This window comes from Magallana gigas, chromosome 7 (assembly GCF_963853765.1).
Source record: "Magallana gigas chromosome 7, xbMagGiga1.1, whole genome shotgun sequence".
Taxonomy (NCBI): Eukaryota; Metazoa; Mollusca; class Bivalvia; order Ostreida; family Ostreidae; genus Magallana; species Magallana gigas.
Window position 1 is genome coordinate 37,185,770 of NC_088859.1, and position 72,089 is coordinate 37,257,858.

At 32.9% G+C, this 72,089-nt stretch overlaps 6 protein-coding genes and 1 long non-coding RNA gene across 9 annotated transcripts in view; 3 read left to right on the forward strand and 4 right to left on the reverse strand.

Moving 5' to 3' along the window:
* Positions 1-1,799: 1,799 nt before the first annotated feature.
* On the forward strand, positions 1,800-13,648 carry LOC105339147 (uncharacterized). 2 transcript variants are annotated; one of them, XM_034458270.2, is made up of 9 exons: positions 1,800-2,357; positions 2,439-2,568; positions 2,869-3,129; positions 3,249-3,301; positions 3,405-3,462; positions 5,927-5,970; positions 6,093-6,812; positions 6,903-8,144; positions 9,087-9,220. In XM_034458270.2, exons 1-7 carry the CDS (start codon positions 1,902-1,904, stop codon positions 6,234-6,236), a joined length of 1,146 nt encoding a protein of 381 aa, XP_034314161.2. In that variant the 5' UTR covers positions 1,800-1,901; the 3' UTR covers positions 6,237-6,812; positions 6,903-8,144; positions 9,087-9,220. The 2 variants fall into 2 exon arrangements, with proteins under 2 accessions (XP_034314161.2, XP_065922382.1); XM_066066310.1 differs by lacking the exons at positions 1,800-2,357; positions 2,439-2,568; positions 2,869-3,129; ... (1 more) ...; positions 3,405-3,462; positions 5,927-5,970 and adding exons at positions 8,526-9,002; positions 11,835-12,519; positions 12,721-12,790; positions 13,569-13,648 and having other exon boundaries at positions 6,248-6,812; positions 9,087-9,219.
* Positions 13,649-13,680: 32 nt separating this feature from the next.
* Positions 13,681-19,973, forward strand: LOC105339178 (uncharacterized). Its single transcript, XM_066066308.1, has 8 exons — positions 13,681-13,774; positions 13,860-14,348; positions 15,592-15,724; positions 17,185-17,451; positions 17,588-17,664; positions 17,854-17,923; positions 18,705-18,811; positions 18,975-19,973. The coding sequence occupies exons 2-8, from the start codon at positions 13,881-13,883 to the stop codon at positions 19,116-19,118; spliced, it is 1,266 nt and encodes a 421-aa protein (XP_065922380.1). The 5' UTR covers positions 13,681-13,774; positions 13,860-13,880; the 3' UTR covers positions 19,119-19,973.
* On the reverse strand, positions 19,774-21,644 carry LOC105339152 (uncharacterized). Its single transcript, XM_011444587.4, has 2 exons — positions 20,906-21,644; positions 19,774-20,101 (listed from the first exon to the last, which is right to left on the reverse strand). Exons 1-2 carry the CDS (start codon positions 21,476-21,478, stop codon positions 19,985-19,987), a joined length of 690 nt encoding a protein of 229 aa, XP_011442889.3. The 5' UTR covers positions 21,479-21,644; the 3' UTR covers positions 19,774-19,984.
* A 1,106-nt stretch (positions 21,645-22,750) lies between these two features.
* Positions 22,751-37,239, reverse strand: LOC105327880 (eukaryotic translation initiation factor 4E). Of its 2 annotated transcripts, XM_066065940.1 has the most exons (8): positions 37,177-37,239; positions 36,881-36,964; positions 29,381-29,568; positions 28,295-28,358; positions 26,896-27,009; positions 25,758-25,897; positions 25,104-25,158; positions 22,751-24,630 (listed from the first exon to the last, which is right to left on the reverse strand). In XM_066065940.1, exons 1-8 carry the CDS (start codon positions 37,234-37,236, stop codon positions 24,571-24,573), a joined length of 765 nt encoding a protein of 254 aa, XP_065922012.1. In that variant the 5' UTR covers positions 37,237-37,239; the 3' UTR covers positions 22,751-24,570. The 2 variants fall into 2 exon arrangements, with proteins under 2 accessions (XP_065922012.1, XP_034314163.1); XM_034458272.2 differs by lacking the exons at positions 36,881-36,964; positions 37,177-37,239 and adding an exon at positions 34,352-34,476.
* Positions 37,240-38,824: 1,585 nt separating this feature from the next.
* Positions 38,825-41,398, forward strand: LOC105320647 (uncharacterized). The gene is made up of 2 exons (XM_011418666.4): positions 38,825-38,983; positions 39,078-41,398. Exons 1-2 carry the CDS (start codon positions 38,966-38,968, stop codon positions 40,932-40,934), a joined length of 1,875 nt encoding a protein of 624 aa, XP_011416968.3. The 5' UTR covers positions 38,825-38,965; the 3' UTR covers positions 40,935-41,398.
* Positions 41,399-53,351: 11,953 nt separating this feature from the next.
* Positions 53,352-72,089, reverse strand: part of LOC105331572 (chitinase-3-like protein 1) — a 48,703-nt gene continuing 29,965 nt past the window's right edge. The window contains exons 10-11 of the mRNA XM_066067612.1: positions 53,735-54,103; positions 53,352-53,603 (exon numbers count right to left, since the gene is read on the reverse strand). Coding sequence (XP_065923684.1) covers positions 53,434-53,603; positions 53,735-54,103 — 539 coding nt within the window. The 3' untranslated portion in view covers positions 53,352-53,433. The remainder of the gene's footprint in view (positions 53,604-53,734; positions 54,104-72,089) is intronic.
* Positions 61,888-62,838, reverse strand: LOC117684772 (uncharacterized). The gene is made up of 2 exons (XR_010708062.1): positions 62,401-62,838; positions 61,888-62,139 (listed from the first exon to the last, which is right to left on the reverse strand). It is a non-coding gene; the product is annotated as an uncharacterized lncRNA (long non-coding RNA).

Consider the following 72,089-nt stretch of genomic DNA (forward strand, 5'->3'; position numbering starts at 1 on the left):
AATTTGGAAATAATCTTGTGGCTACTTTTTTATTTGTTTTACATATTTGCATTTGTATGACATACATAATTTTTGTAAAAATTGTGATATTTTTCTTTATAACAAATAATGTTAAGTTTTTTCTTAATTATTGTGTTAATTTTTTGTGATGTTATTGGTATGTTTTTGCCTTAATTTATATTTCAAATATTTTTCATTTGTTTTTTTTTTTACATAACGTGCATTTCTTCAGATGCAATAAATGATCAAATTACCGATGATTGTGATGTGGTCTTCCATATTAAAATGTAAATAAGATTATATGAAACATTTCTGCAATTTGGTGAATTTTGGAGAAATTTTTTTGGGACCCCTCAGCCTCCTTAATATGAACTTACCCTTAGGGTAAGGTAGGAATTTTAAGGTACATTTGCAGACAAAACAAGAAGTTAAAAAATGTAAATATAAGCATTAAATCATGAAATTTTGAAAGATACAATTTCATACTGCAGCGATGCTAATGCGCGATACTCAATTTGAATGCACACACCCCTGCAGTTATGAGACTGTATCTTTCAAAAAATCATGATTCAATGCTATAATATATACATGCGATACATGGAAACCACTGTGACATCTATAATTCGGCTGTTAATGATAATGCATTACAAATATGAAGGTCGATGCATTGTATATGATTTTGATATAAAACCCCTTATACCATTTACTGCAAAGCATGTATAATTTTATCCCGTTATTTCTAAAATCAAAGTACTGAAGTACTGAAAACCGGGCTCTTTTGGTGTGTCTTAATGTATATTGTGTAGTAAAGAACTCTCTCTCTCTCTCTCTCTCTCTCTCTCTCTCTCTCTCTCTCTCATGCTTTTAATGTCGGAAAAGCGTCAGAGAGCGACGAAATTTTGTAAGTGGCTATAAACAAAAATATGTCTGTCTAGTAGAAAAAAAATTAACAGTTGCTGCCTTGAATTTTGCAACAAGCGTTATATATTCGATCCCCATTTCTTCAACGCGCAGCAAAGTAGTTCATGAAAATTCACGCGCATTGTATGTGTCCAAAATGCATAGTCTTGTTTTTAAAACACGTTATTGATAAAAAAAAAAAACTAACTTCAAAAGATCTAGAGAGAATTCTCTCGATATCAAAAAAAGAAAAGAAACAAAATGTCAATACTTTTGCCAAACGTGGCTCTTTGTGTAACTATTTGGAATAGCGGAAGCTTTTACTTTGACGTTTGGTTTTTTGTTTACTTTTGAAGTTGTGCTATTTATAGTAACATTGGCGATTTGCCTGCCTACGGCCAGAACTCTGCTTTCAGCAGAACCCGGCTAAAAACAATCCTAATTTAAGATGTTTCAAAATGAAGTCGAATAAACGAGAATGACTGTTCTACTGCAAAGCAATCAAAACGCTATTATCAAGTTTTGAAGTTACATGTATCTTCAGCATGTACGTGGCAATCACAATGCAAAAATTGTATGTATTAATTTCAAGTGTCATGGTTGGGAGGATTGCAAGGCTTGTTGTATTCCTGTTATTCTTTTACATGCGCTGTATGTCGTTTAACTTTACTTTATTAGATTGTTCGAGCTTGTATGCAAAATGTGGATAATAATTAAGATTTTCCTGTAATAAACCCTTGCTAGTTTCTATCATTTTACAACATTCATACAAAGTCTGTTGAAAATTAAATAGCCTTCTGACACATATAATATATTCGAAACTTGATCTGTCACTTGACAGCTTCGGTTCATTAAGTTTGAATAACTGGGTTTTTAAAAACCACAAATCGGAGAAATTTAGAACACGAAGATTTATACTGCGTTTGGAAGAAGTTATCATTTGTGTTTTTAAAAATTGGACTTTTCATCAATCTCGGTGCATCTGTTACCGAAGGCGGCACATGATGGAAAATCCTACAGTTTTTCTTCTGTATGCCAAGGATGGAATTAAGATTGCAGACACAGTCAAGGAACGTTTGGAACAAAACGAAACTACAGTACATGTTGCAGACGTTTTGAAAATCCATGAAGAGTTCCCTTCCTCATTATTGGTGCTGTTTTTAACCCCTGAGATGTTATCTCTGTTGAAATCACCAAATGCACCCGATCTCGAAAGTGTGCATCACAAAAGCAACAAATGTGCTTTATTTTTCCATGATACGATCAATTTCGCTGGAGATCCAGTCCAACAGATTCTTAATCAGAAAGTCCCTTCCTATAAAAATTGGCAACCTTTTGTGATAGAAAAGAAAGTTCGTGGAACCGTTCTACAAATCTTAAATCTGATTGAGACGCAGGATGTTGAGATTCCAGACCTTGTGTCCGACTGTAAACTTTATCCAGATGATGTTTGGGAGGTATGTTTAAAAAAACATAGGAAACTAAGTTTTTTATTTAGTAAATTAGTTAAGTATTAATACTGTGTCATGAAATTTTAGGACAAGCAGACTGTGTTCATATCCTTTAACTCCGAGAGAACACAGGAGGACAAGGTGACGGTTGACGTAGATCAAACCTTGTTTGAAGCCACCTGGGTTAACCCGTACACCTTTATGTTCACATACAAGGGTAAAATAAAGATTCTGATCATTAGAATAGATGTTATGCAAATTATAATGTTTCAATGAAATATGTTTATGGCATATGTAATTACTGACATCGGTATTGATAAAACTAAGTCAAGAATAATACATACTAGTATTCAGCAATATGTACTTGCATATTGACAAACATACTATTTTGTGAGAACATTATGGGAAAAATTACTTAGAGTATAGTCATTTGTTTTAAAATTCGGAATTTTTAGCACAATTGCACTAGTGAGCTGTGTTAGGTCTTATTTTCCGTTAATCTTTGAACTCTATGCAGATTGCAGGGATTCTCCTCAGCATACGGTGACTGTGTGCGCGAACGATGCCTATGTAGGAGCATGTAAGGTACTCATCAAGAACAGGGATCAAATTCTCCTAGAAGAAATCAATGACGAGAATTCGTCACTTCATTATTTGCAAGACATCATGCAAACAATTAAAGACACGGATGTTGAATTACACACAGTTACCACTGATTCCAGAATTCTGAAGGGCACTAGGCAACTATTGAAAAGACTGAACCAGACAGTTTCAAAGGGTATATTCATTTATACCTAGCCATTCAAAGCGACAACGATTTAAAGGGAAAACTCAATGTTGACTAAACTACAATTACAGATACTGTCTTGTTCATCAATTTTATATTTTGTGTTTTAGAAAGTTCCGCCCATGTGAACAAGGGGACTCAAGATAAACAGACCGAGGAAGAGGTGATCTTTAATAATACGACATTTTTTTTTTGGGGGGGGGGGGTGAGCTTTAGAAGAATCTGATTACAGTTAAGTGTATTCAATTATTTTTTTTTTTTAATAGAGTGCTAAACCTTCACGGCTAGAAAGAACCATTCGGGACGTCAGAAATAAATGGGAAGGTATGGTGTCTGGTACGAGTAACACACATTTATTATTAAACAGTCAGTATAATATATGTATAAGGTTTAACATGAAAATTATATTATATGTATAAGGTTTAACATGAAAATTATATCGGGTTCAAGTCACGTATCTCTGATTTTAACAAACAGTAAGTTTAATACGATATAATAAATGATATAAATTAACAAACTGATTTTCTGTCCAAAGAGTCACAAAGAGTCGTGAATATGTTTACTATTCAAAACTGTGAAGCATATCATGCTTTGTTAGCAACAGAAAATGAGTTGAACTTGTCTACTAGGTTAATATATGGTGCGATAACATTGCGCAAAAAGATACTTATTATAGTATTTTTTTTTTAAAATTCGGACTTATGAGTACAAACACACTAAAGAGCAGTACTGGTTCGTTTTTCTGTTAATCTTTGAACTCTTTGCCGATTGTAGGGATTTTATTCAGCATATCGTGCTTAGTCAACAATAGAAAATGAGTAAAAATTGTCTACTAGGTTAATAGTATACAAATATTGACTGGGGTTGAGGGCAACATTGATTATATTAGCCCCCGAGGGACGAAATATTTCCCGACGCGAAGCGGAGGGTAATATTTTCGTCCCAAGGGGGCTAATGTAATCAATGTTGCCCAAAAACACAGTCAACATTTGTTTTGTTATATGAAGAAACAAACCAAAATTTAAGAAAGTAATTGAAAACAGATCGCCGTAATTTTCTCAGCTCAACGAAGAATTCACGAATTCAATTTTGTGCAAAGTTCATTTCCAAAATATCCATAGCATCAAACGGTCACTGGTGATATTCCACCGTCCGTAAGAATTAACATACAGATGTTCTACCTGATTTTACTTCACAGTAATTCGCGAATCCTTATATCCGTTATGATAGCAAACCGTCGCATTGCGCGTCCGTTATTTACTTGCTTTGACTGACTGTCTATTAAAACGTCACCTTGTTTTGGAGTCGCGAAGAGTTATTTACGTCATCGTTTACGAATCAACAAATCATAGGCGATTATTTGAAATAGAGGGAATGTTCTCTAGATATTATTCCTAGCCGGTCAATATCAAAAAAATATTGACCGGTCAATATTTTTCGGACGAGCTAATATTACAATTATTGACTATTCGTCTATAAAGAGTTATATAGTAAGAATATACTACTGAATATAACAAATGTATTTATTTCAGGAATGAATTTAATTTCGACCTATGTTATACGATTTAACATAACTTGGGACAGTTTACGCTTTATAAACCGCGAAGCAGTTTATAAAAAAGCGTAAACTGTTCCAAGTTATGTTATACTCGTATAACATAGGTAGAAATTAAATTTATTCCTTATAATTTAATTTTCTACTATTTAAATCAGATAATAAGGCCCATTTATTAGTTAAACTATGTGAATTTGTACAGAATTTAAACGTAACGTCAAGCGGATTAATACATGTACCTTTCGCACGCACGTCGTATTGTGACGTAGGCAAGTTATGTTATACGATATATGTGAATTTTTTTAGCCAATCAAATGAGGCGTTACAATCAGAATTAACTTATATATATATATATATATATATATATATATATATATATATATATATATATATATATATATATATATATATATATATAGGTCAAAGGGATATAGCATACAACCATATTGAAAGCTGATTTTTTTCTCGCAACAAATAGTTTTGTTAAAATTCACATATTTGGTTTTTGTTATTGTACTGATATATAAACTGTACATATGTTAAATAAGCGAAAAAATGCAGTTTGGGGTAAAAAATGAATTTCAAAACAAATTCAATAAGACAATTTAGTAAGAAACAACAAAAGGCCTTGGGGGAATCAAACTCAACTTTATTATAAAATTACCTTATTTTCCACCTTAAAACTGAACATTACGTTTAAATAGGTACGGTCACACAGATTTATAACCCCTTTGATTTTGTTGCTTTCGATTGCACACCTGAAACTCGTGTTGTATAACGTCTAGTTAAACCAAACGCTTTGTCTACGCAACGAAGCTTTGCTCAAAGATAGCGTGTGGTTGAACGGGAAAATCATAAAAATTAATTTTAAAAAATGATAAAATATATTTGGAAAATAGATAGTATTCTTTGCATGTTATTCATTTAAAAAACTGATGCTGATGGACACAACTCTGTTCATATATATAAAAAAAAACAACAACAACCAAACAAACCAAAGAAAACACCTTTTTTTAAATGCAATTTGGTTTAGAAAACTAAACAGTTAAATGATATGAAAGTAAAAAAATGGTTATGGAGCTATCAGTAACCTTTAATTTAAAACCAAACGTTTTGTCTACGCAACGCAGCTTTGATCAATGTAATGGACTAGTTTTACAATATTGTTGCCCTATTATATGCATTTATGTCGTAACACTATGTATAATAAAGATAATGGTTTTGATTTTTAAGATCGTTCAAAAAGAGACGCCGATGGTCCATTAATATCTAAATTGGTAAGTATATCAAAGGAAATTCGTATCCTAGTGTTGGATTTAGAAAATTGATACACAAGACCAAAAGATAATATTCTTTAATCTTAGATTGATAAGTTTATGAAGTTTCTTATCATTTTAAGCGAAAACGAAGTCAACGATTTACCAAAGCTCTGCAAAATCTGAATAAAGAAGAAGACATTCCTCACATAAAGCGGAATTCAAGTTTAATCAAAAGATTGCCTTCGGACTTTTTCGACGTCGCGAAGGGTCTATTCAAACGTTAAATATCATTTTTTTCTTATATACTATAAAAAGAGTATGAAAATGATAAGAAGTCAGACTAACTTTCTTTAAATTTTTTTAAATAATTGCTTTATATGGAGCTTATACAATATACTTTTTATTTCTGAATGACAAAAACATAGCTCTAACTGTATGTATTCTTATAATAATGAAGCTATTGTCATGCTGAGGAATGTATATACTGCATGCTGGAAACGATGAAAAGTGGGAGTCTTGGAATAATGACCGGGTCCTTTTTTCCTTAAAAAATGACCGCTGTCATTTTAGGCATGTTTGGTCCTTTATCGACCGTAATGACGAAATTATTATTTTGATTATTTTATCGTAGATAGAATATATATAATTGTTAGAATATTTCCTTTCTTTTGATTTTTAAATGATTAGAATAGATTGTTGCGGAATTGTCCGAATGATTTTGAAGATTTTGTAAATAAACTAAACTACATGTATGTATTTGTGTATTTATTTTTTAAAAGGTGTGCATATTGCTGTTACAGTCATGGAATATTACATCATGATTGATTGATTAATTGATTGACAATCCAATATTTATCATGGTACATATATAAAATTCTAGTTATTCCAAAATGCAAAATTGATTTTAAAATGTTTTAAATAAATAAAATAGCATTTATCTTGTATCATAGATGCAGAAAAATGGAACATATTCTATTTATCGGATATTTTGTATTCGTATTTAATTTAAAATGTTGGGCTACATGCTGCAGAAGTGCACTAAAGCTTTCAACGCAGGTCAGCAGTAGCGAACTAAGACAACGTCTACTGAATTTAAATGTGAAGTCACAGACATTGTGCCACTGAATAAGCCAAGAGGAAACACTGTACCTTAGATAACTAGACTATTTCTGCAGCTTCACATTTAAAACGAGCAAATCATCTTATGTACAAAGTTTTGTTTTAACTCCTTAATTGTTATTATCTGAGTTAAAAAAGAAGCTATGGTGATTCAATCAACCAATTTTATATCATTGCCAATATCTTTTTTCTTTTTCTTTGTGTACACAAGACATTTAAAGTCCAATTAAGAACAGTAATGAATTTATGAATGATTTTTTATAGTTCCTACCCTGCAACCCTGCTTTCCACAAAATTGGACTAAACATTTTACATTGCATGGGACACTAGATACAAGTTCTGTACTAGACTTGTATGAATGTATTTAAAAAGAACTATTCTGTATGGGAAATGAGATTAGGGAATTTTGTATTGTTTGTTTGTTTATATGTTTGTTTGGGTTTTTGGTTGTTGCAAGAATTGCCAAAATATCCAAATACAGTAAAACACGTTTATAACGAAGTGCCAGGGACGGGTGATTTTACTTCGTTATAAGCGAAATTCGTTATATCTGTCAAGTTAACAACATATTTTATAGTCATGGGAAATGAAAATCACTTCGATGTAAGCGTCAATTTATTGTAAGCGTGTTCGCTATGACCATGTTTTACGGTACCTTGCACAGAAATTGATTATCTTACGCGGAAAGGGTGAAGAATGCCTTCCATGATCTTTCCATTCAGTGGAAAATGTATAGAAACTATCAATAATTCAAACCTGTGACCAAGTGTTTAGTAAAAACATTGCATAAAGACACGCTATTTGTTTAAACATGTTCTGGTATGCATTGATTTTACAGGGTTGTTTAGATAATGCATTTTGTTACATTTAAGTTGTCACATTTATGACTGCATTATGTAGTAAGCTATTTTAATGTTTGACTGTTTATTGACAAACTACTACACTATAATGACTGTTTCCGTAATCAGTCTATTTAGTGCTGAATTCATGGAAAACGATTTTTTAACAACCTTAATCAAATAACCTTTACCTTGGATTGCAGTTACATGTCCGGAATTACGATTACCAACAAGGTCAGTTGTTATAACGTGTTTGCTGAATAATTGACGATAGTTTTATTTTTAAATATATGGACATATATTTCAAACAATCAAGCTTCTAAAGCCATTTTACAAAATGCATATTCATTCTTGTTTTAAAGCAAACCGTCACAGGCTCAAAAATGAAGTCTTTATCTATCGCGGAACGTTATTTCATCTAAAGTTATCTCTTCCGTAAAGCTGTTTTGATAAAATTTCTACTTCTTTCTAATCTTGACTTCTTTTGATATTTGCACATAACTGTAATTAAAAACTGTCAACTGTCTTTACACTGCCAGTCGATGAAAATAAATTGATTGTTTATGATTTAGACACATGGATCTTTAAGCAGATTTTTTAAACGTTATATTTCAGAAAATCGTCATGCTAGATTTTCCCATAGTTTCTCTCCTTTGTGCGCATGATGGAATTAACATTGCTAATACGGTCAAAAAAAGTTTAGAAAAAAATGAAACCAAGGTACTTATTGTTGACGTTTTGCAAATCAGTGAAGCACCTCCTTCCTCTGTACTGGTACTATTTTTAACCCCAGGGATGTTATCTGTGTTGAAATCATCACATGCACCCGATCTGAACAGTGTATATAGCAGAAGCAAAACGTGTGCTTTGTTTTTTCATGAGACAATTGACTTCTATGGAGATTCGATTCAACAATTGTTGCAACAAACGATTCCTTCATTTACAAAATGGGGTTGTTTACCTACAGGAAAGAGAATTAGAGTTATCGTTTTAAAAATCATAGAACTCATTGACACAGTTGAAGAGGAACCAGATCAAGATGTTCCTGGTCTTGTGTGGGACTGTAAGCTTTATCCAGAGAGTGTATGGGAAGTGAGTTTGTAAAATCATTAATCTGTTATTTTATGTTATTTGCTTCTATGTTTTGTAAAATGTATAATTAATTTGAGATTTCAGGACAAGCAGACTGTGTTCATATCCTTTAACTCCGAGAGAACACTTGAGGACAAGGTGACGGTTGACGTAGATCGGACCTTGTTTGAAGCCACCTGGGTTAATCCGTACACCTTTATGTTTCAGTATAAACATGGTAATTTTTTTTATTTGTTTTCATCTTTAAAAACCTCTCAGACTTTACAACAAATCTTGGCAGTTTCAAACTGTTTAATACACTAGATGATATCCCGGGGAAGCGCGAGAATGAACACTTTACACATAAATATGATTCAATACTTAAAATAATGAACTCTGTTGTTTTTTTTCATTTTTGTACATACTTTGTCCGAATGTTTTCTTAATTTCTATCTAAGCCTATTCTTTTAAATTGAAATAAAAACACAACTGCACGGCTGAATACTACGAGTAGTATTGCAGCTAACTGAAAAAAATAACAACTTTTCAAACGCATGAGTGGGTATTTAGTTCGTCGTATCTCTATTGTTCTTTAAGTCAAATTTCTCTATTATTTTCACCACTGTCCTAAGAATTTCAGATAAAAAAAAACTGTTTTGAATAACAACAACTGGGAAGGGGGCCACCCCCGTCCAAATATAACTTCTCCGTTTTATGCATAGACTGTTTATGATTTTCAAAATAATGTATAAGGTTTACTACTCTACCAACATGTCGTTCTATGAAAAATATATAAAATTAAAAAACGCTAGTGAATGCATATTTTGTTCGATATTTTAAACCAAAATTGTTAGATACAAAGCATCTCGCACTACACTTTCCGCCATTTTATTAATCAACTTTTTTGTATTGACCAAAGATGTTCAATTCAAGGTATCTGCCAGTAATGCTTGATGAATCGTCTTATACTGTGTATTTGCCATGACGTTAATTAGTCAACCCGTGTTCTTGGTTACCACTCTTGATAGTTATATTCCATACTCTTGTCATGTTGTAAATTTTGAATTTACTGGATGGGTGTAGATACAAAGTTGTCATGTTGTAAATTTTGTATTTACACTAACTCAGTAAATTCAAAATTTACAACATGACACTCTCACCAGAGGACGCGCTACGCAAGCGTTCTATCCATCAAAACTAAAATCGCGCATTAAAAAGACAGATTGCCTGATTTTATTTATTCAACACTTGTCAAATTTTCACTTCTATGTTACTCTAAGTAAGATTCCAGTAACTAGAAACAATTGTCAGGTAAAATTCAATTATAGCTTACGAACATCATATGTCTCGTGTTGAAATACCAAAGATGTAAGCAGTAACTCTAGTGCAGGCATGTTTGAGTTTATTGGCAAAAGGTCGTAATTTATAAGTATAGATGTTATCTGTTTGATCATTATGCATTATTAATATGCCTTTTAAATGTCATGAATATAATTATCTATACTATTTTATAATAATAGACTCGAATTGTTGGGCTTTAATATCAAGAATTTGGAAGAGAACTGTCTTCTTATATATATATATATATATATATATATATATATATATATATATATATATATATATATATATATATATATATATATATTAAACATCATTGGCACTTATTACCAAGTTTTTTTTTCTCAATCAAGATTCGCTTATTAATAATCAACGAAAATTCCTGTAAACAAATCCGGAAACCTACCGTATTTTTGGGATTTTACAATCTTGCGCATGCGCATTACATTTACGCTTAATCACGGGTGGCTCTTTAGTTTATATTTCCACAATATCACATCTGCATGGTATACTCAGAAACGAAATTACAAATACGTGTAAATTTTCCTTGAAAATTTGTCATCTATTCTGTTTATCAAAGGAAATACGGGAGATGACTCTTAACTCATTAAATATGAAATTTTTCACATGAAAAATCCCGAGAGTTCCGAATGTCAACATGGTGTGTAAATTCGAAGCGAGTAAAAAAGTTGGTAAAAAAAGTGTTGAATTCTTCATAAATTGGATTAAATGTTTTTTAGATGAAAGGTATTTACTGCCTCAAAATGGTTTGTTATGAATATTTAACTGTTATTTTCAATGCAGTTTTCTTGATTTTCTCCAAAATCGTTTCGGAGCGATTCTGCAATTTTTGGTACATTACGGGTATATGGGAGGCATTTTTACTGTGGTGAAGGCCAGTCTCGAGACACAGTTACATGTAGATTATTCTAACTAAGCAGAGTGTAGTGAAAAATTAATAGCATTATTGTAGGATTAAGCTTGGTTATGTAAATGTCAACAATACGGTGTGTCGAAGTTTCTATTTCGTAAACGTCCGATATAATTTGCAATATCAACCCGTGCACGCACGGGTCAAAGTCTAGTTTCAGTTATAAGTATACATGTAATTATTATTGCTTCCTAAAGTAGGGCCAGTTATTATTGATGCAGGTTAGATACAACACTCGATATTTTCATAGATCGGAGAAACAGACATTTCTTATGAAAATTTCCAAAAAGTTCCTATTGCTGTTAATAATGCTATTTAAAGGCGGTGGACACATATGAATGAGAATGTTTTTCATAAATACACAAATTATGTAACCGTGTATATGTTGTATGTATTCTTTATGATGAACTTAAAATCATAATCGCTTAACATTATTAACGTTACAATGGTTTTTCAATCCTTGGATTCTTTTTTATCAAGATGGAATCTCATTCGTTAGTAAAAAAGTTAATAAAATGATTTAGGACATCTATTTTTTTTTTTATATATCTGCACGCGTAAGTATGAATATATTTTTGCAGGCTGCAATGCAAATGGCCAGCGCTTGGTAACGGTTTTTGTAAACGGAGAATGCCTAGCCACTTCTATGATTTTCGTTAAAGACAGGAGCCAGATACTATTAGGAGAAATCAACGACTCAGCTTCGCCACTTCATTTCTTAAAGGACATTGTACAATCTATCAAAGACACAGATAGCGAATTGCCTACTGAGAGCATAGATGTCAAACTACTGGAGGGCACCAAACAGTTTTTAAAAATGTTGGCTCAATTACCTGACTTTACAGATGGCAATAAAAGCGGTATGACTACTGTAAACCAACTTTTATTTGCGTGCGAGAAATTAGCGCGAGGTTCGCTAGAGCCTCGTCGTCGCGAATATATCTCGCCGCGAACCAGTCTTCATCGTATGGTTGTTATAACAAAATACGGGTCTGGATAATGCTTCGTCGCGAACATTAGTCGTCGCGAACCAGTTTATTGGAAATAAATCGCGAAATAACGTCGCCGCGAATAAATGTTGGTTTACAGTATTGCTACCATAAAAAGAACGTTGGTGAATGACATGATTTGGAATGAATATGTGTCTTAATAAAGAAAGTAACGATAAAATTTGTAACGTGTCATTTTGTTGTTGAGTCAGATAGTTCCCACAAACAGAAAATAAAGACTCTAGAGGAACCTACCTTGGAAGAAGATCTTTCTTATGTAAATACACTTTTTTAATAAATGTTTATTGAACAGAAAGAGTAACTCATATAAATTTTCCTCAATTTAAACAAAAAAAAAACAAGCAATGATTCTATGAAGTACATATGTATTGAAATAACAGGTTATGGGGTTGTAAATTATCGTGATATAAACCAATCAGACAACAGTAAAGCCAAAGACTTTTACTACCTTTGACAGAGTACCGAGCCTGTCGTCCGAAGATCCAACAGTCAGGACATCAGAAATAGAAGAGAGATATCAATACCAGGTACTTTAATGCAACAGGAAAAACATTATACATTTTTTCGCAAACCAAGCACTTTAAAAATAGTTTTTCTCAAATATCACAGTTTTATGGGTGTGTGTGTTTTTGGTGGGTTTTTTTTTGGGGGGGGGGGTGTTTTTTTCTTCTTTTTTTTAATCTTTTTTTTTTTTGGTGGGGGGGGGGGGGTGTAATTTTCATGCTTTTTTCTTAGGGGTGATTTATAAAGTTTGTCAAACCAGAATTCCATACAGTCATTAAAAAGTCAAAAATTGTCATTTAATATTTAGAAAAATGCCTTAGAAATCAATTTTTGAAACTCCAATTGCAATCTAATTCAACTGCTGATTTTCTATAAATCTAGAAGGTACTATATTTTTCGCTAATCAAGAAAATGTCAGTGGGGAACAGTCACGATTTCAGCAGGCTGATTTGAAATCTTAATATTATATAATTATAATGTTTAGAATGGTTATTAGGTTGTTTTTAATGGTCAGTCCTGATTTGAGTGTCAAGCACACTAATTAATTTTATACTTACTACATGTAGCAATATTTTCATATTGCAACTTCTTAGACTGTTACAATCACAGCCCGTTAATTTATAATTTATAATTGAGAACTCTGTAAGCCTGGATGAGTTCCACATCATTAATTATTGTTAAAGTCAAAGTTACTTGCCAGGATAAAACCCTGTTACAAAAACCTACCATTTTGACAATCGAGACTTGTTCGAAATGTATGTTTTGTATTGCGTTGTTAAACTAGATACTTATTATTTTAAGATTGTTCAAGAAAAGACGCCAACACTATATGTAAATCTACAGAGGTAAGTATACCAAATACCAATTATTATGTGACGTATTTTTATGTGTTCATCTTTGCACATGACGTAGTAAGTTTATTTAGTCCTGAATTGGTGGAAAACTTTAAACAAATAACCTTCACCTCGGATTGCTGCAACATTTCCGGAATTACTATTACCCACGAGGTCAGTTGTTATACAGCATTTGTTAAATTCAATTCTTTTTTGACCTTAGACACATGGATCTTTAATCATTTAATTTATATCACAGGATATTTTTCAGAAAATCGTCATGCTAGATTTCCCCGTAATTTTTCTACTTTTTGCTCATGATGGCAAAAAGATTGCCGATACAATCAAAAAAGGTTTAGAAAAAAACGAAATTACGGTGCATAGCGTTGATATTTCGCAAATCAGTGAAGCGTTCACTTCGTCTGCACTGGTACTATTTTTGACCCCGGGGATGTTATCTGTGTTGAAATCAGCACATGCACCAGATCTGAACAGTGCATATAACAAAAGCAGCACTTGTGCTTTATTCTTTCACGAGACAATCAACTTCACTGGAGATTCGGTCCAACAATTGTTAAAACAAACAATTCCTTCATTTCAAAAATGGAGTTGCTTTCCTACAGGAAATAGAGTTCTAACAATCGTTTTAAAAATCATAGAACTCCTTGATACAGTTGAGGAGGGACCAAATCAAGATGTTCCAGGTCTTGAGTCCGAATGCCAGCTTTATCCAGAGAGTGTGTGGAAGGTGAGTTTGTAAAAAGTTATTCAGGTTTTTCCGTTTCCAACGGGAGACCTTGTACTGCTTGTAATGGCTTTTCTTATAACACAATTTTTCTTCTAGACGTGTTTCAAAATCTTAAGCTTGTTTAAAACTAATTTCATTCTATTTTTCAGAGTAAAGTGTAATAATAATAATTTTTAAAAATGAAATATTTACCTTCTAATCATATTATTAACAAATTTATTATAAAGTTATATAAATGTGAAATCAGATGTCAATTTGTGAGATCTCTCTCTCTCTCTCTCTCTCTCTCTCTCTCTCTCTCTCTCTCAGATTGAAACGTAAATGACCATCCGCTATAGTTTTTGAAATGAGCAAAACGTTTGCTGGGCCCTATGAGCTCGTGATTTGGTTCAATATATCACTGCTAAAGCATGTTAAAGCAAATGCTACATCGACCAGTTTCTGGTCTTTAAAAAGGATGAGGTTCTGAAAATGGGTGAGGGGTGAGGAGGAAAGTTATTTGAAAGAAGAATATGTATAGAATCGGAATTTTTATAAGAGGCATGAGAATTGGGAGGCCGTCTAAAGATGTTCAGGGCAGGCAAGCTTCCAGGATCTCATGAAAATTTGAGATATTCAAGATTCATTTATTAGTTTCAAACCAAAAGAGGACTTTTACGATCGTTATCTTAAAGATATTAGAAATTAACATTTACGTCAGAATATAACTGTAATAATATGATGTTGTCTTATCAACATTAATATCGCAGAGGTTCTGAAATCACCTTCATACCATCGTCCATTCCTTAGTGTCAAATTCGTATTTTTCAGTACTTATCATATAATTTTAATGGCATTTAAAATCCATTAATTTAGGTATTCTTAAGGACTATATAGTATAGTATAGGACTAGAGTTCTTTTTAATACAAAAGGATCAGCTGCCATCTTCTTAAACTACAAAATAAAATTTTTGCATAAAATTTATACCAAAGGGAATCAGCCTTCATGAATACTGACTTCAAAGGCATATAATGCAAAGAAATGTCTAATTGTAAATTTTGAATTTACTTGGTGGGAGAAAATACAAAATGTACAATTCTCATGTTGTAAATTTTGCATTAGTACCCACCCAGTAAATTCAAAATTTTCAACTCGGAAAAAACATTCACAGGAACCACACATTACTTGATCACTGAGTTTTGCACTAGCTTTATGATACTGGTTCTATGTTTTGTAAAATATACATTTAATTTGAAATTTTAGGACAGGCAGACTGTGTTCATATCCTTTAACTCCGAGAGAACACTTGAGGACAAGGTGACGGTTGACGTAGATCAAACCTTGTTTGAGGCCAACTGGGTTAACCCTTACACCTTTATGTTTCAGTATAATCATGGTAAGTTTTTGATCTGTTTTTATCATCCAGAACCTCAAGATCTTAGGTTTTCAAAGAAAACTGGCCTGTTGTAAACATTTTAAGGTGGTACAAAACAGAATAGCTAGATTTTTCCTATGATTCAATTTTTATGAAATTTTTATATTTTTTTCTTTGGAATGAAATCTTTTAAAACGTAAAATTTGAAGGAAAAAAAATCAGACCTCACAATTTTTGCCCACATTGCTTCAAACCTACTTGTACCATCTTCTTTCAGTAGAGTGTAAAATTGAAATAGTCATTGTTATAATTTTCTATGCCATTAAGTTATATTTCAAGATTTTACAAATATTTGTGCAGCTATTTAAACAGGAGACCTTCTTGTTACTTAAAAATACTGAATAAACTCTAACTGGTAACTTTAGATAATTTCTCATGCGATATAATGTAAAACTAGTGCTTGTGAATAATCTTTTAAGACGAAAATTTGCAGCACTTAACGGTATCTAAAAAGAAAATGTATTATTCAAATTTAAATAAAATCTACCATTATGATTGTCATGACTCTTTAATTAAAATATATCAAAATAAAGAAAATTTAACCATTGGTTTTAGATTGATTAAGGTTTAAGTATGTTTGACGGGGGTATAAATTGATAAAAAAAAATATAAATGTTATAAGGCTAAATTGCACAAAAATAATATGAACACCATCCAAATGTATGTTTCAATATTATCGAAATACGTTATATCCTAAATTTATTTGGCCTTGAGTAATTGATGGGTATGATTTTGTATTTTTATCTTAAGATAATGGACTGAAATTAATTTTTACATGATATCAAGTCATTATTTTGTGTACTTAGTATTTCAGAAAATATTTCAAATAAATAATTTCAAGGGTGTTTCGTACTACCTTAATACATGTACTCTGTAATAATTAGTATGCGTTAAATTTACTGAGAGGCATTTAAGATGTCAATGTCATATTTCAATTATAATCATGCATGTAACTGTTATTGCTTCTTAAAGCAGGGCCGATTATAATTGGTAAAGGGGATCGGGTACAACACTCGATATTTGTATAGATCAGAGAAACAAACATTTCTGAAAATTTTCAGAATGTTTTATTTGCTTTTTTTCTACTATAATACTAACTTTAGGTGGTGAGCACATATTAATGAGAGTCATTTTATCATAAATACCCAAAATATGTAATCATGTACATGGTGCATGTATTCTTTATGATGATTAAGGTGGAAAGCTACAACGTAACAACATGCCTGACATCCGTTTGAAACGCCATTTTGTTCCGGATGTATAACATTATCATGTCTTGGTACAAAATAGCTTTACACCTTTTAATTGAACTCTTCTAACGAGGGAGATTAGATTTGGAGTCAGATACGTAAGAAAAGTTAAATCTGTAGTATTTTTATGTGTTCATCTTTGCACATGTTTGTATAAATATATTTTGGCAGGCTGCAATACATATGGGGAACGCTTGGTAACAGTTTTTGTAAACGGAGATTGCGTAGGCACAGCAAAAATGTTCGTTAAGGACAGGAGTCAAATACTATTAGAAGAAATCAACGACTCAGCTTCGCCGCTTCATTTCTTACAGGACATTGTACAATCTATTAAAGACACAAAGAGCGAATCATCTAATGCGAGCATAGATGTCAAACTACTGGATGGCACCAAGCAGTTATTAAAAAAGTTGGCTCAATTATCTGGCTTTTCAGAGGGTAATAAAACTGTTATGACTATCGTTACCATAAAAAGAACATTCAATTTGATGAATGGCTTGATTTGAAATGAATATATGGTTTCATTTATAAGATATAGAAAGAAATGTTAAAATTTGTAACATGTGTCATTTAGTTATTGAGTCAGATAGTTCCTACAAACAGAACATAGAGTCTCGAGAGGAATCAAGCTTGGAAGAAGATCTTTGTTATGTAAATACACTTTTTTCATATATAATTATTAGATTATTAATCTACTAAGGTAACACTTAGACATTGTCCGTAATTTAAACAACATGTATAATGCATAAATAACAAGTTATGATTGTATGATTTTGTAAATTATCGTGACATAAAACAATCCGACAACAGTTAAGCCAATGATTTTACATCCACTGACAGAATACCGAGTCCGAAGTCCGACGATCCAATAGTCAGAATATCCGGAAAAGAAGAGAAGAGTCAGTACCAGGTAGAGTAATGCTACAGTAAACAACACTCTACTTTAAAAAAAAGCTATCATTTTTTTTTTCAATTTATCTTAGTGTTTGTTGTTTGTACGATACGATTGCAATTTTCATCAATTACTACAGCAACTGCTTTAAAATCCTAACTTTACTTTTTAAAGCCAACGGAGGAAATGGTATTGCGCATCAATTTGAACATGACATTTTGAAACTTCATTATATACTATCTGCTATGTTTAGAATGAATTTTTAAAAGTGTTCAATGGTCAGTCATGATTTGAATGTCAAGCGACTTCTTATTAAGAGGGCTCGATGGTCGGGGTCATTTTTAGACTGTAAAGACCTCCTTTAAAAGGAGAGCTCTATATTAGAATAAAGGAGAATCCCAAAATGTAAAAGGTAAATTATATGGACTTTTTCTTTGCTAAATACATCATATCTAAAAAAAAATTAAGGTAGATATGATGGTTATTTTGTTAACTACTCAGCCCCCTTCAGCGTATACTTTGTATGACAAGTTCTATTAAACTTATCAGCAGTATAATTTTGCAATGTAAATGTTTACTTTTGTTCAGAGTTTAGTCACTAATTGATAACGAATCTTTCTTTTGTTAAAAACCTTGATGATTAATTATCAGAACTAGTGGTCAAGTCAAACTTTCTCTCAAATATAAAACCCCTTTAAGACCCCCTCTTACACAAACATATCAGTTGGACAATAAGGATTTCATTTATTAACAAAATTTTGTAATGACGAAATTTTAAAACATATTTATTTCGATTTAGGTTTTCGCAATGTATGTTTTATATCTCCTCGTTGTTATAACGAAATATATTATGATTTTGAAGACTGTTCAAGAGAAGACGCCAATGTTCCTTGTATATCTACTGAGGTAAGAAAGACAGAATCCAGAAACCAAGTAACGCTATATCGAATTTGTAAAATATAATAACTACAAGCATGTAAAAGACTCTAAATATGGTTACCAACGCGATTCTGAAGCAAATTGTACATAATATTTAAACGTAATTATCTCAGCTTAATTATAATTTTAGCTTCAAAGCAAACGGATTTCGAAAGCTCTACAGAACTTGAGTGCAGAAGAAGACTTGCCTCTCATTAAGGTGAATCCTGATTTGATGAGATCATTGCCTGCTGACTTTTTTGAATCAGTACTAGAGTCCAACAGTGTATGTTAAATGATAAACAATTAATCTGGTATATGCTGCTGTATTCTTGTTCATGTGAAAATTGTCTTTTTTTGGATGATACTGTACCTTATTTACATTTGTGTCATACTTAATTGATTTGTTCACATTGGTACATGTATACATGTATATCTAGGAAGTAATACTAGTATCCCCAAACATCATTGAAGTAAGACAACTATCTCAATAAATACGCTTTTTCAAATTTCAGGCAAGCAGTAACAAATCGATAGGGATATTTATATCTGAAACATTCATTTTTTCCTCAGATTTCACCAAAAGTTGTTTCTTTCGAGGAATCCAAGCTTAAGGTTGCTTCTGTCAGTACAATAAACTCGAATTGATTTAAAAGATCTAGAACAACTATATACATGTACATTGTCCTAGCAAAATCAATAGCTATTGAACTGTAAAACTTGGATTAATTTTAATAGTGCGCAAAACTAGCTAGCTAAGTTTTATGAACATATCTGCTATGTTCTAATGTGAAATATAAAATTACCAGACTAGCAATGTGACATTGGTTGTCTATGAAAAATCCATACAGTTTGTGTGTTATCTTTAAATGTTTAAGAGTGTTCACGAAGACTTTGTTCACAAAACAATGTAAAATAATACAATGTTAAACTTAACACGTAACGCGATGTGAGACGACACACATTTACTAATAAATTATAGCCCTTACATCAATTTCACCTCGATTTGTCTTAAGCTTGACGATATACGATGTATAGAAAGGTGCTTCCAGCAATAAAACAAAATTTTGTATTCATATGCAATATTTTGTATCATAATTGATGTTTAAACATATGTAAACCATGTCAATAAATATAATTTTCCCTGAAATGAATTTTGTACTACATGTATGAATTCTCATTCACTACAATGTTCGCCTCGTTCTGCTCAGTTATATGGTTTTCACTGGTTTGTTGCGAATCTTCCATGACATTTCCATTACATTCTTTTGCTATAACCTGTAAACAAATAATAGAACAATTAAAGGAAATTTAGCAACTTTTTGTACCTTTTGTGTATTTCTTCAATATTATATTCAAAATTTCAAGTTTAGTAATTAAATAAAACTTGACGTGCAATGCGAAAAAATTAATGAAAAATGACGACCCTTTTATGGGTCTAGATGAGTTATTTATTTACATTTTTGAAAATGTAGTAAGACCGTGAAAGCCATAGTTCTTAGCATAATATCTTTTTTCGCACATGTACTATATATATTGCGTCGCATTTAAAGTTTAAATAAAAATGTTTAAAACTTTACTATAACATTTTAGATTGTTATACATATGTTTTAGAAATCTTTAGACTTTAAACTTTTAATGTAACATATGCCTTACAAAAGTTATCTCTAATATATATTATTCAGTCAAAAAGAGGTCTTGAAAATTACATTGATATCATTCGAACTGATTCAAACGTTTAGTCAACGTTAAAATTACAATCAGGAAACGAGAAACAATTAAATATGAAAACAACTTACGTGTTGTGTATTACCCTAATTAAAGTATATTTAATTATAATGTGCTGTTTCAGGAGATATCATAAGTCAACAAACTACTGTCAATTGTTTGCCAGGAGTTCTTTAAAGTAATAAATGTAGAGGAATAGATTAAATCTATGAAAAATATTAACTTGGCTATATATTGACAAGATTTACGCCATAATAATAAATTCTCGAACACTCTTGTATAGATAGTTAATTAAGCATTATTTGGATGCACCTCTTGTCAAGTTTACCTGTTAGTAACAAAACAATCACTTGCCTTGCTCTTGTGTGAGGGACTAGTATCTTGTCCCGTTTGGGTTAAATTATTTTCTTCTTTAGTCGTATTTTCTTCTGAACTACCACATCCAGTCACTAAGAGATCGTTTCCATTCTGAACTTGACTTTCAGTCCTATTCTGAATTTCACATTCTTTTTCATTTTGAATTTCAATTTCTGTTGTCTGAATTTCACACGTAGCGTTTAGCCATGCATGTTCACAAACACCTGATTCCTGTTTTATGGACTCGTTGACATCGCCGTCTTCTATTGTTTGTGTCGCTCTGTCATCGTACATCCTCCATACTTGCTCCGTCTGAACCATCTGAGAAATTGTGTCCACTTTTGTCTGGGTCCCTCTTGTATCACGTCCCAAGTATATATGCTTATCCAGATTCATCCAGATCCCGCTATTTTCGCTGGAATACCTCCGACGTCGATTTGCCGCCTTTTTAATGTCGAACGTCTGCGATGTTCGACCAGACACCTCTTTTTCGTCGATGGCGAGATTATCAAAACCTTGAACTTCGTCATTCCAGATGTCCGTTTTGGGTTTTCCAAACAAGCACCCCATACTGTCCTTTTTCACTTTTTCAATTTAATATCATAAATCGTCAGTTTTGCGACTCGAAGTAGAAACTCGCATTGTATCCATTACTTTTGTCATTTGACATTTTCACAGCGGACAAACAACTTATTATTGCAGGCAGTCAACAGTTACTCCTTAAATCCGCTTAGGATTTTGATTGGAATAAATAACGAACATAACAAGGTATTTAATCCAACTTTAGATATATCAACATGGATCCCTCGCGTGGCGGACCAGGCGAAGGAGAATAGGGGCGTGCTTATAAGCATACAAGTTACATTAAATGCAGTTCCTTTTCTTCATTTGTTCTAAATGTTTATTTTTTTTATTAAGCATTTACAGATTTTTCCTTAATTTTCGATCAGACAAAAAAGATATTAAGAAAAATATTGAAGTCAGAGAAAACCCGTGTCATGTACACTCATATCTATACGAAGAGCGCTAATTCTTCAAAACAGAATCAAGACTCAAGAGCGGTAAAATTGTCAATAAGGAATTATATCAACTAACCAACATATTTTTGTAATTTTTATAGGGTACAGTATATGTAGCTCGATATCGAAGCATCTTAAACCTTGATAGAATGTTCTATCGTTAAAATGACAGATGTCCTACGGACCCGGTTTAACCTGAGCGTAGCCTGGTCACGGTAACATTATTCTTTCTATCTTGAACCCTGTTTCACTAAATCCTTATTTTATGACATTCATTGTCGCCAATCTTCCTGTTTTGATGCAATTTCTACATAATTCATGCATGGTTTACTTAACAATTTGGAATGGTGTGATTATATTCACATTGATATTTGTCGTCATGGCTTTAATTATTATAATCTTAAAATATTATTTTTTTTTGCCGAGAACGAACCCCTACTCAGTATACACGAATTCAGAAAAATTCCCCTAGGAGGTCCAAAGTCAAGGGGAAGAGAGTCAGCTCCAGATATTCGCTGTTTCAAACATGAATTCTACAACAAATTAATTGAATACAGCAAAGGACCGCCTAAATATAGACTTGTGTCACTTAAAGCGGTATTAACATTATTTCAGAGTTTATGAACCAATATAAATCATACTTTTTATCACTTACAAATAGCAAAGTAGAACTTATCAATACCGACTTCTTCTCAGTGTTTTATCATATTAATACAAGTCAGCTAAATCGTAAGCTTTTGATGCGTTTTTTCTTACTTTTCACATGTCTTAAGCAAAGTGTTGTAGGATTTCTTTACAAAAACAAATAAACAAAAACGAGATCTCAAAATTTATCGGTATTTATTTTTTATAGTTCATATATCATGTCAATCATCAATTAACTCATACCAACAAAAACACTGCACCGTGCTAACAAAAGATCTACAGAACAGGGCATATCTCTGCTGGCCCATCAACTAACTGTCGATTCAAATGTAGGTTTATCAAACAAGGACAATGGAAAACGTAAGCAACTTTCCAGATGTTTAACTACAGTAACGGACCAAAGGCCAAATCTATATAATTGTTGTAATAACAGAAATAAAACTTAAAAAGATTTATTACACAAACTTCTTGAATCAAAAATAATGGGGAAAGGGAAGGGAGAAAAATATAGGCATAGTACATCTATGAAGCATACAGTAGATTCATTCATTCACCCGTGTGGTGTGGCAGTTTACAGAAATAAACCCTTTCATTCATTATGCAACTACTGGAGAGGGAGGGGGATAAATGCATGCAAGAGTGTACATAGTTCTGTATAAACTCACAATAAGCATTAATTTCAAATTACCAGATAACATGAATATGATACAAATAACTGGTCTGTTACAAATATTAACACCAAAACACTATTTTACAGTCCGACAATATCATAAAATTGTGTGGGGAAAATACAAGTGTAAAGAAAGGGAAATGTGGCAACGAGATTAACTTGAACCACACTGAAGCAAAATAAAATAGATACATCTTAAAATTGCCAACCACATACATATCATGAACAAGTACTGACCTTGGACGCTAGATAAAACTAGACTTCCAAGATAGCATGTAGCACTTTCTGAAAAATAAACTTAGATATTTCACAACAAGAACACTGACAAGGATTATTTCACTGCATTATAAACAACTCTCTCATGTTTTACTACATTTGGAAAATATTGTTTCATGACCGCTACTAAAATGAATTGATAACAAATAGGTTCCTGTTATACTTGTTAACCTCCGGGGCAAGAAACAAATATATCCAAACCCCAATAACCGAGACCTGCAGTTGTAACTCATTTGAACTTTACTACAGGTCATTTTGATGACTTTACATGAAAACTATCCAATAATGAATGATGACATCTCCATAGCTTGAAATTGAAAACTTGAACACCTAAACTTGAGATAGCCTATTTGAAAGTCCTCTGGGGATGTCAAGTACTGCTACAACTCCAAAGACTTATGAGGGACTTATGGAATATAGAAAAGATTGATACCTCATTCAAAGGATCCATACTTATACTTAAAACCTTAGAAATCTCCAAAAACTGTACAACTCAAATAGTTCTAGCTTGTTGGTTTAGACATAGGAGGTCTGTTGTAGTAGTTTCCAAGGAGATACAATTATTCTGTTTAACATACAAAAATAACAAATAAATAATAACTACAGACACTCTGTTACCACATCAGACTGGATACACATTGTGGAGCTGATAGAAGTTGTTAAAACTATACATTCAGTCAACACCACATACATGTACAAAAACCAAGTTCATCAACAAACGGTTTATATCATTATAAAAAAAAAAATCAAAAAAAAAATAATCATAAATTCATGTGTAACAACATGAGGCAAATGCAATATCAGGCATTTTAACAAAGTCATTCAATACACACAAGCATTCATGATTCTGCCTGATGTGTTTCAGTCCCACCTCCACAGGCACTTAAATGTGGCACCAATCAAAAGAGTCCTTTGAGGTTCGTTTGCTGTAGTATGTACTTGATCGTCCTGGAGAAATATTGTCCAAGCACTACCATGAGGAGAGACTGGGACACATCAGGGTGGGGTGAGAGATAATGTCTTTATATAACTACTTAGAGATCCAGCCTGTGTTAAACTCGGAAACGATCTTTGGCTGTGGAACCAGTCTTCGTCATGGTATCTCTGTGTGACTAAAATGGAAAACATTCTTTTTAAAAAGAGGTTTACTTTTAATTAACTTATTATCCTTTTTCTAACTGACTTTTTCCTGTTAGCAGGCACTTAACAAAAGATATAAGAACAATCTGATTAAAATCAAAACCTTCGATCAAAGATCACTGCACAGGGATCTGAAGTAACTCAATAGAAGGTTGTGTCCTTGCAAGCTTTCGAATATAAATATTCATATCAATGAATTTAACTAATCAGTGATTTCTACTCGCTTTTACCATTTGTAAGACTCGACCTTGGTAGCACAAATATATCTAAACAACTGTCAGAAACTTGCCAGCAAATGAACATCTATATTGAATATCTACAGATAATTGGGATGTTTAAACTTTTCTGGTTACTTCAGATCATTGGCAGAGATCTACTTGAGAAGATCTGATTGTAATCAGGCTGAATCAGTTATTATTTAAGACGTTCAATAGTGATTACTTACCTGAAACCCTATTTGGATCTTGGCTGGTATACTTAATCTTTCTTTTAATTTTCTTCTGTAAATTATAAAAAAAAAGGTTATGATATAACTATGGATTCAATTAAACCAATTGAAAATATTAATTTCACAGAGGTTTGGAAGTTCAGATTCATTTCCCTATCAAATGGTACTAGAGATGGGAAATTCACCGGTGCATCACCGTAATAATTTTCACAATCTATGCATCGATACACTTACCATTAATACAACGATACCTATGGGAACGTTTTTTTAATTTTCTAAAAATGTCTGAGCTTCTTATATAAGCTATTTTTAGTTTGCGTGACTAATATGAAAGTACAAAGATGGCGAAAGACTACATAAAGTAGATAAGGCAAATCAGACTAATGTAATTTGAAAACTGTGCAATGTTCCTTTGTAATATAATAAAACCACTATGGGCATGCAGTAACACAGTGACAAATTCAATAAATTTTAAACCGTTTTCTCATGTTTTCATTGAGTTGCAATGTACAGCTGCTGTATCGTGATATGTATTGTATAACATCTCGCGTATTGTGATATGTACCGAGTCGGCTAAGTAGAGTATCATCCCAGCCCTAAATAATACACCAAATGAATCTAGAATTTAACTAAGAGCATGAAATGACATACCCAATTTTTAATATAGCATCAGGTCTTCCAGCCTCTTTTGTCCACAGACTGAGTTTATCTCCCTTATTTCTAATGTTGACAACAGCCCCACAGATGTCCTCGCTGTACTCCTCAAAAGACTCTCCAATCAAACACAGCAGCTGAAAACAAGATATCATAACGCTTTATATAGTGCTGAAACGAATACCATAAATCAATATTCCATTATTCGTGAGTGCTATTTGATTCGTATTCGAATATTCGTTGACATCATCTATAAGGTATTTAAGCATGTTTGATAGTTTATATTACTATGAGATTGTATGTGTAGATTGCTTAAACATGTCAGTTCGAAGTTGACACTTTGAATATCCATTAAAGTAGGTGCACATTTATTTCTACAATGAAAAGATTTTTTACTTTTTTACAAAAATACTGCAGTCCTGACTCCTGTATGAAACCGATTTGTAACTTCGTAAGTAAAAATATTTCCACCATGTTTGATTACAGTATTTAAAAAACTCAATAAAGACCTTAATAATCCGGAAAATGCCCGTATATCTAAAATTAAAGAACAAATTATATTGTACATCTTTTTAAAAAAAAATTACGATGTACCTTTCGATATCACACGCACTCGTTCAAACATTTTAGCAAATTATTTCTTCATCAACTAGCTAATATGATCGAAAAATCCAGAATGTTTGTTTCCGTACGATGTAAACTCTGCTTTTACTTTCAATGTAAACAATTATGCAGTCCTAGATCAGAGTTAACATTGTCTTTATCTTTTGTTTGGTTCAACGTTAAATAGTCCCACACCCAACTTCTCTTTTCCATCGTTACGAAATGAAACGAAGCTGCATAGTTTACAGTGCTTAATATGGGTTTATACGTGTGACCGAATATTCGAATGCTAAATGGGCATTCCAATATTAGAAATTTACTATTCATTCGCAAATATTCGAACATTCATTTCAGCACTAGCTTTATAACTCTTATACTCTAAACAGTATGCTTCCATTTATGGTTCATGAAGTATTAAATGAGGGACAGGCCTGTCACTTTATAGTTTTCTTGTGAAGATTAATTTATTGTTATGTAGAAAACATGTTGCAGTGAACTTTTCATATAAACAGGTTTAAATACTGGTACTTACAGTTTCTAGCCAGAAGTTATCAAGATCTGTCATACGCTGATTTTTGTTAAGATTTATTAACCACCTTCCTCCATCTTTATTTCGCTCATCTTCCCACATAGGTTGAACACCATCCTGTATGATACAAGAATGCTGAGTTAATTATTTGAAATGATGCAGTCATTTTATCATGAATAAAACCCACAAGACTTACCTATCTACTGATCTTTCAAATCTATGACCAAATACTGTAAACGTATTATATTTGGCGTGTACCATACTTTGCGGAAATTAGTTTTTGAACAAGTTGACGTAGATTTGAATAAGCGTATTCTTGAATGTGACTATTCTTATACATATATGCATGGCATTTAGCGATGTACTTGATTTAGCGGAAGTCGCATTACGCTAAAAGGATTACACAGCCAAATGTAGTACGTTTACAGTAGTTGTACTAAATTTATATAGTTTATGACTTTTTATTAAGTATGATGTGATAATTGATCATTATATACCTGCACATGACTTGTTAAATTAAAGAACAGCTATTTGTTGATGTTGACATACACAGCAAATTGTGTATCAAATTAGTTCATATGTGTTAAATATGATCCATCCATTAGAAAGCTGACAATTATGACAACTTTGTCAACATATACCATATAGCTTTGAATTTTCAGAAAAGACATTTTAAGATGTTATGTAAGTTCATGTCAAACAAACGATCAGGTAATGCAACTGATTTGGTACATGTAAAAGTTACTCTGGTGTACTGTATGGAACCTCATCTTCATCACAAACTGATGATTATTGGATTGATAAATTTGGTTCTTGGGTGATTAAGAGATAAATCATTCCTCTAAACAATTCTTTTCATTCCTTGTACAATTACAATCATATCATTTTATATTCTTGATATTCTAAATTGATACAACATTGCTCACTGCAAATGTCCTGCTGTCTTGGGGACAATTCATTTACCAAAAACTCACAAAACTGAGTTGATACACTGGTACATAAACCGTTAAAAAAAAAAAAGCAGCTGAAAGAATCATATGGTGCCAAGCAGTGGCCATCACTCACCCACTTGCCAAAATAATAACTTCAAAAAGAGATGTATAAGCCATGCCCCTTACAGGCAGTCAGTGTACCTAAGTAAATTTTTAATTATTGTATCCATTTCTAACTATTCTTACATCAAGCTTGTGGTTAAACACTCTGCCTTGTGACAGCAAGATTTAAACAACTTCAAATCTGTATATGTAAGAGGTGTTTATTTTATAATTTAATGTAATCATACATATATGTTCCTAAGAACTTTGCACACCACATACAACCCCATTATTGGTTCATAGATCACAGAACAAATCCAAATCTTTACTTTTTCCTATATACATGTATTCAATAACCGCAGGCTTACCTTGAAGAGGGAGTAATCACAGCCTGAGGGCAGTTTACTGGCTTTCTGTACATGGTTGTATAACCTGCAATGTAAGCAGAGAAGAATAATACTGCAGTTTTACCAAGAAAACATTATATCTCCTGTACTAATGTATTACAAGGGTAAGTTAAACTGTACAAATACAGAGTGCAAATGAAATGCTGCAAAAATGCAAATGATTGTACTCTCTCTACACTCAAGGACCAACCTAGGGGGCAACTTGGGCGAAATAGTCGCTTTTTGATCGGTAACTTCGCTGGAATTTCCTTCGAAAGAGAAGTTGAAGTCATTCTGTATTATGAGTTCACAATCGTGTAAATTAACCCCAAAGGCAATAAAATGATAATTGACTAATTCTAAAGACGTTTTCAGAGTCTCAGTTAACCCCTGTTGTGATTAATTACTCAAGACTGTCTTATCTTTAGGGGGTTAAAAATACGGGTGATGCAACCACATACTGTGCAACCGATGTTTATTTCTTTTAGTGTTGATGTTACAATTAGTTGGTAACTTGTAATTAGTTAATAACTCTGCCAAAGTAATGCTAAAACAATCATAAAACCGTTTGTTTACAGTTATCTTAAAAAATAAGATCATCTACATGTATAACAGTTGTAATTGGGTCAAAGGGTTAGACTTATACCTCCAAAATACATAGAAATACAGAGACTGATTTTATTTGTCATTTAGCTAACACAATTACAACTCATTTTATCTATAAAATGCATGAATACATCAAATAAATTAAATTTAATAAATTGGATAAGTTTTTTTTTAATTTTTAGAAGTTGTTTTATTTTTTATTGACTTCTAATCTAATTTAAATTATTAAAAATTGAGTCTTAAGTGTTATGCTGATGTCAAGTAATGGAAGCCTCCCTGATTTCTCAAACTTCTCTCTATTTTTCTGTTAGGGAGAAGTGAAGTCTCCCTAAAATTTGCTCTAGGTTGGTCCCTGACACTATAAATTTTTCAAAACATGCAAAAATTTTTGTCCTGAATAAAAATATATGATATGCCCTTAGAAAGGTACTGACTGCAAAACTCACATATAAAAGTACTTACGCCCAAAAATCCTCCACAGTGTCAAATGCTGTAATGAGTTTAAGGTTTGCTGTCCACTCTTTGTTGCGGTCATTTTTGAAGAACCAAAGGGCCCATCTGTTTTGTAAGGGGTGCTTGATGAGCGAGTCTGGTGCCATCATGGCACCATCATCAGTTGGTTCATCTTCTTCCTCCTCGACTCTCTCTTCCTACAATTCCAAAAATAATATTATGCACAGTTAACATTAACAATTGTAATATTATTATAAACGCAGACAGAAAAAACAACAACAATGCATGCTATTAGTTAGACATAAATAAACATGTAACTACTGGCAATTAAGATTAACTATAATCTGACATGAAACCCACATGTACTATAATTTTCTGCAAATGTGGAAACAAGACAAACTTCATTCTTCTGGAATCTAAAAACTCTTCAACACAACATGAGAAAACAACTTTTAGAGTGTCTTCAGTATGCCACACAATGACAGCTGTACATACAAAATTCACCTGAACTAGCAGGTGCCCTTAAATAACTAGGTCAAAAAGTGATATTCCTGCTGTCTTTTCCTATATTTAGCATCAGTTATGAATCTTTTAATTAGACCTTGGCTTTTATCCAGATGATAGTATGAAAATGTATTGGCCTTTTTCTTGCAGTAAGGATCAAATAATACTATATATATACAAGAATTACTGAATAAAAATTCTTTTAATTAGAGAAAAGAGGTAAAAAAAATTACAATGCAAAACACACTGGGCATCAGGCTTGGGGCGAATTACATTGTAAAGTAATGCATTGCATTACCATTACTTCATGAATTTGGGCATTAAATTACCATTACCATTACTTGATTTTCTTGAAGTAATGCATTACATTACCATTACATGAGTAAGGTAATGCATTACCATTACCATTACTTTGTTTTAAAGAAGTAAAGCTTTGCAGATGTTTCAAATATAAAACACTCTTTAACATATCTACAGGTTCATGTTCAGTATCAGGTTCAAATTCAATGACTGTACATACAAGAGTCATTCTTTATTTGCTCAATATATAATAATCTTGTGGCATTATGAACAACATATTACATAAGTAAAAAGACATTTGGCATGATACAATGTCAGATATGATATAGAGACACTGAATTCGTGCATAATAGAAACAATTTATGGAATAATGTTGCGGTTATTAAAAAGCTAAATAGAGATATTTCCCCAGATAACACAAATCTTTATAATTTTGGACACTTACCGTAATTGTATTTATTTATAGACAGAGGGTTTTTCACAGTTATATTTCTTATTAATAATATATTTTAATCGAATTCCTTTATGCTGAGGACACTTTAAGACAAAAGATTGCTGTTGCACTTTATGATCAAAGTTTCAAAGGTTTCATCTTTTAACTGCATCCTATTAGTTTGAAAATCTTCCCAGCTATACTAAATAAACGTTATACAGGTGCAGTGGAAGCTGGGACTGAAAGATTGTTTGACAATCTTTATCTTAGGATAAATTAAGTGAAAAGATAAAAAAAATGCATGAATCTTGTATTTTCTGTCAGTCAAAACTAATGTACTTAATATACATGTACAACAGAGAGAGAGAGAGAGAGAGAGAGAGAGAGAGAGAGAGAGAGAGAGAGAGAGAGAGAAATTATTTTCAAATGTGTTATAATATTGGAAGTGATTTTGATTTGCAGTGGACAGTGCATTCATTTTGCCCTTAAAAGTGCATGTCTGTCCCCTATTCTATTGGGACATGGCATAGGGAAGTAATATAAACAATTAAAAAATGAAATTTTATTTTTACTTTTTATTTTAACTAAAACTTTTTTATTTCAAGAATTATTTCTTTCTTCTTTATAATAAAGTTAATCAAATTCAATTTCAGCTATTCATTTATTCATCACATTTTTTAAAGTGAACATGCATAAATAAGCATAGTAATGCAAAGTAATGCCATGTAATGCCAGCATTGCACTAGATTTTTGAAAGTAATTCATTACATTACCATTACTTGTAATGCTAATTTTGTGGCATTACACATTACTAGCATTACTTTGAAAACATGTAATGCATTGCAATGCATTACAATTACATTTAGCATTACCCCAAGCCTGCTGGGTATATATCAGTATTTAGCAAATGATTGAGTACACATTTGATTTTCAAATTTTTTCTTCCTTTAAAATCAAATTACCGGTAGGTAAACGATAGCTCATAACATATTTTATCTTTAATTTCTTTTTTTTTTTGATAAGTGGTAAAAGTTAACATTTTATGAGTTGCATGTGGAGCCAAACAAAGGAATAAATACAGTATTGTATGTATATGTATTTTTCTAGCTATACATTTCTCTAAGAATGAATTATAATAGTATGTACCTGTGAATATTCATTAATAGGCTTGGTGTACAGGTATATTGCTTCAACATTAATGATTCAATTGCAGGGTTTTCAAAAACTATAGAAATTTCCATCAGTCATTCGGACTGATACTAGTTTGTTCTACCAGTCTGAAGCTAGTTCTGTCAGTCTGAATAAAACAGTAACTAACAGTGAATTCATACCCTATTCATAATGTATTGCATCAAGACAGAAAAACCATTTAAGGAGCTGCTTAGCAGTATATAAAAAAGTGTAAACAATTCAATCCCTGTTTATATTATGGATAATGGTAGTAAAAATTGAGTTGCTGCTTATTCACCTCAATCAATTTTATTTTGATCCAGTAAGTTAGAATATAAGACAGTTTGTCCTCATAGGCAGTGGGACATAGCATCAAAGGACATCATATTCAGAAAAGGAGGAATTCTCCAACCGTTCAGTAGCTCATGTCACTCATTCCATGTCACACGCCTATAACTTTTTATGTCATCTGCACAAAAGTAGCTAGAATTCAACTCCAACAATATTAAAACACACACTAGTTACTGGTATTCAGAATTATTATCTTTGTAACTCATCATTACAACTTTGATATCCTCATCAAAATTATAAATCAAATGGTAGTGAAGTGATAAGCATCAAACCTATTTAAATCTGTCTGGGATCTGGCCATTTTGATTAAGAAACAATCTGCATGCAGTACCATGTTTTACACATATTTATATATGGTGCATGTGTATTTCAAATAAACAGAATATCCATAAAGGCATACTCAAACTATGTCAGTATGTGCATCAGTATAACTGTATTCATTTGTGACAAGAAATCAAAATGGTATAGATGTCTGAAAGTTTCTGGTAACTACATTTGTACTACATTCCATCAGTGGAAACCCAGGGTCAGTCTTCTTTCTCTTACCTTAAACCATGGGCATACTTGCCAACTGACCCAATTTTGTCGGGTCACACCCGATTTTTCAACCCTTCACTCAATTATTTTTTATGACCCTGCGGGTCATGCTTTTCACTCGAGTTTTGTCCAACTACCCAAAAATCTCCCGATTTCCGGATTTGGTTTGTAAATTATATGTTGCGCGTTTGACTTCCAGTTAGAACCATTTTAACAGGAGCTTGGACTTTGGGTAGTTGTGTCAAACAGCATTGTGACGTAGGCCTGTCTATTTCATTGTAAGCCACTCAGTCATGGCTCTTTGAAATTAACAAGATTTGTCTAGCTTTTGAGGTAAAGCTACGCAATCGGTGTATATTTCGCTTGAAACCAGCGTCATTTTAACTTGCTTTGACGCAAGATATAGATAGTAACATCATACTGAAAGTCCAAGGACTTGTTAAAATGGTTCTATGAACTCAAGCTGAGCTTGAATTTACGTAAACAATGCCGATGGCTATAACAGACACAGTAAGTGTTAATTATTTTCGTGAGTTGTTTTGACAATTGAACCTAAGGTTTAAATCATTAAGTGTGATGGCTTCCAATAAGAAAAGGTCTTCATCCATATATGGCCAGAAATTAGTCCTGACTTTTACCCCTTTCTATTTGTAACCAGTAACATTGGTTACATCGGTAACAATGCTTGATTATGAATGATTTTCAAACTTTGATGTACTTGTGACAGGTTACAGTGGTTACTGGTAACATTGGTTACAAAACAGAGTTAGGTTTGGGTTAGGGTTAGTTTAGGGTTAGGATTAAGGTTTGAAATGCAAAACTAGCTGGGTAATTAAGGCATTATAGGTGGGGGAATTCCCCGTCTCCCGGGTCTTAGAGACAAACTTCTGGTGTTAACCTTGACACATGTGAAAGAAGTTTAAGGCCAAATTCCAGACATGGATAATGATAGATGTGGTGAATATCATGCCAATTGAATCTCCTCTGAGATAAACTTAATTCACAACTTGTGTCTTGTGACACAACTAAAGCCTCGACTATTCAATAATAACCCACCTCCCCCCCCCCCCCCATTCAAAACTATTACATGAGCTAATTTGAAGATTTAAAGATGCATATTTAATGATCAATACCATATGTATGCAGGAAAAAATCTAAGGTCTAAAACTTTAAGGATAATGTACCACGGTTATCAATTCACTAAAAATACAGCAAGGTACGTAATACCTTGCAAATTTGCCTCATTCATAGTTACTATTATGTATATGTGATGCATGAGATAATAATCATATGTGTTTTAAAATTCTGTCCCTGCTATGACCGATAATATACGGTTTATTTCAAAAACTATGAAAGAAGCAATATTGTAATGATCACTGAAGATTAAATGGGCCGAATAATTTCTCAATATAGAGACTTTTACCCTATGATAAGAAAACACCAAAACTTAAATACACACGACAACAAACTTGGCTGAACATTTCTCAAACTAGTGTTTGCCTCTCAATTCAGGTGTTCCTTCAATTAACAAAGTGCAACATGTTTTTCTCTGGCTCACAAAAACAACGATCTTTCAAGTGTTAATAACTTAAAGGATAGCTTGTAGTATATATGTGTTTTGATATCTGAACATAATTTTACGCATGAATTCTTATATAAAGGATAATTCAGTCACAATATTTTACCTCTTTCGTATCAATTTCTGAAGCCATGTTGTAAGACAAAAATGGACACTGATCACATGGTATACCGGCTTCGAAAACGAGGCCAAAGATAAAAGTGGTGCAAAATGTAAAATGTAGGGTGTATGTGAGGATATAGAGCGACTGTAATTTAACAGCATGTTACAGAATATATAAATTTAACGTAAATAAAATTGTGTTGTTTATTTCTTTCTTTTTTTCCTTTTCACGAAATTCCCGATCCCGACTCTTTCATCAAGAGGCGCGGATCTAATGAACTATTGTGGAGGCATGACGTCAGGCGAAAAATCTCCGAGGATTTTGTCAGTGGTTAATTAATGCATGGTAAATAGGTACATGCTTATGCCGGATCTTACTTTGTATTGAAATAAAAAGGCTAACATAAAATAAATGCATATGTATTCAGTAAAAAAAAAAAACCCGAACCGTTGAGGGTGGTGCTTCATAATAAATATTTCATCTTACTGTTTAGTTTTATGACAGCGGGGCAAACATTAGAGGACACAAAAAAGAAAAAAAAAAGGACTTACTTGCCAAACATGACCGATTTCTGAAAAAATTTGTTGAAATCAGATTGGAGTTATACAGTCATGAAGTTAACTTTATATTCTTCAATACAATATGTAACGTTATATTGCAAATTGTGACTGTGATTTTTAATATGTTTTTTTTAATTCAGTTGTGTTTATACTCTGTCCCGGGTTTTTGCTTCCACCACTTTTCGCTTGATATTTCGATAATAATAAATACCTTTATGCTTAAACTACGTTCATCCACTAATATGAAAAATGTCCAGATTATCTGTTTTGCAACGCCCCCTCTACCGCTTCAGGTTTCAATACACATCCCAAATAAAAAGTCTACGGAGATTTTGCATTGCATCAGCCATTAATGAGCCCGGATGATAACGTTGAAAAATTGCGCGAGGTGTCCCGAGTACTTCCGAATGGAGAAAAGATGTAAACATTTCCCAATATAAATCTCTGTAAGAAATTTGTTTTCGTTCCTGTAAACTTTTATGAGTGAAAAGGGATAATTTGTCAATGAAGTTATCTTGGATATTTTCCATTTCATCGATTTCAACTGTACTTCTTTCACAGGTATGTGTGTTTTTATTAAAAATCATCAAAAAGTGATAGAAGCAATAACTTGGGACAGACTATAATAAATTATTTTGATTCATACTATTTCAGTTACTTAATATGCCCCAAAAGTTTGGATCAACTCCTCTATAACTCTATTTTATCATCAAAGATATATTTTGATATCATATATAATACATGTACCTGATATATCGCGGCATATTGATTGATGTGATTATTTGAAAATGAATCAATGTAATCAAAGTTAGACCTTTCATCTCGCTCTCTCTTATGTATGCATGGTTATTGCACGAGCGATAACCATGTATAACATAGAGCGAGATGAAAGGTCTAAATTTAATTAGATTGAAAATGAATGTCTTTGTTTTATTTATTACAAGGAATATTTATATAGGACCTATATATATATATATATATATTGAGAAAATATCTTCAAGAAACCAAATCCAGGAATTTGCTATATATATTATCATCAGACAAGTAGCATTGTTTTTTTTTTCTTTTTTCTTCCAGCAAACTTTTTTTTTTCAATTTAATTCAGTAAATTAGGATAAAGTTGCTCCCTTTTTTGTGAGCATGTATGTAAAAATAATGAATTGAAAGGATGGAAATTAACAGTGAAATTGATGTGATATGAACTTAAAGGTACGCTATGATACCCCCCCCCCCCCCGCCCACCCTCACGGGTTAGGATTTTCATGATTTTGAGAAGTTTTTTTATAAAAAAATTTTTGATTGTCAAGATTTTTTGGTTGAGTTAGCCCCCCCCCCCTACACTTTCAAAAACGATGCTACGTGCCTTATCATGAATGAGACCGAACAACCCTATTTCAAAATACCTTTGTAGGTTAAAACATGTATAATGAGGAAAAAATTAATAGGAAAATACCAGTAATTAAATGCTAACCCGATATTATATGCCTGTCATCGAGTTGAGGCCTATCTAATTAATTAAAAATCGACCTTTCATCTAGCTTTTTCTTATACATGATTATCGCTCCTTTCACGGGCGATTTCTGGTATAACAATATAAATTTAACAAAGAGCGAGTCAAATAAAGCCTGAATGGCTTTATGATAGATTTCACGATGCCTCGACCATATTGATTACCATATTTAAAGAAGGATTCTAAATTACTTATATTTGTATATTTCTACGCAGTTGTACGATTAAATATTAATTCTTACACGTGCACTTTAACGTTATTATCATTTCGTATGATTATATGCTAACCTCGCTTGCGCCCCAACAGTAAGTCATTTGCGTCATTCGTGAAATGTATTGGGCTATATGTACGTGTACGTTACTTTCGGTTACATTTGATTTGTACAAGTTATCAAAAAGACGCTGGAAAATGTAAATAAACGGACACTATATTATATATCTAAGACATTGTTTAATTACTTGCTTTTGTCGTTTCCAGAGTTTCTGTCGTGTCCTTTGGATCCTCCCAGGAACAGAAATCTTCTTCGTCGTCGTTTTCACCCTGTTCCTGAAAATAATTCCTGTATAACTCTCCTGCAAACCCTTCAGTTAGTGTAAGAATTTATCGTATTTAAATAAACTACATGATTTTTTTAACATTTCAACACCCACCAAATTTGCATAACGATCGTATCGTTACCCTTCAACCTAGAATTTCGAGAGATGATTCCTAATCATAAATTGAATGTAAATAGGTAAATCGTATACTGTATATCCTACCCAAGGCTGACATGGGATCTGAAGAAACTGTGATTTGTCTGCCTCCATTTTGGAAGACATGAGAAGACTGATCACCAAGAGATGAAAACAGTAAAAGACACCAGCTGGTCTTCTTAGATTACTGACACTTTACCATGGCAATATGGACTTTCCTCCAGGGATAGAAGTACGGGATCTCAAGGTTATCAAAGTTCGATCGGATAGTGACACTGATCCCCCGATGCTTCAATAATGCGCTTCCAATTTTAGCACGAATGTCTTCATCAATGAGAGAGAGAGAGAGAGAGAGAGAGAGAGAGAGAGAGAGAGAGAGAGAGAGAGAGAGAGAGAGAGTGTGTGTGTGTGTGTTTGTGTGTGTTCCTTGAATGTGAATGATTATACCAAAAAAATGTATCCAAAAATGTCAAATTATTGCTAGTAGTTGTTTGCTTTCAGAGCTCAATAATACCGTGATGTACATATTTTGCTCTTTTGGTAGATAATCAGGGTGGGTTTTTTTTTCAGCATTAATGTTTCTCTGAACTTTGTTCACCCTCATTTCCAAAAACATGGAAAAAAATACATAAAGTTTAAATCTGTGCATCAGCATCAATATCAACCTTCCTGAAGATAACAAGCAAAAATGGTACAAAAGCAAAACCAATATACTAATAGTGTTGGATCTCTTAGCTGCAGGACTGTTGCTCACAGTCTGAAAAACATCCGAATTTTGTCAGACCAGGAGCTACAGACCTGCAATTATATGCACAGGGGCCAAGACCGTTTTAACATTAATTTCAATCTAACCATTAATAAAGAAATTAAAAATAATCTTTATTTATGGTTACATTGAAATTAATGTTAAAACGGGCTTGCGTGGTCTCTGTGGCTACATGTATGGATCTCTGTACTTCATATAAGGATGAGCATGCAGTGTATATACGTTATATACCGGGGGTACGCAATGTGCACCGTATAACGGACACCAAAATTCACGAAAAATGATAATGTTATACAGTATTTTGAACTATTTTGAAGTTTTTGCTAAATGCCGTTATTTTCCAATAATTTTCGCTCTCGAGACACTGAAATCGCCACCTGTGTTTGACATGTGACCTTTTGATGCTTGTTCACTCACGTGGAAATTTGCATTTGGTCAGCAGTCTGAAACCCTAATCGTAAATATTCACAGACGATTTTATAAAAAATGGAAGATTGACATGCTCTGAAATAGTCGTTTTTACAATTTAGCGCATCACTTATAACATATGGGCACACGCAGTGCTACCTTTATGCATTGAATATATACAATAAAGTAAAACCCACAAACATTAGATACATGTAGTTTGATAATAGATATATTGGTATGATTTTATAACCTAATACAAATCTGAAGGCGAATCGCATACCAGAACTTTTTGCTTCATGACTATTCGATTTTAATACTATGAACTGCTATTCAGAGCACTTTTACAATTATAATTTCGATGCACAAACCCGTTAAATAAAAAGCTTCACTGCAGAAGTAATGTGCATTAAGAAGGCATATTCCTATATTATGTTTATTTCTATTCGGAAAGTCATGCACATATAAATCTTTATAGTTTACATAAAGACAGTGGGCAAAGACTCAATACTTGCGTGTCAAGTGCGTTTAACAAGGTGTGTGCTAAAGAATTCTAATTAAGTAATTCATTAATTCATTGCGGCTGAAAAATGTCTCAAACAGGTTTTGTATTCAAAACAATGCACCAAAAAAGGTGTGTCTCCGAGTAAAATTTAAACCTTTGCCTGAAAAATCTCAATTTTCATGATGTCGTTCTACAAGGCAAGTACCTATTCAATATTTCTTTTTTTTTTCAAATGCACAATACATATAGATGTGCATAATATTTCATATACGAAGTCACTTTTTATTTCAGACTTTCCGATGCATCCTATTCATGTTCACACTGTGCTATTTTTGTTGGCATGCCCATGCTAAAGCCTTCATATTTGAGGCAGAGGATTCACACGCTGTGGGGTTACTTAACATAAATAACCCCGAAGAAGGAGCAGTTTACCGGTCCGAGGCCAGCGGCAGAAAGGCTGTTCACTTAATACAAGACCAGTACCTTGAATACACCTTCTGCGTACGAAAGGAGACCAAAGTTCAAGTCTCCAACATCAGGTTCTCCAATGACGGTCCGCATGACGAATATGTTATTGAGATTGACGGAAATGTCGTTGGAAAATTTGAGACAGGAACACAAACCGGAAGTGGAGCTGCATGGAATGATTATCATTCCAGTGGTCAGGTGGGAAATCCGGTGGATCTTGGGGCTGGTAGCCACAAGGTCAAGCTGACGACCGTCTTCTCGGATCAGTGGGGAGCCGAGGTAGATTTTATCACACTAGACGTGGACGACAGGAATTTGGACGAAATGGGGTTTTATTGTGACAAGTTTTGTTCCGACGACATAGCTTTTAAAAACGTGTCTACACAGGACAGCGTACCTAGTTCAAGATTTGAGCAAAACAGTTTCAAGTCGTCTTGTCCTGAGGAATCCAACGTTAGAGTTGCTGTGTTTAACGATATAGCAGACACTTTCCGTTTAACAGCAACAATCCCTCAATACAGAACATTTTCCAATAACCGAGTTCCGATCTTCAGTGGATGTAATTTTAATCGCCCTTCTTTGAACCTCTCCAATATACTTATAGATCCGTATGGACAAACCATCACCACGAAGAAAATGAAAACCGTTTTTGAGGGATCCCCAACCTACATGATCATGACTACAACCTTTTATCCGTCTGTACTTTCCTTCGTTAGGGGCGTGGATGAAAATCGAGTTGGATCTATTTTGACAATAAAGTTTAGAAACGAAGGCCCCGTATTTGACCTTGACGTTTCTTATTTGGGGGAGTCCCGCCGTTATATCAGTTTCGACAGACTAAAGATTGACCCCCAAAATGAAACGACTTATACGTGGACATTCCCAGACTACTCCTGGAGTGCAGACCAAGACAACATTCTTAGGCTTGGATTTACGTCCTCTCAAACCATGAATGTAGTCATTGATTCCATCATCCTTAAAAGTCGAGAAACTGTCCACAACAAAACCGTTCTCTTTAAAGACAACAAATACATTATAGAGGGAACGGACATTGATTTTTGGTACATGGGAGAAAAAACCATGACTATCACTAGTAAGTATACCAAAGAAGAATTTTATGACATGGATCGGATTCAAGTCTATGTAAAACTACCTTGGAGCAGCGGTTACTCCCAAGTATTTTCCTTATATCATGATGGATTGGTCAGTTTGTTGCCAATGACTCCCCATGGTCTGGATTGGATACCATTCGGAACGAGCATTGTCATTGGTCCAAACAACGCCAGTGATGCTCGACCGACCTCACCAATCAAAAGCATTGAAATGGATACGATCAACATGAAGTTCGATGTTGAATTCATCCATGGCGACCGTGCATCTCTTTACATAGATGCGATGCATCCTGAAACGATTCTCACCGTCAAATACAACTCAGTCACGCACGACAGAAAACTGTACCCCCTAATGACTCTCTCTTCCATGTGGATCTCTGACGGCAATAGTCTGGTGGATCGTATTTCTGTGAATAACGATGCCGATCGGAATATCATCGGGGACTGGACCACTTTGTATGGGTTGTCTGCAGTGCTCTACCGGAAATGCATATCTAGTTATAATACACTGAGCCCTGATCTGAAATTAGAGACAATAGACAAGGAAAATACAGTGCACATCCTTTAGAAGCATTCAGACAGTCCGAACGAATATTGTCACTGTATATCATGAAACGATTTATAATCGGACTCTGTTGCTTCAGTATCGCTGTTTACATTTGAACCATGCAATTATCGAAATAGCCGTGTTGAATAACGCTTAATCTGTAAATTCAACAAATTCACAAAGTTTCAGTTTGGTCATACTATACCATGGTAAGAGCAATAACGTTTGTAATAAATGCTCTGAAATTTCCGTTTTGCTTTATTCAAAAGTCTAGCAATTAACGTGAAATCTTTAAATTAGATGAAATTGAAAAAAAAAATTAATTAGTAAGTGCATGTGCATTTTTAAAAAGGGTAATAAATGAAACTGTAGAGTGCTTGTGACTTTTTGTGATTTCCTTCTTTTCTCTCCAGATTTTTATCATTGATCTTATATAGTTTTTCTGCTTGCAGAATAAGATCAATAAAAGTATTTTAAAATTACAATTCTATTTTTGTATTATCATAATTCAAGTTTTTTTTTTGTCATACTGAATCCAAAATAAGAAGTGCATAGGGAAATTAGAGGAAATCGGACTGGAATATTTATAAAAAAATTAATATATCATGTTCAATGTGTTCATCTTTTGAATATCATTTAATTGTATTTACACTACGGAGAAAATTCAATTGTTCATGTAGTGTGCAATCATTTTTTTGAAATTTTAGAAATGAAAAACGATATTCCAAAAAAATTTTTTAAGGCCAATATTTGGAAAGTAAGTCATTGACATCATATTTTGAAAAGTGAAAAAAAATACTACAATCAAAGTTTTATTATAACTTAAACAAATTGATTTTTATTTTCTTAAGTGTAATTATTTTTATTCTGAGCAACGTCATTTTCATAAGAAAGTTGATTCTTGTATGAATATTGTTTGGCCAATGCCTGAACATTGATAATTCAAAGTTAGTTACAGCTGATCTAATGGGTAAGTGTCTGTGACATTCTTAAAAAATGTTACCACCTCAGTTTCTCACTGAACGAGTTGTCCTTTACAGAAAATAACCAATGATCCAGAAAACCAAGTAACTAATAAAAGTATTGGGTAAACACATATACTTGTATTGGCATCATTAAGGTCCCCTCATCCAATGAGGAATGCTGTTACATGCATACACATCACACATTTAACATATGTATGTTGGTTAATGTACAAACTCTTTGCGAGCATACGCGTATTTTAAAAGGTTTGTTTTCAACAGTCTGTATCTTCTCATTTCTTCATACAGTCATACGGATTCATTTATCTAATAAGCGCAAACGTCCACCACACTTTCGCTGGATCGATTGAAAAGAACAATTAAATATTAATCATCACGCAATTGACCCCCTATTTTTGCAAAATTACCATCTAATCAAGCAAGAGCGAAAACAAACTTAAGACGTTAACTGAAAGAAATAACCTCAAATTGCAATTACAGAAAAAATGACTGAAAAATGAATAACGATGAAATAAATATTGCTAAAACTGAAATACATACTCGTAAAAAGAAAATTTGTAAACTGTTTTATTTGCGAAATACATTTTTTTTTAGATTTACAAAAAAAATGTAGTCAACAATGACGGTAAACCAACATACATGTATTTGTGTTTTATTTTTGCGATATTGAAACAATTGCGAGATAAACAAAACAATTAATCTCACAGATAAACAAGAATTTTTGTTTTATATTTACGACGCTGACGGTGTGTTCCGTTCCAAAAATGTAGATACATTTTGCATTCAGCATGTTATAGGAAGTTTACTTATTGTTACGGAATATAAGAATATGCGATATAAAGTAACTATAAAACATAAAGAAACAATTTTATTTACATGTACAAGGGTAATGGTAATTAATACTGTTTTAACTGGGCTATCAGTCAAAAAGTACATAAATTAACAATCCACAGGCTTGGTGTCAACTTTAAAAATCATGCGTATTATGTATATGTTTATTTACTGATTCTCTTTAAGTCTATTATTCATTGCGGCTGAAACATGTCTCAAACTGGTTTTGTGTTCTAAACAGTACGCTATGTAAGGTGTGTCTTCAAGTAAAATTCAAACCATCACCTGAAAAATCTCAAATTTTCGGCAAGTACCGATTTAATCTGTCTGCATTTTTTGTCTCAAATGCACAATAAACAGATATGCATAATATTTCCTTAACGAGGTCCTTTCATTTCAGCCTTACCGATGCATCCTAATCATGTTCACGTGATCTGAAATAAGGGAAAATTGGCAGTGTTCTAAGTATTTGGACTGATTTTATTTTTTGATTGTATATCGTGAAATGACTTATCGGATTATATTCCACATAATCATTGATAAATTTTGAACAAATTATAACAGTTATCGTGTTATATAACGCTTCTAATTAACCTCACCTGCTACTACAAACATTCACAAAGTTTATTTTTGGTCGTACTATGATGAGAAAATTAACGTTTGTAATAATGTCCGTTATGCCTTTTTTTCAAACGTGTATCAATTAACGTAAAATCTGTCACAATGCAATAGGTTTATTCATGCATACACTTCCCTGAAGAATACCTCTGATATACCGGTATTATATTTAATGTTTATAATCAATGTTATCCTCTTTGGTCCTTCAATTTTGTTACTTCAGGTATTGGTCCATATCAAACTAAATATACTTCAGTTGTTCTATTTGTTTACTATGATACTATAAATATCCATGTTTTTGGCCAGTCAGCCGGGGTCTATTAGCACGCACTGTAGCACAAGCTTGATGTGTAATTGAGCTTATTTTTACGGTAACCTATCTCCATTAGGGGTAAGTTCGGTATTTTTCTTTATACTCTAGTTTTGTAATGTTTAAAGGGGATGCGAGGCCATCTTGTGCATTTGAGAATAAAATGAAAACATTTCTTGAAATGGTTTGTTTCTGTCCAAAATTCCCTAAAACTGTTGTCAAAAGATAGAAATACCCAATAAATATGACGTCAACATGGTGTTGTATGCAAATTCTACATAGACCAAGATGGCCATACATTCCCCTTATTTAAGAAATACTTCCGATATATGTTTTTGTTAACGTGTTCGATAGTATTTCGGGTTAACGTTTTACATACTAGTATGACTTGTTTATTTACTTAGGGCTTAGATGTGTTTGTGTGACAAGCGGTGGTTTCTCCTTGTTAGGTTATTTGTGATTTTATATTTTGTAATCTAATACGGTGTTATTGGTCATATATATATATATATATATATATATATATATATATATATATATATATATATATATATATATATATATATATATATATATATATATATATATATATATAAAATAACTAAATGCTACAGAAATTGGTTAAAGTACATTGGCCATACAGATAACGCATGATTGTTTATAGTCATAGAGAAATGGGTAAATAAGTCCAGTAATGAACCTGTTTGCGCCGGCTCAGAAACTATGAATAAAATGCTATGGCCGTCCACGGTGCGTCAGAACATTAGTATGGACTTGAGCTCATGTACTTTTAAGGTTCGGAAATTTAAGGTACAGTGTCCGTGCGTATAAAAAGGAGGTGCAGGGAAAGCAACTCTCCAGCAGTTATCTGGAAGCTGTCTTTTGCCTCCTCTTTTTGTACAGGTAAGATCATATTAAAATACTTACGCGTTTTTAAAAAAAGTTGACATAAATGATTCAGGGGGTACAAGTAAATATAATATTTTATTTTCAGAGTTTCTTGTAATCAATGTCTATATTATTTATTATATATAATATTATATTGTGGAGTTTCAGAATTAAAATACTCTCTTTTGCCTCTTCTTTTTGTACAGGGAAAAGGGCTATTCCCCAGGTAGAGGAGGAGATAATTCTGGGTTATATAACGTGGCACAGGCAGCACCAGGTGTCTGGTCAAGGACGAATAAGGTCCCGAGGACAAATTTAACCAAAATATCGTATTGGGTGAAATCATAGTACGACATATACTTAACTAATACGCTTAACTGTAACAGTGTTTTATAACATTAAGGGCTGTGATACACTTAAAGAAGAATGGTATCGATTTTAGTCAAAAATCACTTTTCCGGTTTTAATGATTTTAATGCTTCAGTCAAGCATTTTTAATAGGCAACCAAAATTTGAGCATGTATGCTTAAAATGAATTGGAAGATATACAAATCAGCTCAATTTTTTTTTACAGGTATATTGAACCTATGTAATTAAAAACCGGGCACAAACTTTGTTTAGATGAGAGAGAATTGTGAGCTCTCTATCTTGCTTAACACTTAACGACCGACTTTCAAATTTCATTTGATCATTAGAAATGCATTCCTAAAGTAGTGTTATTAATAAAAACAGAAAAAATAGAATTTGACCAAAATCGTGACCATGCCCCTTTAAAGGTTTTGTATAGCGAGTAATGTTTTTGTGAATGTGTATATTTGTAAAGTTATTGATTATGATAATTATATAGATAGAAATTGTAAACACCTAATGGAGTCATTTTATTGCTTGACTGATCAGACACACGGCATCCGTCGTGACGAAATCTTCAAATAAGATGGATGTAAAATTTATAAATATTCAATCCGTTAGTGCGTGTGCATTTTAGAGAGGACGATGAACAGTGCTTGTGAACTCTAGATACAAACAATGTTTTTTTATTGTTTTGTATATTTGATAATTATTTTGATCATTAATATTTTATTTTCCAATGACAAAAATTCACTTACGTAATCAATGTTGCCAAATATATCACAATATTATATGACAACACACGTCCATATTGACCATCAACATTTTTCTCTCTGAATTTCTCTTATTTAAAATGAAATAGTCAACTTATGAGCGATCTATTTCACTGTATAATACTCACTCCATTTCTAAGTGTTTCGTTGATTCGTCGAAATTTTATTTATAACTTTTCTAGGAAAAATCAACGCCGTCTAGCTGTCGGAATTTAAATATTGTACAAAATCTACCGACTTCGCTAATCATACGTCTATGTAACAGAAATTCTCTTGAGACACTAGGATAATATCAGCAAATTGACATGTAAATAAAACATACTGGGGTTCTGGCGACGCAACGTGATCCATAATGAAACTTCACCAAGGAAACAAAAACATAAAAACAAAAAAAGAGATAAACTAGTCTACAGCAAATATCAAATACAAGTACAGGTATGATTTATTCAAAAATGCACATCTAACCATGAAGGCTTTAGATATCATGTCTAAATGAGTGATGGACTTCTAACGGGTGTCAAGGTCATAAGTAAGCAGACACAGACATCCGGGCAATGTCATTACTGACACCCTGCATCGGCGGGGAAATCGCAGACATTCTTGTTGACATTGAAGTGTAGACCGCCGGGACAGTCCCGTGTGTGCACTATGAACGAGGCACACTCTAGATACTTTGTACAGTCCGAAGGATGGGGAGACATGCTACCGTTACCATCACAGGTTCCTGTAAATGTAAAAAAAAATTTATATGAAGATCATTAACCGCTCCGTTAATTTCTTTCCATCTCTCTATCCCTCTATTTCTTTTTCATTCTGCTTTTTTAATATTTCAGTTACGTTTTCATTACATTTCTAAATAAAAGAAAACTACCAAAACCTCGCAAAAATAAAACAGGACTTAGCAAAATATAACACATCATCGCATGTAAACAAACGAAAACTCAAGAGATAAAAACAACAACTAAAATAACAAAAAAACAACAACAAAGATGACAGAAACCTTGTTTACATAACGAAAACATGTCAGCAACTAACAGTCGAATTTGGGTTTCAAATACTTTGGTTAATCAATGGTAGTACTAAGTTAAGTTACAATCAAAGTACTAAAACTTCTACAGTACAATGTTTATTCATGATGAATTATCAACATAGGCTTGTGAAAAAGTTTTAACTCATAAGTAAAACTTGTTAGTAACACACTAAACATCTTAAGAATGAATTCATTCTCTTTTGACATTTGAGATTTTTGTCACTTTAATTTAGGGTTAAAAAAAAATTTGTAACAAAACAAATGAGATTTGAACTAAATTTTCTTTTTTTTCACCTAAAATATTCTGCGAAGCGCTATGATATCAAAGATTTTTACTTATTGTGTGCCATGCAAGGCAGAGAAATTGAATAATCCTTACAAGCAATATTTGTTTTAGACGGCATATCTATAAAAAAAAAAGCAAGCATATGATTAAAAATCATGTAGACTGAGGAAATCTTAATCGTGTGTATAGTATAACAGGTCAGTAATTTAAAAAAGTCACTGACCTAGTTTTTTGAGAGTGAAAAATAATATCGGTATTACAATTTTTAATTCTTCAATGGAATTTTTTTTTTTTGAAGAAAAATAAAACATTACGCATAAGAGAGTTGATTTTTATATGATCAATTGTATGTTCTGTTTGACCATTGTCTGAACATCGTTAATTCAGTGTTAGTTGTTACAGCATACCTGAAGAAAAAGTATCAGGTATACTGTCATGAAATTCTAACTGCTCATTTAGTTTCTGAGTGTGTTGTCCTTAAATGTAAATAATCAAATAGCAAAAAAAAAAAAAAAAAACAAAAAAAACAAAAAAAAACAAGCAGTCGGCGCCTGATTTAGTTACTGTGAGATGAATCAAATATTACTGATTTTTTGTGTGTTATAATAATTGCCCTTTGACTCAATTGATTTTTTATTTTATTTTTAAATTTTAACACCAAAAGAAAGTGGAATTAACTCAATGTAACAACAAGGGAAGTATCTCATTACTTTTAATTTTTGGAAAAAGTCTATGGAGAATTATGCTTCATAGAATGAAGGATAACATGTTAAGAAGATAGATTTTTGTTTTGGAGGTTTATTTTCTTTAAAAAAATGTATTTTAAAAACATCCTGGCTCTTGGCACCATATGATTTTTGTAAACACAAAGAAAAAAATAATAATAACACAAAAACTATCAAATTCTTGTACACAGCTATGAAGAAAACATCTCATATCCGTATAATGCAAGCATTCGTTTAAAACAGAAGCAACAAAATAAAAAGTAGTTTTCCCATATACATATCTCTCGTACATCAATCATGTGCAAACTGAAGAGCACCCAACCGACAGTCAAATGTATGCAATCCTTATACAATGTTCCTTTTATACATGTGGAATGATTTTAAAAAGGTGGGGTTGTCAGAGATATCAAACTAAAATTGCAACTTGATTCACTTGAAAAACGAACTCTATAATTTATTCCTTAAGATGTTGATTCACTATTAAGGAGGCGGGGGGGGGGGGGGGGGGGGTCAAAATATAATATAATATAAAACCATCAGATTTATTTGAAAATTTTATATGTGATTTCTGAAGCTATAAACTACTATTTGATAAAGAAAAATTTCATTTATTTTAATATAAAATTTCATCATTTCCCATTATCTTTATATGGAGCTCTTCTTTTAAAGCAGATCAATCTTGTCTAAAATGGCAGCCACCCCCCAGCCCCCTTAAACTAGAGCACTTTTAAAACAATGGGAGGGAATGTATACATACATGTTATATACTAAGGTGAACAAACATTGTTCTTCAAATGGAGAAATGTAAACATAAAATGTACACAATACAAAAATTATTACTAGCTTTCAACAGTTTCCCCAAGTATACAAGAATGTTTTGAATATTGTCATTTTTTCTCACTCCCTGAAAGACAAGCAGGGCTCTATGAAGTTCAATGCGGTCCAAGTTTGTATAATACAATCATTCTATACGAGACTATGGGGCTATACTTTGCCTTTCAAATGTGGGATGTTGTTGGGATGAATTCTGGACCACCGGGATTCAACTTGCTGAAGAAAATCTTGTTGGGACTATCTATAATGTTGATAAGGGATGGTTGGTCAGGATATGATGAGTATTATTAAAGAATACATGTATCTCTTCTTCCTCTTGTGGAATTTCCTCAAAACATGCCTTAATGAACTCTCTCCCTCCCAGTTTCTTCCTCCACATGTCTGTCAGACTCTCTAGCTCTTGGTCACCATCCAATTGATCTCGGAAAAGTCCAGGTCTTAATTTCAGAATGGGACCAGGTTCTCAGCCTCGTCTTAAAGGTAGGCAGGTAATTTCATATTCATTTTACAACTACTAATTTTTCTCTGTTATTCGAACTTTTTAAGAGGCTACGTCCGTTGTGCTGTCTGTACGGGCTGTTCTTGAACAAGTCGGAAAAGTGGGTTTAGGAAGAAGCAGATTGTGCAATGATAATATTTTGATCAATTATTTATGTTAGATTTAGTCAATATTGATACTAATTTACTTTTATATGGTACCAAAAACAAACCTTTACATATATCAACAAAAACATTTTTGCTTCTGTACAAAGTTTATAGACGAATCATTGAGATTCAGATAATATTTCATGTATACAAATATTATAATATTCTTTCTTTTGTTCTAAATTTATATGCATGACAAATATTGTTATATTTCAGGAGAGAAACTTGTAAGTTGTTAGAACTTGTTTCTGATCCTTTTGTTTAATCAATAAAATATGTTAAAAACCATGTTAATATTGTCATCGTGTGATTTCGAGTGACAAATTGTTTCCTGATTCTAGTGCTAATTAGTTCTAATTAAACCTTGACCGTAAGACATTAATTTATTGCATCAAGAGTAACTCTTTATAAACTCATGTATGTTTTGCTTGAATATTCAATATACTAAGTATTTCTACCGGTCATTTTATATTCTGTTTGTGTAACATCATCGAAAAGATTTTGAAATGAAGATCATCCTTGTATATAAATTAATGTTAATTTTGAGATCGCGTTTGATAGTATTCACTGTTTCACGCTCTGGAAAACAATAAGAAATATTAAAATACCATCAAATATCAAGATATTGAAATGAACTTTGCCCGAAAAAAGGAAACCTGGTAGATCAAAGGGCACATGGAGGAGGACCAAAGATACAAAGACGAAGGAAAAAGGATATGAGTGGAATAACATCAACAGAACTGAAAATGATAGGCGCGTAAGGTAGTGGATGCAGCGGGGCTTGTGTTAACGATGGTATCTGTAGATTTGCAAATGTCATCCCCTGCCTTCGTTACGTAGAGTTTCTACAAAGGTACAGGCGCGGTGATTGAGTCTGTACTTGCACATATTGGGTACGGACCTGCGGGAATACACAGGCAAAGACCCCTTGCAAGTTATATTTAGATAAATCAAGAAAGATCACCAGTGAAATGACCCTCAATTTACTTTTGATAACTTTCAGCATATAATTTAGAATTTTACATCCTTTTACTTTATCCTTATCCTATATTTCCGTTAATGGAATCAAAACATTGATTTCATAATATATTTATTTAAAAAAAAACCCACCATGCTGGATAATTATGCCGGTACCAAGGTGGTATTTGTGTTCCAACAAGACGAACTTTCGTAAAAAGTCGTATGTACCAAATTTGTCGGGAAAAATACATGTATAAACACTTTTGGTTTTATTCTGTCCTACCTGACAGGTGAAATAATTTTTAATAACCCATAGGAAATAACAATTCCCATAAAATTTATTTCTTACAAATAACAGTGAAATTCCTATTTTCTATTTTTCTAAAGATCAATGAAAGTTTGAGTGATAGTCGTAGAGTTATGGGCAAGAGACAGACCTCCCAATTCTTTGTTAATATGTAAACAAGGATCCTGTCATGTTTTTCTTTATATTGGTTTAATATATCGTGTAAAGGTTATTTTTTTAATTGATTTTTCTATCTGCCAAGTCGTTTGGAACATGAATAAACAGTTTCGAGCGTTTGTCACATTATTTCTGGTATAAAACTTGAATTTTCTTTTCAACATTCAAATGTAAACAAAAACTTGATCTGAGCTTTGTTTACATAGCAGGGAATTGTGAGCTCTGTATCTCGCTAATAAATTCTACGACTGACATTTAAATTTTAGTTGACTTTTAGATATGTCTTACTACAGGTCTGTGAAAATTAAAAATGGGAAAAAAATTAGATACATGAAATAACTTTGTTTGGTAAAGGCATATCTGAGCTTAGATTTCAAAGAAATGATGCTAAATTGGGTTTAAAGATGTCTATATTAATGAAATATGAGAAAAATTAATTACAAATCTCTTATTTATCATATTTGTCCGATAAAATGTATCCAAAATGCTTATAGTCTAAAACAGTCTTTGATATATTATAGACCTCGTCATAACAATAATAGTGGATAAAATTTACTTTCAATCAAAATTTGATTTATTTTTTAATTCAAAGTTTTGTTAGAACACCATTAAAGTCTTCAACAGTAATACTCTATCGCGCATATTTTATTACATGAAAACGCTAGTTTCCACTAATTACAAATAATTAACACTTTCTAAGTAAAAGTGCACCCACATTTAATTGAATGATCTATTATTAATGAAACATTATTGCTACACCGTGTTGAAATTACACTCGATCATTCGCACAAACCAATAAATAAATAGAAAAAAATAGACCTAGGTACATGAAGTAGAAAATTGTGTAATGAAGGAATGAATTCAAAGATTTATTCAATATAAAATGGTTTGGGCAGTTTACGCTTTATAAACTACTTCACGGTCAACAGCATTCGATTTCCTTCTTTTTTTTAATCTCGGGTTGGTATTAAATGCGTAAAGAATAGTGATAAATGCTAAAATAAGTTAGGCTACACAGCAGTCTTGCTCCTGGATATTTAAAATATAAGTGCTTAGATTTTACATTGTTTTTAATTTTGATATCGCCAACATTGCCCTTTTTATTGTATCTGGTTTGTGACTAAACCTGGTAGGTACAAATTGTTTTCGGAAATTTGTAAGGAATTTGCACTAGAGAATGAAGTGAAGTTAGTTCGATAGTTTACCAGTATTACAGATTGTACAAATCCTGTCATTTACAGGAATTCCATCCCAACTACCAATTTCAATCGGTGAACGGTGATTTGATGTTCTGAATTTCATAATAGTGGTCTCCAAATTATTTTTTCGTAAGAATACATTCTGAATACAGTTGTCTAGTAACCTTTGTTTGGTGGCAGCTGAAATCCACCTAACAGTAAAAATTGTAGTGCATTGCTCTGTCAAGATTTTAAAAAAACCCACAGGAATCTAAACTATGTCGTATAAAAACAATGCATGGATTCGCACAGTCATTATTATACATATATCGATTTGATAAATGCTTACTAGTATATACAGAAATTTGACGGGGTCAATGGAGAGGCGCAAAGTATGAACTCTATTGTTTACACAAGCAAAAGTTGAGTATATTTACCTGTTACTGACGAGTTTTGGCAATTTACAGTGCATTAATTAGATCGGTTTGATATTTAAAAAATATCGTTAAAATTCTCTATCTTAGATGATCAAATACAAGTTGTAAGTAAGAAACAATTAATATTTATTAATAAGAACATCAAATAATATTAATAATAATAATAATATTCATAACAGTTGTCATGTTGAAAATTGTGTACTTGCTGCCACCCGGTAAATTCAAAATGTTCAACATGACAGTAGATATGAGGAATAATTTCTTGACCATTAAGAATCCTCAAAACATATTACATGTATAAGTGCAGGATTCGACGTTTTGGAGCCTTTGATTTTGAGGAGCAAGATAATTTGATTAGCGATCAATACTAATTATTTAAGTGATCTCCAATTTTTGTAAAATTTCCTTTTAAGCGCGATTGAAAACATAAAAAAGATTACACCAAAACGAAAGAAATGGCTTAATATTGCACATAGAGAAAAAATTAACTGGAACTGGAATTAACTTACATTTTTATTTACGAAAGTTAATATTCTTTGCAAGTTCAAACGTTTTTCTTCGTTTTACTTTCGCTATTTCGAAATGATTCCAAATAAGCGGAAACATCACTTTTGTTTTATTGTACGATGCTAAAAATGTGTTCCAGTCCAAAAAGCAAAGAGCATGTTTAGGTGATATGGGACACCTCCATATTGTGACGTACATCCTATCGATGAAATGAAGCATAATTGTTTTTTTCCCATACGATTAAAACATACATTTTGTCATATATATTAAAATTTAAACCGCTGAAAGTATTTAGATTTTAATGTACTTTTATCTATATTAATATCGACAGGTTTCCCATGCCCCTCAACAAAACCTTGTTATTGGATTTTTACTATTTCTCAGGAATGTAAAATAATGCGACATAAAGTTAATATAACATAAAAACATAGACCAAATTTTATTTACAGGTAATTAATTGGTAATAGAACTATGTTATAAACTTGTTAAGAGTACATACAAATAATATACCGGTTTATTTTTTAAATTGGTACTAATGTAGGTTTTTAAGGCCCAATTTTTTAAATTTTTGATGTGTGGTGCGTGTATATTTTTTTTTCAGGAAGAATCTTCAATCTTATAATAATGGACGTCTCGTTTTATTATAAAAATACATCAATTTGTTCACAAATGTTTCTCTCTCAACAAACGAGGTGTCCAGAGATCTATTGGCATACCGCCAGGTTAGACCAGGTACAGGTGAGAGAGGTTGGAGAAAAATGAAGCCCAGGGTTGCAGGGCCTTACCAATGGTGATCCATGAACGCACTGTATGTACTTGGTGCAATCGTTACTGTATGGGTACAGTTTGCCTTCGTTGTTGGTACACGAGATTCCTGGAAAACGAATAGAATGTTAAAGCAAACAGAAAACATAAAGCATGCCCAATGAATTTAAATATTAATCAATTTAGATATTTAAATATTTTGATTATTATGAATGGAGTATCTTAGGTGAACCCTCTTACCTGGCGCAGAAGTTGGACACCCGGTAGCTGGGACAGCAGTTGTTGGTTTTGTTGTTGTTTGTGGTTTTGGTGTTGTAGTTGTCTGTTTTGTTGTTGTTGTTGTTGTTGATATTGTTGGTTTAGTTGTTGTTTTCATTGAGATTGTAGTCGGTTTTATCGTAGTAGGCTGCTTCGTTGTAGGAGCAGAAGTCGAAGATGGATCGCTATTGCAATTTACGACACCTGCACGGTCACAAAGTTTTGTGACACTACTGAACAGCATTCTGGTCGGACAAGATTTCGGCTGCCGTAAAACGACTCCATCCCAGCAAAGATAATACTTAGCGCAATCTGTGGGGTCCCTTATCGCTCCATCATAGGGACAGGTTCCTGTACAACGGGAAAAAATGTCTTCAGATCAAATTGTCAATGTCGAGCATGTTCTGAAGCTATAGCTAATTGTATACTGCTACAGTCATGTCGTTGTTTGAAGCAAAGAACATGCAATTACTGTTAGCTCAAATTAGTTCAAACGTATTATAAATTATATCGTTATATTAATCATATGTGTGATTTTAAATATTGTACTCACCATTGAGTTAGAATAATACGTTCTTGAAAACTTTCCTCCCCATGTACTAGTATATAAAGTACTCTTATTATTATTGAAGGCATAAAATTTTGTGTATCTATATTAGTTGCAGTTTTAGGGATAAGTAAATTCCAGACCAGTAACTATTACCAAAATAAACTGCTGTCATTTTTATTATATGAATTAATCATATAAGACGTATGCATTTTTGGATCTTCCCAAAAAGGAAATGAATTTATAATATATAAAATTACATTACACATCATATCACAAGTTAGTATGCGAATTCAATAAACATGACTGAACGCCAAGATTCACAAAGAATTACATTTATTTTCTAAAGACTATCAAAGCGTTCAGGAATCATTTTGTGCAATTTGTACTGGCGTCCGACTACGGCTCACACTCCGAATCAGCCGGCCAAACGCATGTACTGTGCTGGACTGAGAAATGAAGCCCTAGTGGGCAGTCGATCTCTTTGGCAACACCGTGGACGCATTGGTAGAATTTGGTGCAGTCTGTGGGATGAGCCAAGTAATGTGCACCTCCCTCACAGGAAACTGGCAAAGGAAATGATGGTCATTACTTTTCATACACATTTTTAGAACGGTATTTACAGCTGTGTTCGGGTATTTTTTGATATGTGGTGCGTGTATATTTTTTTTTCAGGAAGAATCTTCAAACTTAAAAAAATTTAACTTCGGGAAACCATACGCAAATAAAATTTAAATCTACTTTACCTTAGTCTTATACATGTATTATAATGTTCCGAATATTTCATTGTATCATTTTCAACTTCTGTTATAAACTGTTGGAGATAGTTAATGCAAAGACGAACTATCTTTTAAGATATACTAGTATAAAAGTAACCCTGAATTAAGTGTGGTGCAATCGACACTAAACTGCATACATAAATAGTTTTACCTGTATTTGCTGTAGTAGTCGTAACCATTGAATTAGTCACAGAATCAGTTTCCGGATTTCCAGTGTATGTAGTCGTTGTTTCTGGTTTTGTGGTTAGTGCAACAGAACTTGTTTCTGGGTAATAGGCGGTTGATGTAGAGTCTTGGGGGTTACTACATTTGTAGGAAACACAATCGGAGCAAACATCAAAGAAACAAACGTTAAAATTCTCCTCTATGTAAGTTCGACAGATAAAGTGAGTACTGTCGAAGGTAAAAACTGTTGCACCAGTTTGACTTTGTTCCATGCTTATCAAAGAGGCACAAGCACGCACGGTGGGGGCTGTATACCAACCAACAGTGTTGCTCAAGCAAACCTGGCCTTGCTTATGTTCAATAATTTGAAAAGGACGTTGTTGAAATCTCTCTGTTTCTTGATAAGATGGTTTCACGAGACTTAGTAAAATAGCTATTATCGGTTTCATTTTCTCCTCTAAATGTACATGCATATCAGAAACGCGGAATATGCAGCTAGTAACTAGACTTCCAAAGAGAATTATATGGTACGTGATCAATCGTAGAGCGCAGTTTATTAAAATTGATAAGCCCCTTATTGATTTTTCAACAACACAAAGAATACTTCAAATTTCAAATCAATCCAAAATTAGTTTCCGGACATCACCGAGTCTCTCTATGTGAGGAATATCAAACTATTAAGTGTGCGCTTACTTAACTGTTGGTGTAATGATGTACCCCCCCCCCCCCTTTTTTACTTTTTATTTTATGACAATAATGTTTGATGACACAGTCTTACTTATTGTTTCATCTATGACAGTGTTCAATGAACTATACTCAGTCAATGACTGTAATATTTCGTTATTTTGTATGAGCTTGGAGCGGGTTGATATTTCTATCAAATAGAGTCAATGACTGTAATATGTTTTTGTACCAGGGATGGGGTAATGGTAATTTGTAATGGTAATTGAGTGTAATTAATTACAAATTTTGATGTAATTGGAAGTAATGTGTAATTGGCCACCTTTTCAAATACATGTAATGGTAATTTAATTAATTACTTTCAAAAAAAGGCATGCAATTCCAATTACTTTTCAATTACTTTCAATTACACACTGATGGACATATAACTATTGAGCTGCCCACTACCCATTTTTCCCCACACAATGGTACGTTAGGTCAAGTTCGAAGAGTAGTTAAAATGCATTGAACTATTATTATATATATCATACTAAATATTTTTCAAAATGGATTTTTCAATGATTCAATATTCAATGATAAGTTTCCCAAATGTATTTGATGATTTGTTTGATCTCTTTTTTCTTAAAAATACTTATTTCCCTTCTTATTAGAATAATTAGTGTGTCAATTATCATTGAGTTAGTTTAAAACATCACTGTTTAATTTACAAACAAAATCAGTGTTATCGAAATTATATAAACTATCAAGTCATGCTTTGTAATTGATAGCCTAAAAATACACAGAGGTAAAATGTATGGCTTCAAATGGGTTTAAGTTTTTGATGCCTAACATGTCCACAGGTTGTGTTCCCTTATTGCTAATATTTTGATAATTAGGTAGAGAACAACAGGTGTGAAGTGTTTTGATAACAATTATAGTCTGCTCTCTACCCGAGATTAACCTGTACATTGGCATTGTATTTCCAAAAGAAAAATCAAAGTACTGAAGAACTGACGGGAGTTGATTTTTTCGATGTTTATTTATTTTAAAATCAATGATATGTTATTTTGCATGACAAGTACATGTAGTTTCTAATTTGAATTACGCACATTTTTATAAAATGAATTTTTTAGACTTTTTCGACAAGAATGTCGAGAAACCTTCATATGAATAATGTTAAATAATATTTAAAGATAAAATAAATTCAATCAAACTATGTATCAGTGATAGAAATATTTGTCAAAAAATTGTATGGATCCAAGCAATATTGAACTCTAGTCTCGTTCAACCAAACGCTCGGCTGCACCGTAAATCTCCGACAAGGATTTACGGAGACAGCTTAGCGTCGAGTTGAACGAAACTATATTGAACTCTGGCGTAGAAATACATACGACTACAAAAATATTAAATTTGTTCGTACCATTTAAAATCTGACTATTTTCAAAGTATTTATAAATAAATTTCCTTGAAAAACAATGCTTCAGCATACATTACATCGAATTCATCAATTATGTTCAAGAACTAAGTCTTGTCAGCAGCAATGATTTGTGCTGAGGTCCAAACACTGTTTCACTTTCGGTTTGTCTGAGTAAAATCAACTCCCAAAAATAGTGTTTAAAAATGTAAAGGAGAAAGTTTTTAATAAATTATAGTTTTGCATGCAAGAAATACTTTAGTGGACATGGTAGGTGTAGGTTAATGAATATGACTTTTAAATGTTTATTGAATATCAGGGTGTATGGGACACCTCCATATTGTGAATACCAGTACCTGCGTTTTAAAATAAACAATAAAAACCAAATATATATTTTTTCTTTCCAAAAATTGTAAATAATTATCAGAATAGTTAGCAAATTCTCTAACAGTGAAATTATTTTGATTATGAGGAAATTTATTCATTTTATAGATAAACCTCCTTAAATGTTTATATGTTGTATATAAATCATGGTTTTAGTAAATTTTGATGAAAATGTAATTTGTAATTTAATTAATTACATCTGCAAAGTAATTGTAATTTAATTAATTACATTTGAAAACTCTTGGTATGGTAATGGTAATTTAATTGAAGAATTCAAGCAAGTAATTGTAATTTAATTAATTACTTTCCATTGTAATTGACCCCATCCCTGTTTTGTACATTGTGGTGATTTGGAGCGGGTTGATACAGTACTCATACACACAGAGCTTGATATTAAATAGTTAAATGTATGCAATTTGTTTTTACGTAATATTTTTGTGTTATGATATAATAAAGAAGTTTAGAATATGAGTGGTAGTATTTGTAAACAATGTCGAGGAAATTCGGACTGTGCACGAATTCGTTTTCACGTTTTATTTCATCTTGATTGTTGATACAGATGATATTATTCAGTTGTCCTTATGCTATTGCTAAGTCTTATCTATGTTAAATAATGTTACCTTTGTTATAATATGGCCGGAAAATTGCATGTATATGTACATGAGCAGCCACATGTTTTCCTGCCTGCTCGCTTCCGGTTTAGCTTGATGTCTATAAAGTCGATAAACTTATGCTTGAGTATTGATAATTAAATGATGTTAATTCTTGAGTTAACATTGTGTATTGTTAAAACTATTGATTGAAAGTTGTTTGGTATATTTTATACTTAATGTTTTGATTGTGATCTATTTTTATGTTACGTTGAATACTGTGAATGGAAGTTGTTGAAATTATAAATTTATCGATAAAGAAGTGCGATTTCCAATATCACACGTTACGTGGCGCTAGTCCAAAAGCGATTTTTTTTAAGTTATCCTATCACATATCACTATTTTGATCACATGATCAATTATTGATTTTTGCCGCTGAATGTTTTGATCGTTTGCTGATTAGTATAAATATCGAGATTTATCGTCTGTTCTTCACTTCTGACTCCTTGATTTTTAGAGAGCAGTTGGTACGTTAAGTCGTTCCAATTTATTTATTTATTTATTTTTTATTTTATTTATTTAACTTAGGGATAAATATTTTTATTTATTTATATGATCGGAATATCAACTATGCGGTGATTTAACTGCGAGTTGCTATTTCCGTGATTTTTATTGAGTTAGTAGATTTTACGGAAATTCTTAGATTTTTAATTTGATTGAAATTGGTTAAGATTTTAAAGTATTTTTGATTGAGAATTAATTTTGAACAAGTAGATTTATCTAATTATTTTTGGCGATTTATTTTTGGGAAATTATTTTCTTTAGTAATATTTTTCTTTTGAGATTTATTGAAAAATCAGTTATAGGAATAAACCAATATTGTATATCAAAACAGTAATTTAACTGTGATATGCATCTGTGGTTCTGTTTTTGTCTATATAAGTAGGTTAAGTTTAACCATAATGAACAATGCAGTAATTTAACTGTACGTTCATGTTTTGATTTTCCATGAATTTCAATAAATTTTCTTATTTAATAATATGTTGATAGGTTAACCATAACGGTGAACCAGTGAGTAACTTAACTCATTTCACCAAATGGCACAGTAAATCCTGTTTTGCTTTTAATCAAATGTCACGTAACGGGATTATTTAATAAAAGTTATTCCCCTTTGCCCAACCTTATATTTTTGGGAGGTTTTTAAATGAAGGTTCTGGTGATACATTAATGATTTTTAATTTATTAATTATATGTGTAATTAAGGTATGAATGAATGGGAGAGGGTAATTATAATTATAGTATTACATATGTTGTGTTATTGAATAAATCTAATATTATTATCTTGAATAAATCTTGATTATTTAATTGCATGAATTTAGGAGTTCTGCACAGATCCGACTGGTATTGACTTTGTTTATAAATTTTTCGTAATTTCAAATATCTTAAAATGCTGCTGCGCTACATTAAAGCTTAATAGGTTAGCGATAAACTACAGCTACCCGTGAGTATTACAGTGGGATAGAGGTGTTCATACGTTCATATCTTTCATTAATAATTAGAATCTATCACGCGTCGCCAATATAAGTAAACTACTTACATGCTCATAATCAGATCGATTTTATAAAAAAGAAAGCCAACCTTTGCAATACACCATCAAGCACTGATAGGGATTAACAAACATTAATAAGCAATCAGGCTTTGGGTAATGCTAAATGTAATGGTAATGCATTGCAATGCATTACATGTTTTCAAAGTAATGCTAGTAATGTGTAATGCCACAAAATTAGCATTACAGGTAATGGTATTGTAATTCATTGCTTTCCAAAATCTAGTGTAATGCTGGCATTACATGGCATTACTTTGCATTACTATGCTTATTTATGCATGTTCACTTTAAAAAATGTGATGAATAAATTGAATTTGATTAACTTTATTATAAAGAAGAAAGAAATAATTCTTGAAATAAAAATATTTTAATTGTATTAAAAAAGATTTATAAAATTTCCTTTTTAAATTGTTCATATTATTAGATATAACAACACAGTTTCATAACATTTTTATGCACCATTTTTATGAGTGTTGTTTTTAATAGTTTTAAATCATTTAAACAATTTACACCAATTAGTTTGCACTTCAATAAAGATGTGTCAACAACACACTATGGCCCCCAGGATAACCTAGGTATCAAAACAATCTACTGTTATAAGAAGTGCTAAACACCCCAATCCCCTTCCCTACGCCATGTCCCAATAGAATAGGGGACAGACAATGCACCTTTAAGGACAAAATATATGCACTGTCCATCCATGATGAAAATCAAAATCACTTCCAATATTAAAACCCATTTGAAAATAACCCCCCTCTCTCTCTCTCTCTCTCTCTCTCTCTCTCTCTCTCTCTCTCTCTCTCTCTCTCTCTCTCTCTCTCTCTCTCTCTCTCTCTCTCTCTCCCTCTGTTGTACATGTATATTAAGTACATTAGTTTGGACTGATAGAAAATACAAGATTCGTGTATTTTTTCTATTCTTTCACTTAATATATCCTAAGATAAAAATTGTCAAACAATCTTTCAGTCCCAGCTTCCACTGCACCTGTAGAACGTTTATTTAGTATAGCTGGGAAGATTTTCAAACTAATAGGATGCAGTTAAAAGATGAAACCTTTGAAACTTTGATCATAAAGTGCAACAGCAATCTTTTGTCTTAAAGTGTCCTCAGCATAAAGAAATCCAATTAAAATATATTAAGAAATATGACGGGGAAAACCCCTCTGTCTATAAATTAATACAATTAAGTGTCCAAAATTATAAAGATTTGTGTTATCTGGGGAAATATCTCTATTTAGCTTTTTAATAACCGCAACATTATTCCATAAATTGTTTTCTATTATGCACGAATTCTGTGTCTCTATATCATATCTGACATTGTATCATGCCAAATGTCTATACATATCTTTTTACTTATGTAATATGTTGTTCATAATGCCACAAGATTATTATATATTGAGCAAATAAAGAATGACTCTTGTATATATAGTCATTGAATTTGAACCTGATACTGAACATGAACCTGTAGATATGTTAAAGAGTGTTTTATATTTGAAACATTTGCAAAAACTCTTTATTAGCTTTACTTTTTTAAAACAAAGTAATGGTAATGGTAATACATTACTTTACTCATGTCATGGTAATGTAATGCATTACTTTAAGAAAAATCAAGTAATGGTAATGGTAATTTAATGCCCAAATTCATGAAGTAATGGTAATGTAATGCATTACTTTACAATGTAATTCGCCCCAAGCCTGTAAGCAATATATGTATTCCATCCTAATTATTTGTAAAATTCTTTCCGAAACCTGCATTGATTTCTAAATGTTTAGAATTTCAAGATTCAAATGAGTTGAAATAATGTTTGAATCAAGTCATTTTTTATATGGTGAGTCTAAAAATAGTATGTATAATGAAAAGATTTTAACATCAATGGGTCTGGAAAAACTAGCATTTTTTAACGATACGAGATTATTTTACTTGCAATACCCAAATCATGAAATGTCCTTTTCTTTCCGTTCAATTCAAATCAATATAGACTAAGAATGAATAATGGACGTCTCGTTTTATTATAAAAATACATCAATTTGTTCACAAATGTTTCTCTCTCAACAAACGAGGTGTCCAGAGATCTATTGGCATCCCGCCAGGTAAGACCAGGTACAGGTGAGAGAGGTTGGAGAAAAATGAAGCCCAGGGTTGCAGGGCCTTACCAATGGTGATCCATGAACACACTGTATGTACTTGGTGCAATCTTTACTGTATGGGTACAGTTTGCCTTCGTTGTTGGTACACGAGATTCCTGGTAAACGAATAGAATGTTATAGCAAACAAAACATTAAGCATGCCCAAGTTCTAGTTTTTTGGTGGTTTTTTAATTTAAGAAGCCAATGATTTTGCATACGCCTTAAATCGTCATACATATATACTTTCCCATATTTTACACGCATTATGGCCTCTTTTCAACTTTAAATATTTAAATGAATTTAAGTATTAATTAAATATTAATTGATTTAAATATTTTGATTATTAGGAATGGAGTATTTTAGGTGAACCCTCTTACCTGGCGCAGAAGTTGGACGCCCGGTAGCTGGGACAGCAGTTGTTGGTTTTGTTGTTGTTGTTGTTGGTGGTTTTGGTGTTGTAGTTGTCTGTTTTGTTGTTGTTGATGTTGTTGGTTTTGGTGTTGTTTTCATTGAGATTGTAGTTGTCAGTTTTATCGCAGTAGGCTGCTTCGTTGTAGGAGCAGAAGTCGAAGATGGGTTTACGACATCTGCACGGTCACAAAGTTTTGTGACACTACTGAACAGCATTCCGGTCGGACAAGATTTCGGCTGTCGTAAAACGACTCCATCAAAGATAGTACTTAACGCAATCTGTGGGGTCCCTTATCGCTCCATCATAGGGACAGGTCCCTGTACAACGGGAAAAATGTCTTCAGATCGAATTCTCAATGTGGAGCATGTTCTGCAGCTATAGCTAATATAATTGTATACTGCTACATGTAAAGAACATGCAATTACTGTTAGCTCAAATTAGTTCAAACGTATTATAAATTATATCGTTATATTAACAGGTCGAGACCACTATATTTTGTGATGTCGGCATAAGTTTGCATACTAAATTAGCCATCTGTTTACTTTTATCGACAAACCAATCAGGTGAATGAGTTGCAAGGCATTGTGGCTACTACAAGTTTCAGTGTATACAAAGCGTATTGAAAATATATACCATTTTGAATTGCCCTTGGGAAACTCATTTTGAATGATTTTTCAGAATTTATGAATTAATATGGACAATTATGTCTGAACTTTAATTTCTATGCTCACATTTAAAAAATATTGCATATGAGGACTTATATCAACCTATTTAAATACCCCATTGTCAATGTTCAAAAGAGAGGTACGTCCTATAGAATTAGAAGCAGCGAGTACCGTTTTTTCACGTGATATCCCATATTTAAGACAACATTATTAGAATGCGCGTTGATATTTTCTTCAGGGACATTCATCAGAATGCTTAACGGACAAAATACTAAATGCTACACAGCTTGCGCTTCTGCGTTTGTATATTTGTGCATTTCTACTACCGTGGCTATTCACGTATGTTAAAAATGTAGTTACCTGTATTTATTTCTAGTGCACAATGATAAAGTCACCAATACACAACTGTGCAGTTTTTTCTTATCAAAACCTATTTGTACTTGTATGCGTATGTTTGTCAGTCATTTGATACTGATCATTTTTGAAGCAACAATTGATAAACTAAAACAACAGTATTTTTCAATGTGAGCATGGAACAAAGTTAATGGTACGTAATCTTTCCTTTTTTACCTTCTAAAGTAAAAATCAAGATGTACAAACATTCCGGCAAGCAATTAAATATTGTGAATAAAACAGACAAAAACCACGTGCGTCTGTTGAATCGTGAACACGTTGTAGACCGTCATGCATTGCAACTCATTCACTGGATTGGAGAATCTGTTTGACGAAAATACTGTCACGTGTTAAATAATGCTATCCATATAAGGTAGTCTACCCGACCTGATTAATCATATATGTGATTTTAAATATTGTACTCACCATGGAGTTAGAATAATAAGTTCTTGAAAACTTTCCTCCCCATATACTAGTATATAAAGTACTCTTATTATTATTGAAGGCATAAAATTTTGTGTATTTATATTAGTTGCAATTTTAGGGATAAGTAAATTCCAGACCAGTAACTATTACCAAAATAAACTGCTGTCATTTTTGTTATATTAATTAATCATATAAGACATATGTATTTTTGGATCTGCCCAAGAAGGAAATGAATTTATAATATATAAAATTACATTACACATCATATCACAAGTTAGTATGCGAATTCAATAAACATGACTGAACGACAGGATTCACCAAGAATTACATTTATTTTCTAAAGACTATCAAAGCGTTCAGGAATCATTTTGTGCAATTTATACTGGCGTCCGACTACGGCTCACACTCCGAATCAGCCGGCCAAACGCATGTACTGTGCTGGACTGAGAAATGAAGCCCAGGTGGGCAGTCGATCTCTTTGGCAACACCGTGGCTGCATTGGTAGAATTTGGTGCAGTCTGTGGGATGAGCCAAGTAATGTGCACCTCCCTCACAGGAAACTGGCAAAGAAAATGATGGTCATTACTTTTCGTACACATTTTTAGAACGGTATTTACAGCTGTGTTCCAGTAATTTTTATTTTGCCTTTTTTATTAACAATCAAGTGAAGTTTAATTTCTCTTGTTTTTGTTTTATCATACCATGATGTGGAAAACCATTACAATTTTAAATAAGACTGTTGATATTGCGTATACTTTGTGGTTTTTTTTTTTTTTACCACAGATTGATAATTTTGGAAAAAGCTAGTAATTTGAAATAAGACTGCTTTACCCGGTGTCGATTGAGTTGTTGGGCTCTGAGTTTGCGCCGCAGTGGAGACCGGTGGTTGAGTTGGACCACTGGTTGTTGGCGCCGCATTGGAGGCCGGTGGTTGTATTGGACCGCTGGTTGATGGTGCATTTGTTGAGCCTACATTGCATTCAACTCTGTCGGCATGGTCATAACCGTTGTACTTTGTGGTGAAGTACTGTCCATCGGGACACCCTTTAAGCTCACCAGCACCGTTCCAACAGTTATAGTACTGTGTGCAGTCCAGGAGGTCGGGATGATGGAGGCCATTTGAAGCAGTTGAACAAAACCCAGAACCTTTCAGGGACAACAGTATACTTCTACTTTCATCACACGTCACAAAAATAGAAATACATATCTAAAACCATGCTAGAACAAGACAGTATTCCCAATACCCTAAGAATAAAAAGCCCCGCCTATTGCGCGTAACAACAACCAACCACAAAACTGCATGATATATTACAAAATAACATAATATTATATTGTATGATATAGTATGATAAAATATAATAAATTATGATATTGTATCATATGCTATTGCTTTACATGATATTGAACTATATATAATATGGAATTGTATCATTTAATGCAATATATTTTGATACAACATTGTTTCATATCATATGATACAGCCCAATTGAAGAAGGAAAAAGATAACAGTTTACAGTGTATAGACAACTAAAGCAACCAAACCCGTACAGACACTGGTGGAACTCGATCACTTCTGTAGTTTTTTAGTCTGTTCAGATCCATGGTGGTGGTTTACTTACTTTACGAGTTCTCCTTTCGTGTGTTCATCAATTTGCACGCGATTTTCAAAAACGGTCCGTGTAGTTGTTTCATACTGTTTCATAATAACTGTAATGTTATCTAATTCACCAAAAGTTTCATTAATTTTTTTTTCAGATCTAATGTGTTGTGTATTGTGCTTGTTTTTTTATGAATCATAATCTGTTAATAGCTAGTTGTTAGTTAACGTGTTAGATACGTATTAGTTGATCACGTTTTCACATTGGTGCTTCTATCTACAACATGCGTATTTCTGAAGACTAAAGTGTGTTAACATTAATTAATCCTAATAACAAATGCATGTTAAATTGCAAATTTCTTACTTTCTCCTTTACATTGTACTTTCCTTAACTTGATTTTAAATTAAATTTTAATTCAAAAATTGAAAAATTAATTATTTTTTTCTTTTTAGAAAATTGCAGTTTTTTTAACCGAGTACCTGCTTGTACGATTAAATATTTATTCTTACATGGGCACTTTAACGTTATTTTCATTTTGTATGATTATGCTAACCTCGCTTGTCCCCCAACAGTAAGTCATTTGCGTCATTCGTGAAATGTGTACATGTACGTTACTTTCGGTTACATTTGATTCGCAATGTAAATAAACGGACACTATATACTAATATATATCTCAAACATTGTTTAATTGCTTTTGTCGTTTCCAGAGTTTCTGTCGTGTCCTTTGGATCCTCCCAGGAACAGAAATCTTCTTCGTCTTTGTTTTCACTCTGGTCCTGAAAATAATACCTGTATAACTCTTCTGCAAACCCTTCAGTTAATGTAAGAATTTTTCGTATTTAAACGCACTACATGATTTTTTAAACATTTCAACACCCATCAAATTTGCATGTTACGATCGTATCGTTACAATTTCGAGAGATGATTCCTAATCATAAATTGAATGTAAATAGGTAAACCGTATACTGTATGTCCTACCCAAGGCTGACATGGGATCTGAAGAAACTGTGATTTGTCCGCTTCCATTTTGGAATACATATGAGTAGACTGATCACCAAGAGATGAAAACAGTAAAAGACACCAGCTGGTCTTCTAAGATTACTGACACTTTACCATGGCAATATGGACTTTCCTCCAGGGATAGAAGTACGGGTTCTCAAGGTTATCATAGTTCGATCGGATAGTGACACTGATCCCCCGATGCTTCAATAATGCGCTTCCAATTTTAGCACGAATGTATTTATCAATGTGTGTGAGAGAGAGAGAGAGAGAGAGAGAGAGAGAGAGAGAGAGAGAGAGAGAGAGAGAGAATGTTCATTGAATGTGAATGATTATACCCCCAAAAAGGTATCCAAAAATGTCAAATCATTGCTAGTAGTTGTTTACTTTCATAGCTCAATAATACCGATGTACACATTTTGCTTTTTTGGTAGAGAATCAGCATCAGTGTTTCTCTGATCTTTGTTCACTCTCATTTCCAAAAACATGGGGAAAAAAATACATAAAGTTCAAATATGTGCATCAGCATCGATATCAACCTTCCTGAAGATAACAAGCAAAAATGGTAAAAAAGCAAAACCAATACAATACTAGTGTTAAAAATTGGATTTCTAAGCTGCAGGACTGTAGCTCACAGTCTGAAAAACATCCAAATTTTGTCAGACCAGGAGCTACAGACCAGCAAGTACATGCACAGGGGCGAAGACCGTTTTAACATTAATTTCAATGTAACCATAAATAAAGAAATTAAAAAAAATCACAGGATGAATCTCTGCCATTCCGTCAATTGAAATATGACTGAATGGTAACTGAAAGGTTACTGAATGGCATAACTATGCCATTCAGTCACCTTTTCAGACCATTCAGCTACCATTCAGTTAACTGAATGGCAGAGATTCATACTGTGAATCTTGCAATATGCACCGCATAACGGACACCAAAATTCACGAAAAATTATATTTTTATACAGTATTTTGAAGTATTTAGGAGTGTTTGCTAAATGCCGTCATTTTTCAATAATTTTCGCTCTCGAGACACTGAAATCGCCACCTGTGTTTGACATGTGACCATTTTATGCTTGTTCACTCACGTGGGCATTTGCATTTGGTCAGCAGTATGAAACCATAATCAGAAATATTCACAGACGATTTTATAAAAAATGGAAGATTGACATGCTCTGAAATAGTCGTTTTTACAATTTAGCGCATCACTTATAACATTAGGGCACACGCAGAGCTACCGTTATTCATTGAATATACAATAAAGTAAAACCTTCAAACATACGCATAAATGCATGTAACATTAAAAGAACGAAATTGCTTGATGATAGAACATGTAAGGACCGCAGAGGGGGGGGGGGGGTGTCAGGAACCATACCCATAAATCTAAATTTTAGATACATGTAGTCTTATAAGAGATATATTGGTATGATTTTATAACCTTACAAATCTGACGGCGAATCGCATACCAGAACTTTATCCTTCATGACTATACGATTTTAATAATATGAACTGATATTCAGAGGATTTTTACAATTATAATTTCGATGCACAAACCCGTTAAATGAAAAGCTTTACTGCAGAAGTAATGCGCATAAAGTAGGCATATTCCAATATTAATATGTTTATTTCTATTCGGAAAGTCATGTACATATAAATCTTTATAGTTTACATAAGAAAGACAATGGACATGGACTCAATACTTGTGTATCAAGTGCGTTAAACAAGGTGTCTGCTAAAGAATTCAAATTACTTCTTAAGAATTCTAATTAAGTAATTCAATAATTCATTGCGGCTGAAAAAGGTCTCAAACATGTTTTGTACTCTAAACAATGCACTATATAAGGTGTGTCTCCAAGTAAAATTCAAACCTTTGCTTGAAAAATCTCAATTTTCATGATGTCGTTCTACAAGGCAAGTACCGATTTAACATTTCTTTTTTCAAATGCACAATACACATAGATGATGTGCATAATATTTCATATGCGAAGTCACTTTTTATTTCAGACTTTCCGATGCATCCTATTCATATTCACACTGTGCTATTTTTGTTGGCATGCCCATGCTAAACCCGTCATATTTGAGGCAGAGGATTCGCACACTGTGGGGTCACTTAACATAAATAACCCCTAAGAAGGAGCAGTGTACCGTTCCAAGGCCATCGGCAGAAAGGCTGTCCATTTAATACAAGGCCAATACCTTGAATACACCTTCTGCGTACGAAAGGAGACCAAAGTTCAAGTCTCCAACATCAGGCTCTCCAAAGACAGTCTGCATGACGAATATGTTATTGAGATTGACGGAAATGTCTTTGGATATTTTCAGACAGGAACACAAACCGGAAGTGGAGCTGCATGGAATGATAATCATTCCAGTGGTCAGGTGGGACAACCAATGGATCTTGGGGCTGGTAGCCACAAGGTCAAGCTGACGACCGTCTTCTCGGATCAGAGGGAAGACGAGGTAGATTTTATCACGCTGGACGTAGACGACAGGAATTTGGACGAAATGGGGTTTTATTGTGACAAGTTTTCTTCCGATGATATAGCTTTTAAAACGTGTCTACACAGGACAGCGGCGTACATAGTTCAAGATTTGAGCAAAACAGTTTCAAGTCGTCTTGTCCTGAGGAATCCAACGTTAGAGTTGCTGTGTTTAGCGATATAGCAGACAATTTCCGTTTAACAGCAACAATCCCTCAATACAGAACATTTTCCAATAACCGAGTTCTGATCTTCAGTGGATGTAATTTTAATCGCCCTTCTTTTAACCTCTCCAATATACTTATAGATCCGTATGGACAAACCATCACCACGAAGAAATGAAAACCGTTTTTGCGGGATCCCCAACCTACATGATCATGACTACAACCTTTTATCCGTATGTACTTGCCTTCGTTAGGGGCGTGGATTAAAATCGAGTTGGATCTATTTTGACAATAAAGTTTAGAAACGAAGGCCCTGTATTTGACCTTGACGTTTCTTATTTGGGGGAGTCCGGCCGTTATATCAGTTTCGACAGACTAAAGATTGACCCCCAAAATGAAACAACTTAAACGTGGACATTCCCAGACTACTCCTGGAGTGCAGACCAAGACAACATTCTTAGGCTTGGATTTACGTCCTCTCAAACCATGAATGTAGTCATTGATTCCATCATCCTTAAAAGTCGAGAAACTGTCCACAACAAAACCGTTGTCTTTAAAGACAACACATACATTATAGAGGGAAAAGACATTGACTCTTGGTACATGTGAGAAAATACTATGACTATCAAGTATACCAAAGAAGAATTCTAAGGTTCGGAAAATTGAGGTACAGTGTCCGTGCGTATAAAAATGAGGTGCAGGGAAAGCAGCTCTCCAGCAGTCATCTGGAAGCTGTCTTTTGCTTCCTCTTTTTGTACAGGTAAGATCATATTTAAATACTTGCGCGTTTTTAAAAAAGTTAACATAAATGATTCAGGGGGTACAAGTAAATATTATATTTTATTTTCAGAGTTTCTTGTAATCAATGTATATTGTTATTTATTATACGTTATATTATATTGTGGAGTTTTAATCGGAATGTCTTATAATTAAAATACTTTGAATAAAAGGAGTAGTCATCTGGAAGCTGTCTTTTGCCTCCTCTTTTTGTACAGGGAAAAGGGCTACTTCCCAGGTAGAGGAGGAGATAATTCTGGGTTATATAACGTGGCACAGGCAACGCCAGTGTCTGGTCAAGGACGAATAGGGTCCCGAGGATCAATTTAACCAAAATATCGTATTGGGTGAAATCATAGTACGACATATACTTAACATATACGCTTAAAGGGGCATGGTCTCGATTTTGGTAAAAAATATGTTTCCAATTTTAATGGTTGCAATGCTTCAGTAGGGCATTTTTAATAGGCAATCAAAATTTGAATGTCATTCGTTGAATTATAAGCGAGTTACAGAACTTAAAATTATTTGCTACGTAAACAAACCTTTTGTTTACATTTTGAATGTTGAAGCGAAAATTCCAGTTTTAGACCTAAATTGAATGTGTGAAATGTTAGGAACAAATCAGTTTGAAAAAGATTTTTACTGGTATATTGAACCGATGTAAACAAAACAGGGCACGAGCCTTGCTTACATGACAAAGAATTGTGAGCCCTGTATCTTGTTTGTTACTCTACGACTGACTCTCAAATTTGATTTTATCATTAAAAATGCATTTCTAAACTAGATGCTGTCATTAGACAGTAATACCCGCACCATGTGTTTGCCCCTAAATAACACTGTTTTATACCAGTTTAATTAAAAATGAAGGCTACATGCAAACTCCGGTAATACATTTAAAAATTATAATTTTCATAACTGAAGGATGAGATCCCTGCCCATATGATAATACACTGTCACATCGTGACATGAGCAGCACTTTATGTGCAATTTGGGGTAGAACTGTTTGCAGTGAATTTTCAGTTAATCAATAATCTTAACATTTTATGTCATAGGAAGTATAATGGTCTATATAATTATTACAAACAAAATTAAAAATTAAATTATGCCCCCTCCCCGTGGCGGTTGCCGGTTTTAGATTTGCTTCTGTGTGCCTACATGAACATCATCGTGTGCACAGATTTAGATAAGGGGTGGGAGTGAGGGGTCCAGACCCCCCCTCCCCATGAAAATTCGTAAATTACCAAAAATACACCTTGGACCCCAATGCTCTTACAGACATGTAAACGCTCTAACCCATTGCGCTTCAATGTTAGGTAACATTATTTGGGGGGTAAATATTTAATCAATAGTCAACATACTTTATTGTTTATCTCAATAGGAAGTATACATGTACATCACAATATGCAGGTGTCCTGCACAACCTTAAAGCTGTTATTTACCTAATAAAATAGTGCAAGTGGATTTGAAGAATAGGTCATAAAAATACATGCATGTTACAAATGACTGATCTTTGTCTGAAGTTACATACACAACACAGGTTTGCATGTCTCATTAGCGGGTACTAGTTTTACCCAGCTCTTCGATTAGATGGGTTCACGTGTATACATACATGGGTGTTGCTAAAACGAGGAACGGAAAACGGAACGGAAGGAAAACGGAAAATCTTATCTAATGTTATTTACCTCATAGATTTGTTAAGTATGCTAAAACGATATACTTTATGTACCTTTTTAATTTTTTTTGAAAGATTAGCAATATTAGATTATTTATTCAAGAATATTTATTTCCTCAAAATTAACAGTACATGCATTGACCACTATATTCTGTCCCAAAATATCCTCGATTCACTTTTTGCTGTATATTTATATATACCTCAGGGTTCAAGCGATTCTCTTTTAGAAGCATTACACATTCTCATTATTCTTTCTTTAAAACGTCCTCTCTAGCTTATCAGCTGGTATAAATACACGGCTAAAAATAAAGAAGTCTACGGGGTTTTGCATTTTAACAGACCTGGATGATGGTGTTGAAAAATTGTGCAAGGTCTTCTGAGTGACTTCCAAATGGAGAAAAGATGTCAACATTTTCCATTATAAATCGTCCAAATGTGCTGCATGAATATTTTGGGATCAACAGACTATAGTCCC

What these genes read in the sequence shown, in the direction of transcription:
- LOC105339147 (XM_034458270.2), top strand. Translation starts at nt 1,902, where the DNA reads ATGATGGAAAATCCTACAGTTTTTCTTCTGTATGCCAAGGATGGAATT. An exon ending in CTTTATGTTCACATACAAGG is followed by an intron (nt 2,569 to 2,868) that starts GTAAAATAAAGA and finishes AACTCTATGCAG; the next exon opens with ATTGCAGGGATTCTCCTCAG. An exon ending in CGTCAGAAATAAATGGGAAG is followed by an intron (nt 3,463 to 5,926) that starts GTATGGTGTCTG and finishes TTGATTTTTAAG; the next exon opens with ATCGTTCAAAAAGAGACGCC.
- LOC105339178 (XM_066066308.1), top strand. Translation starts at nt 13,881, where the DNA reads ATGCTAGATTTCCCCGTAATTTTTCTACTTTTTGCTCATGATGGCAAA. An exon ending in TGGAAGAAGATCTTTGTTAT is followed by an intron (nt 17,665 to 17,853) that starts GTAAATACACTT and finishes ATCCACTGACAG; the next exon opens with AATACCGAGTCCGAAGTCCG. An exon ending in AAGAGAAGAGTCAGTACCAG is followed by an intron (nt 17,924 to 18,704) that starts GTAGAGTAATGC and finishes ATTTCGATTTAG; the next exon opens with GTTTTCGCAATGTATGTTTT.
- LOC105339152 (XM_011444587.4), bottom strand. Translation starts at nt 21,478, where the DNA reads ATGGGGTGCTTGTTTGGAAAACCCAAAACGGACATCTGGAATGACGAA. An exon ending in GTCCCTCACACAAGAGCAAG is followed by an intron (nt 20,102 to 20,905) that starts GCAAGTGATTGT and finishes ATTTGTTTACAG; the next exon opens with GTTATAGCAAAAGAATGTAA.
- LOC105327880 (XM_066065940.1), bottom strand. Translation starts at nt 37,236, where the DNA reads ATGTCTTCCAAAATGGAGGCAGACAAATCACAGTTTCTTCAGATCCCA. An exon ending in AGATCCCATGTCAGCCTTGG is followed by an intron (nt 36,965 to 37,176) that starts GTAGGATATACA and finishes AATTATTTTCAG; the next exon opens with GAACAGGGTGAAAACGACGA. An exon ending in GATGCTATATTAAAAATTGG is followed by an intron (nt 25,159 to 25,757) that starts GTATGTCATTTC and finishes TATAATTTACAG; the next exon opens with AAGAAAATTAAAAGAAAGAT.